Consider the following 72089-nt stretch of genomic DNA (forward strand, 5'->3'; position numbering starts at 1 on the left):
AGTTTATCCCTCTCTCACTCTCCAGGGCCTGTAGAAGGAGTGCTGGTCTAGGATCAGTTTATCCCTCTCTCACTCTCCAGGGCCTGTAGTAGGAGTGCTGGTCTAGGATCAGTTTATCCCTCTCTCACTCTCCAGGGCCTGTAGTAGGAGTGCTGGTCTAGGATCAGTTTATCCCTCTCTCACTCTCCAGGGCCTGTAGGACGAGTGCTGGTCTAGGATCAGTTTATCCCTCTCTCACTCTCCAGGGCCTGTAGTAGGAGTGCTGGTCTAGGATCAGTTTATCCCTCTCTCACTCTCCAGGGCCTGTAGGAGGGGTGCTGGTCTAGGATCAGTTTATCCCTCTCTCACTCTCCAGGGCCTGTTGGAGGAGTGCTGGTCTAGGATCAGTTTATCCCGCTCTCACTCTCCAGGGCCTGTAGGAGGAGTGCTGGTCTAGGATCAGTTTATCCCGCTCTCACTCTCCAGGGCCTGTAGGAGGAGTGCTGGTCTAGGATCAGTTTATCCCTCTCTCACTCTCCAGGGCCTGTAGTAGGAGTGCTGGTCTAGGATCAGTTTATCCCTCTCTCACTCTCCAGGGCCTGTAGGAGGAGTGCTGGTGCCTCTCTCACTCTCCAGGGCCTGTAGGAGGAGTGCTGGTCTAGGATCAGTTTTTATCCTTTTAGATCATAACGAATCTGATTATTATGGACAGGGAGGAACTGATCCCAGATCAGCAGTCCTACTCTGAAACGCTTGATAAATACAGGCCCAGCAGAGGTTAACTTCATTGTACTGATTCTTATGAATGTTCAGCATGTACGTACGAGCTACCTCAGTACCCGCTGGCTTAAAACTGGAATCCTTAGTTGCTACATCTATTTTTGGGGATTTATAAATGACTGATGTACAGTATTTATATCATTCTTGAATAATATAACTTGTAAATGCCGTATGAGCTTAGTTCAACTGTTGTTCCCCATCAGAACCCAAAATACAAGCTTGTTTTTACTCCAATGGTTGTAAACAATGTAAATGTAAAAAAAACAACACACTGTACAGTGTCAAAACATGGTTAAAACTGTAATGTTGATATCATGGGTGGTCAGTCCTGGCATCCAAAGCTCTGTCTAGGAATTTGAGAGTGGTTGCGTTTCTTTTTACAGAAACAAAGATTAGGTTTAATTTTCATGTCAAGGCTTCTTATTATGTAAATGCTCCCTATTTAACAACAGCACATGTGCTGTTTATACAAATCAATCAATAGATTGTGTGTTTCAATCTAAATAAAGATCACATGGGATTTGAAAATGTGTTATGACATATTAAAACGGATATATAGGTTTCTAATTCAGAAGAGAGATTCACCACGTTACATTTTGTAACATCTAGGAATTTAGTTATCATTATAATACACTAGACCCACCTAGCTGTGTGTTGTTAATCTGGGTTGTGATCATTATAATACACTAGACCCACCTAGCTGTGTGTTGTTAATCTGGGTTGTGATCATTATAATACACTAGACCCACCTAGCTGTGTGTTGTTAATCTGGGTTGTGATCATTATAATACACTAGACCCACCTAGCTGTGTGTTGTTAATCTGGGTTGTGATCATTATAATACACTAGACCCACCTAGCTGTGTGTTGTTAATCTGGGTTGTGATCATTGTAATATACTAGACCCACCTAGCTGTGTGTTGTTAATCTGGGTTGTGATCATTGTAATATACTAGACCCTCCTAGCTGTGTGTTGTTATTCTGGGTTGTGATCATTATAATACACTAGACCCACCTAGCTGTGTGTTGTTAATCTGGGTTGTGATCATTATAATACACTAGACCCACCTAGCTGTGTGTTGTTAATCTGGGTTGTGATCATTATAATACACTAGACCCACCTAGCTGTGTGTTGTTAATCTGGGTTGTGATCATTATAATACTCTAGACCCTCCTAGCTGTGTGTTGTTAATCTGGGTTGTGTTAATCTGGGTTGTGTTAATCTGGGTTGTGATCATTATAATACACTAGACCCACCTAGCTGTGTGTTGTTAATCTGGGTTGTGATCATTATAATACACTAGACCCACCTAGCTGTGTGTTGTTAATCTGGGTTGTGATCATTATAATACACTAGACCCACCTAGCTGTGTGTTGTTAATCTGGGTTGTGATCATTATAATACTCTAGACCCACCTAGCTGTGTGTTGTTAATCTGGGTTGTGATCATTGTAATACACTAGACCCACCTAGCTGTGTGTTGTTAATCTGGGTTGTGATCATTATAATACACTAGACCCACCTAGCTGTGTGTTGTTAATCTGGGTTGTGATCATTATAATACACTAGACCCACCTAGCTGTGTGTTGTTAATCTGGGTTGTGATCATTATAATACACTAGACCCACCTAGCTGTGTGTTGTTAATCTGGGTTGTGATCATTGTAATATACTAGACCCACCTAGCTGTGTGTTGTTAATCTGGGTTGTGATCATTGTAATATACTAGACCCTCCTAGCTGTGTGTTGTTATTCTGGGTTGTGATCATTATAATACACTAGACCCACCTAGCTGTGTGTTGTTAATCTGGGTTGTGATCATTATAATACACTAGACCCACCTAGCTGTGTGTTGTTAATCTGGGTTGTGATCATTATAATACACTAGACCCACCTAGCTGTGTGTTGTTAATCTGGGTTGTGATCATTATAATACTCTAGACCCTCCTAGCTGTGTGTTGTTAATCTGGGTTGTGTTAATCTGGGTTGTGTTAATCTGGGTTGTGATCATTATAATACACTAGACCCACCTAGCTGTGTGTTGTTAATCTGGGTTGTGATCATTATAATACACTAGACCCACCTAGCTGTGTGTTGTTAATCTGGGTTGTGATCATTATAATACACTAGACCCACCTAGCTGTGTGTTGTTAATCTGGGTTGTGATCATTATAATACTCTAGACCCACCTAGCTGTGTGTTGTTAATCTGGGTTGTGATCATTGTAATACACTAGACCCACCTAGCTGTGTGTTGTTAATCTGGGTTGTGATCATTATAATACACTAGACCCACCTAGCTGTGTGTTGTTAATCTGGGTTGTGATCATTATAATACACTAGACCCACCTAGCTGTGTGTTGTTAATCTGGGTTGTGATCATTATAATACACTAGACCCACCTAGCTGTGTGTTGTTAATCTGGGTTGTGATCATTATAATACTCTAGACCCACCTAGCTGTGTGTTGTTAATCTGGGTTGTGATCATTATAATACACTAGACCCTCCTAGCTGTGTGTTGTTAATCCGGGTTGTGATCATTATAATACACTAGACCCACCTAGCTGTGTGTTGTTAATCTGGGTTGTGTTAATCTGGGTTGTGATCATTATAATACTCTAGACCCTCCACAGTCATTACATCCTGTGTTTGTTGTTATTGAACCTGACTGGGTTTCAGAAGGGAAACACACCCTAGTCTATTCTGATATGTGTGTGTGTGTGTGTGTGTGTGTGTGTGTGTGTGTGTGTGTGTGTGTGTGTGTGTGTGTGTGTGTGTTCGCACGTGCAGGCATGTGTGTGTGCGTGTGTCTCAGAAGCAAAACAAACCTTGTGCGTCACTCTTTCTTCTAATGTTACTGAACTCAACAACTGGGTCATTCTGACCAGACTCACAGGAAAAACCAGCACCACTGATTTCACTAACACAGACTCTTTTTGTTCAGTGTACAGACACACACACACACACACACACACACAAACACACACACACACAAACACACACACACACACACACACACACACACACACACACACACACACACACACACACACACACACACACACACACACACACACACACACACACACACACACACACACACACACACAGACCTGAGAGAGACAACACAGCCCTGAGAGAGACAACACAGCCCTGAGAGAGACAACACAGCCCTGAGAGAGACAACACAGCCCTGAGAGAGACAACACAGCCCTGAGAGAGACAACACAGACCTGAGAGAGACAACACAGCTTGTTTGTCAGATAAAGTTCTGTTGATTAGATCCCTGAGTCTTCTCAGATGTGTTGTCATGTTTTTGTACTTACCGTCCAAGGCACTGCTGTAGTAACTAGATAACTGCCACAGTGGAGGCCTGATGTATCAGACATTTCATTTAATCCATCATTTATTGCTAATCAACAGTGGTTGATGGAAACGTGTATTAGTGCCATCGAAGTTACAGAACAACCATCAGTTTAACATCTTTATTAGATGATTTTATTACATGTTTAAACTGGCAGCTAAAAGCTGAATTGCAGTATATAGTGTGCAAGACAGTAGAGTATAGTACAACAAGGAACACAGCCACAACAGTATAGACCAACAAGGAACACAGCCACAACAGTATAGTACAACAAGGAACACAGCCACAACAGTATAGTACAACAAGGAACACAGCCACAACAGTATAGTACAACAAGGAATACAGCCACAACAGTATAGTACAACAAGGAACACAGCCACAACAGTAGAGTACAACAAGGAACACAGTCACAACAGTAGAGTACAACAAGGAACACAGCCACAACAGTAGAGTACAACAAGGAACACAGCCACAACAGTAGAGTACAACAAGGAACACAGCCACAACCCTGCCTGTAAGGACATATAAAGTGAAGTGTCTTGGGTATCTTATATGACTCAAGTTACACAATGTGGTAAATTGAGCAATCATCCCCGTGTGTGTGTGTGTGTGTGTGTGTGTGTGTGTGTGTGTGTGTGTGTGTGTGTGCGCGTGTGTGTGTGTGTCTGAATCACCATTTTCCTTGCCTGCTTAATGGTGTCTGCTTCTCAGTAAACACACACACACACACACACACACACACACACACACACACACACACACACACACACACACACACACACACACACACACACACAACAGGTGTCCTGTTCTGTCCTGTCCTGTTATGTGACAGGTCCTTATTAGCTCAGAGATAACAACAACAGGTAGACACAAATGCCCTGGGGCTGCAAACAATGTGAACATCAACATGGATATGCTGACGCAGGCATGGACACACACACACACACACACACACACACACACACGCTCAGAAAGACGCAGACACGGATTCATTCTCCAGTTTTACCTCCACCATTCTAATGCATACCCACCATGAGGAAGAGGACATTCATTTATGCTGCTGGGGGATGATACTGGAGACTTGTTTGATACTGTATATCAAGATGAAGAGTCTTCTCGCTCGGCGTGAGAGAGAGCGGGAAGGAGAGAGAGAGAGAGAGAGAGAGAGCGGGAAAGAGAGAGAGAGAGAGAGAGAGAGAGAGAGAGAGAGAGAGAGAGAGAGAGAGAGAGAGAGAGGAGAGAGAGAGAAACATGGTATTTATGGTATAAAGGAGATGGAGGAGACAGACCCACTGGTTGCCCTCTAGGTTACAGAGAGCTGGTAGTCCAATCCACCAAACTACCAGGTGTGAAACAGGGAAGAGACTCAGGGGGTATGCTAATTTGGTATAGAGCAGACCTATCTCACTCTATGAAATTATTAAAAACAAGAACATTTTACACCTGGCTAGAAATTCAAAATAAAATGATCTCAACAGAGAACAATATCCTCCTGTTTGCTACCTAGATCCCCCCAGTAGAATCCCCCATACCATAACGATGACAGCTTCTCCATCCTACCTAGATCCCCCCAGTAGAATCCCCCATACTATAACGATGACAGCTTCTCCATCCTACCTAGATCCCCCCAGTAGAATCCCCCATACTATAACGATGACAGCTTCTCCATCCTACCTAGATCCCCCCAGTAGAATCCCCCATACTATAACGATGACAGCTTCTCCATCCTACCTAGATCCCCCCCAGTAGAATCCCCCATACTATAACGATGACAGCTTCTCCATCCTACCTAGATCCCCCCCAGTAGAATCCCCCATACTATAACGATGACAGCTTCTCCATCCTACCTAGATCCCCCCAGTAGAATCCCCCATACTATAACGATGACAGCTTCTCCATCCTACCTAGATCCCCCCCAGTAGAATCCCCCATACTATAACGATGACAGCTTCTCCATCCTACCTAGATCCCCCCCAGTAGAATCCCCCATACTATAACAATGACAGCTTCTCCATCCTACCTAGATCCCCCCAGTAGAATCCCCCATACTATAACGATGACAGCTTCTCCATCCTACCTAGATCCCCCCAGTAGAATCCCCCATACCATAACGATGACAGCTTCTCCATCCTACCTAGATCCCCCCAGTAGAATCCCCCATACTATAACGATGACAGCTTCTCCATCCTACCTAGATCCCCCCAGTAGAATCCCCCATACTATAACGATGACAGCTTCTCCATCCTACCTAGATCCCCCCAGTAGAATCCCCCATACTATAACGATGACAGCTTCTCCATCCTACCTAGATCCCCCCAGTAGAATCCCCCATACTATAACGATGACAGCTTCTCCATCCTACCTAGATCCCCCCCAGTAGAATCCCCCATACTATAACGATGACAGCTTCTCCATCCTACCTAGATCCCCCCAGTAGAATCCCCCATACTATAACGATGACAGCTTCTCCATCCTACCTAGATCCCCCCCAGTAGAATCCCCCATACTATAACGATGACAGCTTCTCCATCCTACCTAGATCCCCCCCAGTAGAATCCCCCATACTATAACAATGACAGCTTCTCCGTCCTACCTAGATCCCCCCAGTAGAATCCCCCATACTATAACGATGACAGCTTCTCCATCCTACCTAGATCCCCCCAGTAGAATCCCCCATACCATAACGATGACAGCTTCTCCATCCTACCTAGATCCCCCCAGTAGAATCCCTCATACTATAACGATGACAGCTTCTCCGTCCTACCTAGATCCCCCCAGTAGAATCCCCCATACTATAACGATGACAGCTTCTCCATCCTACCTAGATCTCCCCAGTAGAATCCTCCATACTATAACGATGCCAGCTTCTCCATCCTACCTAGATCCCCCCAGTAGAATCCCCCATACTATAACGATGACAGCTTCTCCATCCTACCTAGATCCCCCCCAGTAGAATCCCCCATACTATAACGATGACAGCTTCTCCATCCTACCTAGATCCCCCCAGTAGAATCCCCCATACTATAACGATGACAGCTTCTCCATCCTACCTAGATCCCCCCAGTAGAATCCCCCATACTATAACGATGACAGCTTCTCCATCCTACCTAGATCCCCCCAGTAGAATCCCCCATACTATAACGATGACAGCTTCTCCATCCTACCTAGATCCCCCCAGTAGAATCCCCCATACTATAACGATGCCAGCTTCTCCATCCTACCTAGATCTCCCCAGTAGAATCCCCCATACTATAACGATGACAGCTTCTCCATCCTACCTAGAACCCCCCAGTAAAATCCCCCATACTATAACGATGACAGCTTCTCCATCCTACCTAGATCCCCCCAGTAAAATCCCCCATACTATAACGATGACAGCTTCTCCATCCTACCTAGATCCCCCCAGTGGAATCCCCCATACTATAACGATGACAGCTTCTCCATCCTACCTAGATCCCCCCAGTAGAATCCCCCATACTATAACGATGACAGCTTCTCCATCCTACCTAGATCCCCCCAGTAGAATCCCCCATACTATAACGATGCCAGCTTCTCCATCCTACCTAGATCTCCCCAGTAGAATCCCCCATACTATAACGATGACAGCTTCTCCATCCTACCTAGAACCCCCCAGTAAAATCCCCCATACTATAACGATGACAGCTTCTCCATCCTACCTAGATCCCCCCAGTAGAATCCTCCATACTATAACGATGACAGCGTCTCCATCCTACCTAGATCCCCCCAGTAGAATCCCCCATACTATAACGATGACAGCTTCTCCATCCTGGAGAGGAAATCTATCATTGCCAGGTCCAGGGAAATGTACTAGTCTGTGGTGACCTAAATGCCAGAACAGGAGAAGAACCTGACACCCTCAGCACACAGGGGGACAAACACCTACCTGGAGGTGACAGCATCCCCCCGATGGTATACTGAACAAAATGATCAAATATAGCACAAACAAATTCAAATGGGTTATTGTTAAACTCTTCAACATTATGCTCAGCTCTGGCATCTTCCCTAATATCTCTGAAAGATCCTCTGCAGTATCATCAACAGCAGAGTTTCCTCAGTGAAAACAATGTCTTGAGCAAATGTCAAATTGCCTTCTTACAAAAATATCGTACGATAGACCACATATTCACCCTGCGCACCCTTATTGACAAACAAATAAAAACAAAAGCAAAGTCTTATGCTTTGTTGATTTATACATTTGGCATGAGGGTCTGCTATACAAATTGATGGAAAGCGGTGTTGGGGGGAAAAGCATATGATATTATAAAATCAATGTACACTAACAACAAGTGTGCAGTTAAATTGACAATAAACAGACAGATTTATTTCCTCAGGGCCGAAACAGGGCTGCAGCTTGAGGCCCACCCTCTTCAACATATACACTACATGACCAAAAGTATGTGGACACCTGCTCTTCGAACATCTCATTCCAAAATCATGGGCATTAATATGGAGTTGGTCCCCCATTTGCTGCTATAACAGCCTCCAGTCTTCTGGGAAGGCTTTCCACTAGATGTTGGAACATTGTTGCTATAACAGCCTCTTCTCTTCTGGGAAGGCTTTCCACTAGATGTTGGAACATTGCTGCAGGGACTTGTTTCTATTCAGCCACAACATCATTAGTGAGGTCGGGCATTGATGTTGGGCGATTAGGATTGGCTCGCAGTCGATGTTCCAATTCATCCCAAAGGTGTTTGACGGGGTTGAGGTCAGGGCTCTGTACAGACCAGTCAAGTTCTTCCACACGGATCTCGACAAACTATTTCTGTACAGGCGAGTCAAGTTCTTCCACATGGATCTTGACAAACCATTTCTGTATGGACCTCGATTTGTGCACAGGGCATTGTCAGGATGAAACAGGAAAGGTCCTTCCTCAAACTACGTTCTCCTGGCATCCGCATAACCCAGATTCATCCCTCAGACTGCCAGATGGTGAAGCGTGATTCATCACTCCAGAGAACACGTTTCCACTGCTCCAGAGTCCAATGGCGGCGAGCTTTACACCACTCCGGCCGACGTTTGGCATTGCTCATGGTAATCTTAGGCTTGTGTGCGGCTGCTCAGCCATGGAAACCCATTTCATGAAGCTACCAACGAACAGTTCTTGTGCTGACGTTGCTTCCAGAGGCAGTTTGGAACTCGGTAGTGAGTGTTGCAACTGAGGACAGACGATTTTTACGCGCATCAGCACTCGGCGGTCCCATTCTGTGAGCATGTGTGGCCTACCACTTGACGTCTGAGCCGTTGTTGCTCCTAGACATTTCCACTTCAGAGCTGTTGTTGTGGTTAGACGTTTCCACATCAGAATAACAGCACTGACCATTGACCGGAGCCGCTCTAGCAGGGCTGCTCTAGCAGGGCAGCTCTAGCAGGGCAGCTCTAGCAGGGCTGCTCTAGCAGGGCAGCTCTAGCAGGGCAGCTCTAGCAGGGCTGCTCTAGCAGGGCAGCTCTAGCAGGGCAGTAATTTGACAAACTGACTTGTTGGAAAGGTGGCATCCTATGACGGTACCACGTTGAAAGTCACTGAGCTCTTCAGTAAGGGCATTCTACTGTTAATGTTTGTCTATGGAGATTGCATGGCTGTGTGCTCGATTTTATAAACCTGTCAGCAACAGGTGTGGCTGAAGTAGCCGAATCCACTAAAACATAGTTTTGTATATATAGTGTATGAAGGGGTGTCCACATACTGCTGTATATATAGTGGATGAAGGGGTGTCCTCATACTGCTGTATATATAGTGGATGAAGGGGTGTCCATACTGCTGTATATATAGTGTATGAAGGGGTGTCCTCATACTGCTGTATATATAGTGTATGAAGGGGTGTCCTCATACTGCTGTATATATAGTGGATGAAGGGGTGTCCTCATACTGCTGTATATATAGTGTATGAAGGAGTGTCCATACTGCTGTATATATAGTGTATGAAGGGGTGTCCTCATACTGCTGTATATATAGTGTATGAAGGGGTGTCCTCATACTGCTGTATATATAGTGTATGAAGGAGTGTCCATACTGCTGTATATATAGTGTATGAAGGGGTGTCCTCATACTGCTGTATATATAGTGTATGAAGGGGTGTCCATACTGCTGTATATATAGTGTATGAAGGGGTGTCCTCATACTGCTGTATATATAGTGTATGAAGGGGTGTCCTCATACTGCTGTATATATAGTGTATGAAGGAGTGTCCATACTGCTGTATATATAGTGTATGAAGGAGTGTCCTCATACTGCTGTATATATAGTGTATGAAGGGGTGTCCTCATACTGCTGTATATATAGTGTATGAAGGAGTGTCCTCATACTGCTGTATATATAGTGTATGAAGGGGTGTCCTCATACTGCTGTATATATAGTGTATGAAGGAGTGTCCTCATACTGCTGTATATATAGTGTATGAAGGGGTGTCCATACTGCTGTATATATAGTGTATGAAGGGGTGTCCTCATACTGCTGTATATATAGTGGATGAAGGAGTGTCCATACTGCTGTATATATAGTGTATGAAGGAGTGTCCATACTGCTGTATATATAGTGTATGAAGGGGTGTCCACATACTGCTGTATATATAGTGGATGAAGGGGTGTCCTCATACTGCTGTATATATAGTGTATGTATATCAACGAATTGGTGAGGGCACTAGAACAGTCTGCTCACCCTACAGGACTCAGAAATCAAATGTCTACTGGGGCTTCTGTTCCCAGCCTAGGAGGGCCTACAAGCAGCACCTAGATCTTCTGCACTGATTCTGTCAGACCTGGACCCTAACAGTAAATCTCAGTAAGACCAAAATAATGGTGTTCAAAAAAAGGTCCAGCAACAAAGACAACAAATACAAATTCTATCTAGACACTGTTGCCTTAGAGCACACAGAGAAATACACCTACCTCGGCCTCAACATCAACACCACAGGTAAATTCCACAAGGTTGTGAACGAGCTGAGAGACAAGGCAAGAAGGGCCTTCTACGCCATTAAAGGAACATAAAACTCAACATCCCAATTAGGATCTGGCCAAAAATACTTCGATCAGTTGTCAAACCCATTACCACCCTGATTCACAAAATGTGACTAACAGCCAACTGAAATGCAGAACCCCAAACAATGCAGAGCAGAATTAGGACTATAGCCACAAGTTATCAAAATCCAGAAAATAGCTGTTAAATTCTACAACCACCTAAAAAGAAGCGATGCCCACACATTCCACCCCAAAGCCATCACCGACAGAGAGATGAACCTGGAGAAGAGTCCCCTAAGCAAGCTGGTTTTAGGGCTCTGTTCACAAACACAAACACACCCCACAGAGCCCCAGGACAGCAACACATTTAGACACAACCAAATTATGAGAAAGCAAAAAGATAACTACATTGAACAAAAATATAAACCCAACATGTGAAGTGTTGGTCCCATGTTTCATGAGCTGAAATACAAGATCACAGTTCCATATGCACACAACGCTTATTTATCTCTGATTTTGTGCACAAATGTGTTTACATCCCTGTTAGTGAGCATTTCTCCCATTTGCCAAGATAATCCATCCACCTGACAGGTGTGGCATATCAAGAAGCTGATTAAACAGCATGATCATTACACAGGTGCACCTTGTGCTGGAGGCAAATAAAAGGCCACTCTAAAATGTGCAGTTTTGTCACACAACACTATGCCACAGAGCGTGTAATTGTCATGATGACTTCAGGAATGTCCACCAGAGCTATAACCAGAGAATTCAATGTTCATTTGTCTACCTTTTGTATTTGTATTTATTAAGGATCCCAATTTGTTCCTGCCAAGGTAGCAGGTTCTCCTCCTGGGGTTTATTATGGATCCCCATTAGTTCCTGCCAAGGCAGAAACTACTCTTCCTGGGGTCCAGCAACATTAAGGCAGTTATATACAGTTTAAAATATTACATTACATTTCATAACACTTTACACAATACATGTAGCGTGTTCCCTCAGGCCACTACTCCACTATCACATATCTACAATACAACATCCATGTGTACGTGTAGAGTGTGTGTCTTATCATGTGTATGTGTGTCTGTGCCTGTGTGTGTGTTTCTTCACAGTCCCCGCTGTTCCATAAGGTGTATTTTTATCAGTTTTTTAAATCTGATTCTACTGTGTGTCTCAGTTACCTGATGTGGAATAGAGTTCCATGTAGTCATGGCTCTATGTAGTACTGTGCACCTCCCATAGTCTGTTCTGGACTTGAGGACTGTGAAGAGACCTCTGGTGGCATGTCTTGTGGGGTATGCATGGGTGTCCAAGCTGTGTGCTAGTAGTTTAAACAGACAGCTCGGGGGATTCAGCATGTCAATCTCTCTTCCACGTTGAGCCATGAGAGATTTACATCCATAAGCCGCCTCCAATGTCATGGTAGAGAATTTGGCAGAACGTCCAACCAGCCTCACAACCGCAGACCATGTGTAACCACGCCAGCCCAGGACCTCCACATCCAGCTTCTTCACCTGCAGGATGCTATAAGGGGGGTGAGGGTGTGCTGAGGAGTATTTATGTCTGTAATAAAGCCTTTTAGTGAGGGAAAACTACTTCTGATTGGCTGGATGTGCCCTTGCCCAGTCATGTGAAATCCATAGATTAGGGCCTAATGAATTTATTTCAATTGACTTATTTCCTTATATGAACTGTAACTCAGTAAAAATCTTTCAAATTATTGCGTGTTGCGTTTATATTTTTGTATTTGCCACACTGGAAAGAATCAACCAAAAACTGAGCAAACTAGAATGCTATCTGGTCATAAACAGTGGCAGAATACCTGACCATAAATTAAGAAAATCCTTGACCATGTACAGACTCAGTGAGCATAGCCTTGCTATTGAGAAAGGCTGCCATAGGCCGACCTGGCTCTCAAGAGAAGACAGGCTATGTGCACACTGCCCACAAAATGAGGTGGAAACTGAGCTGCACTTCCTAACCTCCTGCCAAATGTATGACCATATTAGAGACACATATTTATGGGACTGAGAGACTAGGGGGCTGGGGGGCTGGTATATACCTGAGCTGGGATGGGGGGATTGGGGGGCTGGCTGATTTGGTGATGAGAGGCAATAGGGTTGGAATAGGTTGGTATTTGGGACACAGCCCAGGAAACAGGAAGTATGTCCTCCAAACTAAACTTTTATTCTGAACTCTCTCTGACCTCATAGGCTAATTTCTCCTCAGTTGTAGAGTAGCAGACGTGAAATAGCTGTGGTTTAATTAGAGAGATGGGAAGGTTAGAGAGAGAGACAGAAACAGACAGAGAGAGAAAGAGAGAAAGAGAGAGAAAGAGAGAGAAAGAGAGGGATAGCGAGAGAGGGATAGAGACAGAGGGAGAGACAGGGGTGGGAGAGAGAGAACAGTTGAGAGAGAAACAGTGGGGAGAGAGAGAGAAAGGGAGAGAGAGAAAGTGAGAGAGAGGGAGAGAGAGAGAGAGAGAGAGAGAGAGAAAGGGAGAGAGAGAGGGAGATAGAAAGGGAGAGAGTGAGAGAGAGAAAGTGAGAGAGAGGGAGAGAGAGAGAGAGAGAGAGAGAGAGAAAGAGAGAGAGACAGAGAGAGAAAGGGAGAGGGAGAGAGAGTGAGAGAGATAAAGAGAGAGAGAGAGGAAAGGCAAAGGGATAGGGAGAAAGGGTCTGGTTGAAAATTGGATTGCGGCTTAGTGGCTGACTCCTCCCACAGAGTGTTTCTTCTCAGTTAAACAATAACAATAACGAGGCTATATACAGCTGGTACTGATACCGATTCAATGTGCAGGGTTACAGGTTAGTCGAGGTAACCTTTTGGACCTAGACTTGGCGCTCTGGTACCACTTGCTGTGCGGTAGCAGAGAGAACAGTCTATGACTTGGGTGACTGGAGTCTTTGATAATTTTTGGGCCTTACTCTGACACTGCCTAGTATAGAGGTCCTGGATGGCAGGAAGCTTGATGTACTGGGCCATACGCCTTACCCTCGATAGCGCCTTATGGTCGGATGCCAAGCAGTTGCCATACCAGGGGGTGATGCAACCGATCAGGATGCTCTCAATGGTGCAGCTGTAAAACTTTTTGAGGATCTATGGACCCATGCCAAATCTTTTCAGTCTCCTGAGGGTGAATAGGCATTGTCATGCCCTCTTCATGACTGTCTTGGTGTGTTTGGACCATAATAGGTTGTTGGTGATGTGGACACCAAGAAACTTGAAGCTTTCGACCCGCTCCACTACAGCACCGTCGATGAGAATGGGGGCATGCTCGGTCCTCTTTTTCCTATAGTCCACAATCAACTCTGACTTGCTCACGTTGAGGGAGAGGTTGTTGTCCTGGCACCACACTGTAAGGTCTCTGACCTCCTCCCTATAGGCTGTCTCACCATTGTGTCGCCAGCATACTTAATGATGGTGTTGGAGTCGTGCTTGGCCACGCAGTCGTGGGTGAGCAGGGACAGTACAGGAGGGGATTAAGCATGCACCCCTGAGGGGCCCCCATGTTGAGGATCAGTGCGGCAGATGTGTTGTTGCCTACCCTTTTAGGGCTCCCGAGTGGCGCAGCGGTCTAAGGCACTGCATCTCAGTACTAGAGGCGTCACTACAGTCCCTGGTTCAATTCCAGGCTGTATCATAACCGGCCGTAATAGAGAGTCCCATAGGGTGGCGCACAGTTGGCCCAGCATCATCCAGGTTTGGGGTAGGCCGTAATTGTAAATAAGAATTTGTTCTTAACTGACTTACCACGTTAAATAAAGGTTAAATACATTTTTTTAAACTAAATAAATAAAACTTACCACCTGGGGAAGTCCAGGATCCAATTGCAGAGGAAGGTGTTTAGTCCCAGGGTCCTTAGCTTTCTCTTGCATTTCAAAGGTGATGGTACAAAAAAATACAAAATAACGTTTGGTTTTTTCTTTGTATTATCTTTTACCAGATCTATTGTGTTATATTCTCCTACATTCCTTTCATATTTCCACAAATATCAAAGTGTTTCCTTTCAAATGATACCAAGAATATGGATATCCTTGCTTCAGGGCCTGAGCAACAGGCAGTTAGATTTGGGTATGTCATTTTAGGAGAACATTTTTAAAAAAAGGGGCAGATCCTTATTTAAGGTACTGTCAAAACTAAAATACCACCTATACAGGATTTAACAATTGAACTCGCCCCTGCCTACCCAATGGCAGGTCAGTATTCTACTGACCTAGTACACAGCAAGGGACTGTCCCTCAAACTCAACGGTAAGGGCCTTACAGTAAAGTGGGATATCCCCAAAGTGCCTCTTACCCTCACCTTGTACCTATAAACCTGGCGCCTTTTCAGGATCGTCCGGGCCAGAGTTTCAACCTCAGCACACTATGAGTGGGTCACCCTCCCCTGGGTTGGCTTAGCCCAGAGACGCCCCTCTTACGACTCCTACCAATGCGCTCGGTACCTATAGTTGGGTCTCAGGCTCCTTTATACCAGCAACTCAGGTTCCCGATAGACTAACTAACCATATGCTAAAATTACTCCATTAATCAGGTCTATTTCAGAAACCTGGAGAAAAAAGACAAGCACTAGTATGACTCATTGATGACACAGGGTTTCAGAACAATAAAGCTAGTTTATTCAAAATTCCAGAAACAGACATAAAAAAATCCCAGATCAATCAACCAATCACAAATCAATATCACAAATCAATGATAAGTTCAAATCAACCATGAATTAACTTTATAGATGCCTCCAGCGCCCTTAACTAAACCCTTAGTGGGATGTGCCAATAAAATGTTATTTGTGTAGTAAAAACCTAAATATAACTACAATAAAAACCTAATTGTATCTCAAGCTAAAAAGCGAAAGCAAAAATCTTGTTCCAGGAGGCGACAGGTTCTTCTAGCTCAAAGAGAGGTGGTAACCTTCCTTAATACCCCCAGTCTTCCTTTCTGCTAACTCATTGTGGCTAATTCTTGCTCCAATGACACCGAATGCAGCCATCGCTCAAAAGGTGTTTTGTCAGCACCAACTAACCCCCACCTTTTCCTCACCTGAGCACAACATGCCCGTCAACAGGACGTCTGTCTCCTGCCTGGCTGTTCTGACCTGGGATTTCCTATTCCAGCCTTAGTATACTCCATTATCAGTCACTATTAAAACATACATTTATAAAACATTAAGGTTTCTTATTCCACTCAGTTCTAATCCTCCTCCAGCCTAACGTATTACTCCCATTACATTCTAAACATAAAACATTTTAAACACTCCAACACTATTACATTTATCAACCTCCTCCTCTAAGCCTAACAAACATAGTCTATATGCATCACACCTTACAGCAAACCACATTATAACATTCTTAACCATTTTACTGCACTACTTGAATCCCCTTTAATATTTCCCAATGTATATTTCCCAATGTTTTCAACCTTTAACATTTAACATACTTAACATTTAATCATAATTTCAATTAATCTCAGTCCTAATTAATTTATTCTCCGTTTTCTTATTTTCTTTAATCAATGTCAAATCTCTTATCAATGTTCTCTATGCTCCATGTGTGAGTGCAAGTGGGGCCTTCCTACCTATGCCCTTTGTCACTAAACTGTCACAGAAAACAGTATATAACTCAACAGTTGTTTAGTGGTCCCTATATAGTGGTCCCTATATAGTGGTCCCTATATAGTGGTCCCTATATCTATAACTCAACAGTTGTTTAGTGGTCCCTATATAGTGGTCCCTATATAGTGGTCCCTATATAGTGGTCCCTATATAGTGGTCCCTATATAGTGGTCCCTATATAGTGGTCCCTATATAGTGGTCCCTATATCTATGACTCAACAGGTGTTTAGTGGTCCCTATATAGTGGTCCCTATATAGTGGTCCCTATATCTATGACTCAACAGGTGTTTAGTGGTCCCTATATAGTGGTCCCTATATAGTGGTCCCTATATCTATGACTCAACAGGTGTTTAGTGGTCCCTATATAGTGGTCCCTATATAGTGGTCCCTATATAGTGGTCTGTATATAGTGGTCCCTATATAGTGGTCCCTATATAGTGGTCCCTATATAGTGGTCCCTATATAGTGGTCCCTATATCTATAACTCAACAGGTGGTTAGTGGTCCCTATATAGTGGTCCCTATATAGTGGTCCCTATATAGTGGTCCCTATATAGTGGTCCCTATATCTATAACTCAACAGAGCTTTGATGAATATTTCCTTCCTCTTGTGGCGGGACATTGAGACTTCGTTACAGCCTACTCCATCATCATCATCAAAATCTTCTTCCTCCAGCGCCAGAATCTGCAGAGGGGCCGTCAGGTTGTCCAGTGGCCTCAGTTTCCTGGGAGTTGAGTATGGCTTCCAGCATGGCTCTGTACAGCTGCCCAGAGGAAGGGTCTTCTATCAGGAGAGAATCTGGGGTCACCCCCCCTCTCAGTTGGCCCACAAGCTGGTGCACCAGAGTTCCCCTGTACAGCCTAGACTCCAACAGGGAAACAACAGAGGGTTGAATTAGCTGTGTTGCTGCTGGGCTAGAATAACATGTAAAGGAAAACCACTGGTCTACTCTAGAGGTTAGAGGTTAGCGGTTAGGGTTGATTTAGGAAGTGACACGTTACCATGCAATCTGAGGCTCAGATAGAGGGAAGCATAGCAGTTGGTTCAGGTCAAGGCAATCCCTCATGCAGCACTGCCATTGGCTATAGGCGTGGGCCACAGCCAGGTCTAGGTTACTAGCACCTCTCTGAATCAGCCGTCTCAGCCTCCCCAACACTGGTCCCTCCTCTATAAACCCTGATACACAAAAAGGAGAGGAGTCATTGGCTGCACTTCACACACTTTATTTATACATTCTAAGTTGTGTGTGCCTGTATGTGTGTGTTTTCATTCATATTCTGGTCCATACCTCTCTGGCTCTTCCTCTGTCTGCAGAGCTCTCCATACACCAGTCCTAGTAGCAGGGCCTGTAGGAGAGGATGGTCTGGTTGGAGATGGGCGTGCCTCAGCCAGTAGCAGGTAACAGCCACAGGAAGTTCCAGATGACGTGGGACACCATTCAAAGTGGACTGGGACACACCAAGGGTTTCCAAAAACACCTCAAGCCGAACTGAATGTGGAGCCTAAGAGACAGAACAAGAGAATGAGAATCAATTTCAGAATAAACATCAGTATGTTTATATTATACTGTATACTATATCACATGTATACATACCTGATATACTGTATTCTATATCACATGTATACATACCTGATATACTATATCACATGTATACATACCTGAAATACTGTATACTATATCACATGTATATATATAACTTATATACTGTATACTAAATCACATGTATACATACCTGATCCAGCTTGTTTAGCTGAAGCTGTTGTGCAGCACTGGGCAGGATGGCTTTAACCATGCTGCTGGTCAGGTTCGTGCCTTCCCTGTCATACTCCTCTACTTCCCTCCTCTCACCCAGCAGCAGCCCGTAGAGTACCTGCCGTATGGGCCGAGAGGTGTTGTTCCCACTGGGTAAGCTGGGATCTTCAACTTGGACACCCTGTATCACTGGCCAAAGCTGCAGAATGTATATTATGCAGGAGGGAAGTGTCCCCTTCATCAACGGCAGCAGGGTCCAGTCTGGAAGGACCCTCAGATGGTCTGGGAGACTGCCGGGATCAGGAGCACTGTATTCCTCGAAGAACCTCTCCAGGCAACCGAGGGGAAGCTTGTACTCTTCTATGCCCAGAGAGAGGGCCTCGAGGGCAACATCCGTGTTGACTCCGTTTTCCCCATGACCGATGAGTCTGGGCACAGAGTCCAAGGCCTCCTGCTGCTCCTGGAAACGGGCCAGCCAATCCAGCAGCCTGTTGAAGAAGACAACCCCTTCCCACACACACACACACACACACACACACACACACACACACACACACACACACACACATATCATTTTTACTATGTTCTACATTGCGAATTGGGCTGTGCAGAGGCCTGATGGCTGCCGTGCGTAGAGCAGGCGTAGGGTAGCCTGGGCCTAGGAGGCGCACTGGCCAGATGTGCTGCGCAGGCATCCTCCTTCCAGGCTGGATGCCCACTCTAGCACGGCACTTGCGAGGGGCTGGGATCGCTCGCACCGGACTGTGCGTGCGCATGAGCGAGATCGTGTGCACTTCCGCATACACCGGCGCTCTCCTCTCCACACGCTCCCCATAATAAGCACGGGGAGTTGGCTTAGGGCTCACCCTTGGCCCAGCCAAACAACCCGTGTGCCCCCCGCAAAAAAATGTATTGGGGGTGCCTCTCAGGCTTCCTCCATGGTCCTTCTCCCGCTAGTATCTGCTCCCAAGTCCAAAACTCCTTATAGCTCCGCTGCTGCTCCATCCTCCGCTGCTTGGTCCGTTGGTGGTGGGTAGTTCTGTCACGGGTGTCGTAGGGATTGGACCAAAACGCAGCGGGAACGTGTAAACTCATCTTCTTATTTTATTAAAGAAGGAAAACAAAAGAAACACGTATACAAAAACGACACTAAACAGTCCCGTCAGGTGCACGAACACAAAACAGGAAATAACTACCCACAAATCCCATAGAAGAAAACACCCCTCTTAAATAGGACCTTCAATTAGAAGCAACGAGGAGCAGCTGCTTCCAATTGAAGGTCAATCCAATAAACACCACATAGAAATAGACATACTAGAACTAACATAGAAGTAGACTAACATAGAACATAGCCCAAAAAACCCCGAAACACTCTAAACAAACACCCCCTGCGACGCCCTGACCAAACTACAATAACAAACAACCTCTTTTACTGGTCAGGACGTGACAGGGCTCATAATCACTGTTTGAAATGCATTAAGCGATATCTGTAGATTCATGACTGGGATTTTCAGGCTGTGTGACATGGAAACCATTTAGGGACCAAGAATCGTTTGGGGGAAGAGATACGACAGAAACCTTTGAAATGCAGCAGTACATTAACTAGTCACACACACATTCCCACATGAGTATGAACACAAACACGCACATTGACGTAAACTACACATACAACCTCTCCCTTTCCTTCTCTCTATCTCTCTCTGAATGTCCCATTCAGTTTCAGCTGTCAAAAGAGCTTGGCTTCCAGCCAGGCAGTAATATTAAGCCTGTATAAATATATTGATAAGGAAATTGTACTATTTTAATCTCTGAGTTAACACTTATCTGGTGGAAACACTTCATTCTGTTTCTTTGCTTGTAGTATTTGTTTACAAAATGAAAATAAAGATACTGTTGCTGTATGGTATTTCATATGGTAAAGTCCACTATGTTGTGAGCTGCTGCTTGCATTGGACCAGTTGTCTCAGATAAACAGAATGAATATCAGTGGTCTGTTTGTGATTTCAGATGTAAATACTAACTAGAGTCATGTTGTAATGTAGTAATAACGTCATGGTTTACTGAATGTGTTGAATCTTACACTAAACATGATCATCTGTGAAAATAGCATCCCTATTTTTTCAGTCTCAGGTCCAGAACAAATTCAAGGAAACGTACAGTCATATACACAGCCATGAGTGCATGGAACTCCCTTCCATCTTATATACTGACATGTAGGCTACAATTCCCACCAAGTGTGTTAACCCTGTTGGCACGATGGATAGGATGGTTGCATTTCACTGCCAGCTACCTGGGTTCGCTTCTGTGCCCTGTCGTTCGCTACAGTATTATATGAGTCTGTTGTAATCATGTATATTTCAGTATACACATCATTTAGTAAAACTTACTTGGCTTCTGATTGGGTTTCATCGGCGGGTAGCTAGGCCACTTGATGGGAAAGCCCATGTTATACAAGTTGACATAGTCGTTTCCTGCGATGGCAGCGAAGACTGGGAGAAGCTGTCTGTCGATCTTGAAGTGTGTGCAGAAGCTTGTTGTGGTGTACAGCTTGCAGGGGATGTAATTTTGAGAGCTCCCGTGTTGCACAGATACGTTCTGCCACTGAAAATGGGAGAAGGGCAGATATCCTGCCTGGATGTCAAAAATATAAAAGTCACTGTCATTGGACAGGACCGGACAATTCCACTTTTCAGCCAAGGAGGCTATTTCTTGGTCTGCTTCAAAGATGCACTGTGCAAATGGCACCTCCAGGCAGGAGAGGACCTGTTTGAAGACTTGTTTGGCGAGGGTTGGTATTATTCTGTCCCCCTGAAGCCCTATAGACAAGTTGTTGATCTTTGATTGAGCTCGTTCTCTGAGAGTTTTAAACTTATTGTCGGTGTGGTCGGAGCCTCCATCTATAATCACAAAAGGGTCAATGCCACAATCTCTCAGAGCCTTAAAGAACTTACAGACCTGGTCCTCAAAATCATCATAATCCCCTCCATGCTGCTGATCCACACTTGAGTTAAAATAAAGAGAGTGGAAGAGATTAGAACCATCTATTATCAGCTTGCTGGTTGTGAAATTATAATTTTGTAAAACATTTTCTATGAAGCTGGTCAAACCCTGGATACCCATGATGTTCTCTGTGTGGGATGTGATGTCTTCACAAGTGAAGAGTTTCAGTCACAGGACTATTTATAGCATCATTACAATGGGTGAGTTTCCATTTCCTTAAGTTTCCCTTTCAGTACGTCGTATCCTGAGTCCTGTCTCAGCCACCAGTATCTATGCTGCAGTAGTTTATGTGTCGGGGGGCTAAGGTCAGTCTGTTATATCTGGAGTATTTCTCCTGTCTTATCCGGTGTCCTGTGTGAATTTAAGTATTCTCTTTGTTTCTCTCTTTTTCTCTCTTTCTTTCTTTTTTTCTAATTCTTTCTTTTTCTCTCTCTCTCTTTCTCTCTCTCTTTCTCTCTCTCTCTCTCTCTCTCTCTCTCTCTCTCTCTCTCTCTCTCTCTCTCTCTCTCTCTCTCTCTCTCTCTCTTTCTCTCTTTCTCTCTTTCTCTCTCTCTCTCTCTCTCTCTCTCTTTCTCTCTTTCTCTCTCTCTCTCTCTCTCTCTCTCTCTCTGCCTCTGACCCTATAACGGGGGCTGAGTCAATGGCTGTTGTCCAGTGGCCTCAGTTTCCTGGGAGTTGAGTATGGAGCCCAGCATGTTTTTGTACAGCTGCCCAGAAGAAGGGTCTTCCATCAGGAGAGAATCCGGGGTCACCCCCCCTCTCAGTTTGGCCACAAGCTGGGTAAGCTGGGATCTTCCGCTTGGACACCTTGAATCACTGGCCACAGGTGCAGAATGTATATTATGCAAGAGGGAAGTGTCCCCTTGTAATGAAAATGTTATGATTAAAGGTTTGACTAAATGATTTTACCCTGAAAATGTATAACCGAGTGATTATAAGATGAAGGGACTAATGTGTGTATGTAGGAAAAGTTTAAGCTTAAGGATTTAGCAATGTAAGCAAGACATTCAAGGAAAAAGGGGAACTGTTAACAGACAGCAGACAACTTGTGACCACTGTGAAACTGATAACAGAAAGAAGGTCTCCCCACCCAGAGAGGGGAGAAACCTTTAGGCTTACAGTAGATTATGTAACATGGGGCAGGATATGATAAGCAATGTATGTGATGGAGAAGACTTGTAAATAAGCATTGACAGTGTTAAAGAAGAGGAGGGGGCATTTGTAAGGGGTATGACATATGATATGACCAAATGTTAGGTATAAAAGGCTGTATGATTTTGTATGATATTCAGAGCTCTCGTGAATAAACTTGGTTGACTATTGTAGGCTGGGCCTCCGTCTGTGTCATTTAATCAGAACCTTACAAACTCTGGGGTGCAGACTGAGTAGTTTAATTGAAGTTCAGTTTATGAACATTGGGAACAAAATTCTCATAACACCCCTTCATCAACGGCAGCAGGGTCCAGTCTGGAAGGACACTCAGATGGTCTGAGAGATGGCCGGGATCAGGAGCCTTGCCTTTAATGAAGATAGGACGGTAGGACAAGTTGTTGGCTGTGTTGGCTGTGTTGAGCGTTGATTGAACTCGGTGGAGGAGAGTTTCAAACTTTTTATCGGAAAAGTCAGAGCCTCCATCTATGACCACATAAGGTTCAATGCCACAATCTCTCAGAGCCTTAAAGAACTTGCAGACCTGGTCCTCAAAATCATCATAATCCCCTCCATGCTGCTGACCCAAACCTGTGTTAAAATAAAGAGAGTTGAAGAGATTACTACCATCTATGATCAGCTTGCTGTTTCTGAACTGATCATCTGTTAAAATCGCTCCATGATCATCTATAAATCGGGCCAAACCCTTGATACCCATGATGTGCTCCTTCTAGGATGTGATGTCTTTCTAAGTGAATAGTTTTAGTGACAGGTGTTGGTGGTGTGGGCTACCATGGTGGTGGTGTTGGTGGTGTTGGCTACCATGGTGGTGGTGGTGGTGGTGGTGGTGGTGGGGGTGGTGGTGTTGGCTACCGTGGTGGTGGTGGTGTTGGTGGTGGTGGTGGTGTTGTTGGTTACCATGGTGGTGGTGTTGGTTAACATGGTGGTGGTGGTGTGGGCTACCATGGTGGTGGTGGTGTTGGTGTTGGGGGTGGTGGTGGTGGTGTGGGCTACCATGGTGGGGGTGGTGGTGGTGTAGGCTACCATGGTGGTGGTGGTGGTGGTGTGGGCTACCATGGTGGTGGTGGTGGTGTGGCCTACTATGGTGGTGCTCATGGTGTGGGCTATTATGGTGGTGTGACAGTTGAATTACAGGAGGAGATGGAGTAACATGTCAAAGGGTTAAAGGTTTATTAACTTAAAGGTTTATTAACTTAAAATACAGGAGGACATGGAGTGAAGAGTTTCAGTCACATGACTATTTACAGCATCATTACAATGGGTGTGTTTCTCTTTTGTTAAGTTTCCCTTTCCGAAAACCTAGCAGGCTAACACCCTAGAGGAGGAATGTATTATGCAAACAGTGGTCATCACACATGATCACTTAGGCACTGGCAGGTAAATGACTTACCTTGTCTAGTTTTCTGTTCCATTGTATTTGGAAATGAAACCTCCATAACAGATAAACTGCTGCACACTATTTGAATAAACTGGTTGGGTTGGTTGGCAAATGCCTGTATTTAGTTTAGCTTTCTGGTGGTGTTGTGGGCTACCAAGGTGGTGGTGGCGTGGGCTACAATGGTGGTGTTGTTTTGGGCTAACATGGTGGTGTTGTTGTGGGCTACCATGGTGGGGGTGTTGGCTACCATGGTGGTGGGGGTGTGGGCTACCGTGGTGGTGGAGTTGTGGGCTACCATGGTGGTGTTATTGTGGGCAACCATGGTGGTGTTGCTGTGGGCTACCATGGTGGTGTTGCTGTGGGCTACCATGGTGGTGGAGTTGTGGGCTACCATGGTGGTGTTGTTGGGGGCTACCATGGTAGTGTTGTTGTGGGCTACCATGGTGGTGGAGTTGTGGGATACCATGGTGGTGGTGGCGTGGGCTACCATGGTGGTGTTGTTTTGGGCTATCATGGTGGTGGTGTTGTCTACCATGGTGGTGGAGTTGTGGGCTACCATGGTGTTGGAGTTGTGGGCTGCCATATTGGTGGAGTTGTGGGCTACCGTGGTAGTGGTGGTGTTGGTGTGGGCTACCATGTTGGTGGTGGTGGTGTTGGTGATGTGGGCTACTATACTGGTGTGAGAGAGAGAAGAGAGAGAGAGAGTTAGAGAGAGCATACTTAAATTCACACAGGACACCGGATAAGACAGGAGAAATACTCCAGGTATAACAGACTGACCCTATCCCCCCGACACATAAACTATTGCAGCATAAATATTGAAGGCTGAAACAGGAGGGGTCGGGAGACACTATGGCCCCGTCCGACAATACCCCCGGACAGGGCCAAACAGGCAGGACATAACCACACCCACTTTGCCAAAGCACAGCCCCCACACCACTAGAGGGATATATTCAACCACCAACTTACTATCCTGAGACAAGGCAGAGTATAGCCCACAAAGATCTTCCATATGGCACGAACCCGAGGGGGGATTTATTTTTCTGCATCATTTTTGGACAGAAAGTTTCAGATTTTTACAATGTTACGTAGATGGAAAAAAGCTGTCCTTGAAACAGTCTTGATATGTTCGTCAAAAGAGAGATCAGGGTCCAGAGTAACGCAGAGGTCCTTCACAGTTTTATTTGAGACGACTGTACAACTATCAAGATTAATTTTCAGTCTCAACAGAAGATCAACAGAAGATCTCTTTGTTTCTTGGGACCTAGAACTAGCATCTCTGTTTTCATCAATGTGTCAAGAGATAGAGTATTAAAACACTTGAGTGTCTCCCTTGATCCTAGGTCCTGGCAGTGTTGTGCAGACTCAGGACAACTGAGCCTTGGAGAAATACACAGATTTAAAGAAGACTCCGTGATTTGCTTTCTAATGATCATGATATTTTTGTCAAAGAAGTTCATGAATTTATCCCTGCTGAAGTGAAAGCCATCCTCTCTTGGGGAATGCTGCTTTTTAGTTAGCTTTGCGACAGTATCAAAAATACATTTTGGATTGTTGTTATTTTCCTCAATTAAGTTGGAAAAATAGTATTATCGAGCAGCAACTCTTCGATACTGCACAGTACTGTCTTTCCAAGCTAGTCGGAAGACTTCCAGTTTGGTGTAGCTCCATTTCCGTTCCAATTTTCTGGAAGCTTACTTCAGGGCTCGGGTATTTTCTGTATAACAGGGAGCTAGTTTCTTACTATATATGTTTTTAGGGGTGCGACTGCATCTAGGATATTACACAGGTTTAAATGGAGTTCCTCGGTTAGGTGGTTAACGGATTTTTGTTCTCTGACGTCCTTGGGTAGGTGGAGGGAGTCTGGAAGGGCATCTAGGAATCTTTGGGTTGTCCAAGAATTTAGAGCACGGCATTTGGTTGGGGTCTGAGCAGATTTTTTATTTTTACCTTTATTTAACTAGGCAAGTCAGTTAAGAACAAATTATTTTCAATGACAGCCTAGGAACAGTAGGTTAACTGGTCAGGCGCAGAACGACAGATTTGTACTTTGTCAGCTCGGGGATTTGAACTAGCAACCTTTTGGTTACTAGTCCAACACTCTAACTACTAGGCAACGCTACCACCCCTATTATTTATTGCGATTATTTGTTGTGATTGCAAACGTGATAAAATGGTGGTCCGATAGTCTAGGATTATGAGGAAAAATATTAAGATCCACAACATTTATTCCATGGGACAAAACTAGGTCCAGAGTGTGACAGTGAGTAGGTCTGGAGACATGTTGGACAAAACCCACTGAGTCAATGATGGCTCCGAAAGCCTTTTGGAGTGGGTCGGTGTTGTGGGCTAATGTGGTGTTGGTAGTGGTGGTGGTGTGGGCTACCATGGTGGTGGTGTGGGCTACCATAGTGGTGGTGGTGATGTTGGTGTGGGCTACCGTGGTGGTGGTGTGGGCTACTATGGTGGTGGTGTGGGCTACCATGGTGGCGTTGGTGTTGGTGTGGGCTACCATTGTGGTGGTGGTGTGGGCTACCATGGTGGTGGTGTGGGCTACTATGGTGGTGGTGGTGGTGGTGTTGTGGGCTACCATAGTGGTGGTAGTGGAGGTGTTGGTGTGGGCTACCATGTTGGTGGTGGTGTGGGCTACCATGGTGGTGGTGTTGGTGTTGGTGGTGGTGGTGGTGTGGGCTACCATGGTGGCGGTGATGGGGGAGGTGGTGTAGGCTACCATGGTGGTGGTGGTGTTGGTGTGGGCTACCATGGTGGTGGTGGTGTGGGCTACCATGTTGGTGTTGTTATGGGCTACCATGGTGGTGGTGGTGTTGTGGGCTAACATGGTGACAGTGGTGGTGTTGTGGTCTACCATTGTGGTGGTTGTGTAGGTGTGGGCTACCATGGTGGTGGTGGTGGTGGTGGTGTGGGCTACTATGGTGGTGGTGGTGGTGGTGGTGTTGTGGGCTAACGTGGTGGCGTTGGTGGTGTTGTGGGCTACCATGGTGGTGGTTGTGTTGGTGTGGGCTACCATGGTGGTGTTGGTGGTGGTGGTGTGGGTTACCATGATGGTGGTGGTGGTGGTGGTGTGGGCTACCATGGTGGTGGTGTTTGTGTGGGCTACTATGGTGGTGGTGTTGGTGTTGGTGGTGGTTGTGTTGGTGTGGACTACCATGGTGGTGATTGTGGTGGTGTTGGTGTGGGCTACCCTGTTGGTGGTGGTGTGGGCTACCATGGTGGTGGTGTTGGTGTTGGTGGTGGTTGTGTGGGCTACCATGTTGGTGGGGATGGTGGTGGTGGTGGGGGCTACCATGTTGGTGGTGGTGGTGGTGTGGGCTACCATGTTGGTGGTGGTGGTGGTGATGTGGGCTACCATGGTGGTGGTAGTGGTGGTGTGGGCTACCATGGTGGTGGTGGTGGTGTGGGCTACCGTGATGGTGGTGGTGTGGGCTACCGTGATGGTGGTGGTGTGGGCTACCGTGACGGTGGTGGTGTGGGCTACCATGGTGGTGGTGGTGTTGTGGGCTACCATGGTGGTGGTGTTGTGGGCCACCATGGTGGTGGTGGTGGTGCGGGGCTTGCATGGTGGTGGGGGTGGTGCGAGCTACCATGGTGGTGGGGGTATTGTGGGCTACAATGTTGGTGGTGGTGCGGGCTACCATGGTGGTGGTGTGGGCTACCATGGTGGTGGTGGTGTTCCGGACTACCTTGGTGGTGGTGGTGTTGTGGGCTACCATGGTGGTGGTGGTGTTGTGGGCTACCATGGTGGTGGTGGTGGTGTGAGCTACCATGGTTGTGGTGGTGTTGTGAGCTGCCATGGTGGTGGTGGTGGTGGTGGTGGTGTGGCCTACCATGGTGGTGGTGGTGCGGGCTACCATTGGCAAAAAAAACAATAAAATAAATCTGCACTATGAAAGGGCAGTGATGGTGATATTAGCAGTGAAGGTTTATTAACTTAAATTACAGGAAGACATGGAGTAACAGGTCAAAGGGTTAACCTCTACGGGCCACGGTGGCAGTATTGAGAATTTTGAAAAAATATGTGCCCATTTTTAACTGCCTCCTACACCAACTCAGAAGCTAGGATATGCATATTATTAACACATTCGGATAGAAAACACTCTGAATTTTCTAAAACAGTTTGAATGGTGTCTGTAAGTATAACAAAACTCATATTGCAGGCAAAAACCTGAGAAAAATTGATTAAAAAAAATGAGAATTTTTTGGCTGTACTATTTAGTGTCATTGTTTATTAGATACCATAGTGAGAAAGGATTCAGTTCGCAACTCCTACGGATTCCACTAGATGTCAGCGATCTTTAAAAGGTTGTTTGAAGCTTCTATGATTAACAGGGAGCAAATTAGAATCCATTGAAGTTGACGTCCGTGGGATGTCGTCACTTCCATTATGGCCTGCACCTGCGCAATCATGAGACACGAGACATTTTTAAAAAACGTTTTTCTAGACACAGGTGAGGTCGGGTTGAAACATTACTGATGTTTCACGTTAAAAATGGCTCTAAAGATTGATGCTAAACAACGTTTGACATGTTTGAACAAACATAAATAGATTATTTTTGTAACTTTTTTAACTTTTCGCCGTGACTTCACACACCCCCCTCCGCGCTACTTTTTAGTAGCCACCGAAGCGCTAACAACATGGAACAACTTGGAGTTATTTGGACATCAATTATGAACTTTGTCAAAAGAAACCACATTTGTTGTGGACCTGGAATTCCTGGAACTGCCAATGGATGAAGATAATCAAAGGTAATGGATTATTGACAATAGTATTATTGATATTACATGGTTACAGGATGATGCTAAGCTAATTAGGCTAGCTTATTGTTCTTAGCACAGCACCCGGTTTATTGCAACCTGTTGAGGCCAGGGGGCAGTATTGAGAATTTTGGAAAAAAATATGTGCGCATTTTTAACTGCCTCCTACGCCAACTCAGAAGCTAGAATATGCATATTATTGTTCAGGTTTGGATAGAAAACACTCTGAATTTTCTAAAACAGTTTGAATGGTGTCTGTAAGTATAACAAAACTCATATTGCAGGCAAAAACCTGTGAAAAATAGATTAAAAAAATGAGAATTTTGTGACTGTACTATTTAGTGTCATTGTTTTATAGATACCATAGTGAGAAAGGATTCAGTTCGCAACTCCTACTGCTTCCACTAGATGTCAACGATCTTTAGAAAGTTGTTTGACGCATCTGTCATGAATACAGACCGAATTAGAATGCTTACAATTTGACACGTCATCACTTCATTTTTTGCGCCTGCGCATAAATCTGAGAAGAGTATCTTTGTCATAATCGTTTATTCTAGACACTTGATAGGTTGTGTGAAAATATTACTGATGTTTATTGATGTTTCACGTTAAAAATGGACCAAAAGATTAATGCTAAACAACGTTTGACATGTTTGAACAAACATAAATAGATTATTTACTAGGTTTTTTTTAGCTTTTCGGCGTGACTTTACACTGCCCACCTCATTTTGTGGGAGCCTACTGAACGCTAACTATTTGGACATAAATTATGAACTTTGTCAAAAGAAACCACATTTGTTCTGGACCTGGGATCCCTGGCAGCGCCTTCTGATGGAGATAATCAAAGGTAAGGGGATATTTAGAATGTTATTATCGATATTAGATGATGCTAATGCTAACGGTATAGCTTAGCTTAGCTTAGCTTAGCTTATAGCTTAGCTTATGTTGTTAGCATAGTACCCAGTTTATAGCAAAATGTGATTTCCCAGTAAAGTTATTTTGAGATCTGGCCATTCGGTAGCAATTACGAGATGATAATATATTATTCTTTGAATGACAATATTATAATTTACCAATGTTTTTGAATAGTAATTCCGTGATTTGTAATGCTGGATTCACTGGGAGCATTCGAGCCGAAAAAAATTCTGAATTTCACCGCGACTGTAAATGCTGTTTTTGGATATAAATATGAACTTGATGGAACTAAAAATGCATGTATTGTCTAACATAATGTCCTATGAGTGTCATCTGATGCAGATTGTCAAAGGTAAGTGCATAATTCTAGCTAGTTTTCTGTCTGTTGATGCCCTTCTTTGAATTGGCTAAACATTACACGCAGCTATTGTCAATGTACTCTCCTCACATAACCTAACTTTATGCATTCTCCGTAAAGCCTCTGAAAATCGGACAGCGTGGTTAGATTTAGGAGATATATCTTTCAAATAGAGGAAAATAGTTGATTATTTGATTATTTGAAATGATTACTCTTGCAGTTTTGAATTCCCCGCCATGGTCACATGACAATGAATCCCAATACCGGGATAAGATCCTGCCCCCTGAGGGCAATCTGTAGTACAGGGACAGAGCAGACACCTCACCATTGTTCCTGTAAACAGACAAGGGATAGAGGTGGAGAAATGTAACCCCTCACAGACAATCATGGCCACAGACCAACCATCCACCATCCAAAGTTTACAATGCTTTAAGAAAAATTATAATAATCATTTTATGTAAGCGTGAACAAAATAAAAATAAATAAAAACCAGGGCAAAACAAGCTCACATTTTAGTCTCTGACCGGGCAAGATAAACAAGGCATCCGCAGGTCACAGTCAATAAGCACATCATCAACTTTAATGTCCCCCCCCCAAAAAACACAAAGAAATGCTCATCCAACCCTTCAGTCACAGGGGAGTCAAATACAGACTTATTTTAGTTTTAATATGAATGACATCAGAGGATGGACTGTTTAAAGTAGGACCAGAATGGAGCCCAGGCCTCATAAAACAGTTTGGGGTTCCCATGTGTCATGACGTTGGCCTCTTTGGGTACAGGAAGGACAGTTGACCCCCTCCCCTTTGTACCATCACCCAACCTACCTTCCCCCCAACCCGGGGTTGTAAAAATTCCAAGAGGAGAATCTACTACAACATGTTTCATAGAGAGACAATATAGCCATATTACCATAAAACTGTTTATATAATAGCCTCAGCAATGAGACTGGCATCATAATGGTTGTATAAAATGTATTAATAAGGATAAAGCTATTTGTAATACATTGAGATGCTATGTACTGATGTTAATGTGATAGAATTGTATTTCTGTAACCAAGTCTAACTCAGTCATAGGCACGCCCCCAGGGACACATACAGGACCAGGCGTCATTTGACAAGCCTGTTCTATGGGCACTATAAAACACCCCCTGATTTACATTTCTTTAGACCAGGCCTGCACTCCATGGCCATTAGGTTTTATCATCCAAGTACTCTACTGAAAGTGAACCATACCACGTGGTTAACTTTTAGACTATCGATATCGACAGAATAAGAACAAGTCTTTGATATTAATTATTAGTCTGCAGCTAAGTAAATTATATCATCGAACGCGAAGACCAACGAAACATCCATTCTATGACGACATGAATGAATGTCGCTCTGAAAGATCCATTCTAACCGAGAGAGAGAGAGAGAGAACGCGGACAAAACTCTCCATCAGAACATAACTCTTCAAAAGGGATCCCGACGACACATGAGCGTAAATATATATTGATTGCAATTGTTCCCGAATGAGTGAGCCTTCAATTGTCAATTGTTAATATTAATGAACTCTGTGTAACTTCTCAGCTTACCGTTTATGACCCATTGTCTAACAGACCAGCCATGCTTGTTAGCCATTAGGGCACATTACTATACCAATCCTTTCTGACGATAATTACTGTTTGTATGTTTTCTGTTAATTACTTAGTGTAGTAAATAAATGATTTTAAGACAATTGATGTATGGATGATTTTAGTAAAGACTGGGTTCGTGCAGATACAATAATTTACGACGTTTGGAATGAGACTGGACGCGAGGTAAAATACGCCATTGAAACCAGAAGATAATCGGCCTATATTATAATATAGGAAAGTTATATTAGGAAAATTATAACTTTGTAATCTGAATATTTTTCTTGGTGCCCCGATCTCCTAGTTAATTACAATTAAGCGATTAATCAGTTTAATCGCGTGATAATAATTACAGGGAGTTAATTGATAAACCTATCTTCAGTTTAATGGTACCCAAAGACACGACACATGTGTATTGAATTACATTTTTTCTAGTTTCAGAGAGCACAACACATCTCCCACCCAATATTTATAAGATGTGGAAGCTGCCATCTTCCAGTTCTGTAGCATTAGCCGTCTAGCTAAAAGAGCAACAGTGTCCAACTGAATTCTTGACAGGGGGGTACCTATGGGCCGTACTCCAAAAAGGGCTGTACGGGGAGACGGATCTATAACAGTGTCATATATATCAGAGAAACATTTAAATATTAATTCCTAGAAACCTGACAGTCTGTCACAGCCCCAAAACATATGAGACAGTGTGGCTGGTTCCGTTTTACATCGGACACATGTAGGATCAAAATCAGATAATGTTCTTCCCAGTTTGGCCCCGGACCAGTGGATACGGTGAACCACCTTGAATTGAAGGAGGCTGTGTCTAGTGCTAAAAGAGGACGAATGCACTCTGTGCAGCACAGATTCCCAGGGTTCTGAAAGTCATTAATGATTGCATATACATCTGAAATTGCGCCCCTAGGAAGCTTGTTCAGCTCAAAGACGCTCTCTATAGCTGTATTCGCAGGCCTATGGGGAAATTCAGGTGTGTTAGCTCTGACAAAGTTCCTAGTCTGGAGATAGCGGAAAAAGTGGGATTGGGGGAGGTTGAACTTTTCCTGTATCTGAGCAAAAGAGGCAAATGTATCATCAAAGAATAATTGGGCTAGTGAGGAGAGGCCTGGTGAGTGCCAGATGCCAAAAGCCCCATAATTTAAAGATGGAGGAAATAAAATGTACTGATTGATTGGGACTGATAGAGAAGAGCCTCGGAGGCTAAAGGCTAAACGGAACTGATTCCAAATTTTAAGAGACTGCTTTACAATTGGGTTGACACACCTTTTGCCTAGGGACACTGGGAGAGATGAGCACAACACAGAAGAAAGTGCAGCAGGTTTACACTATTCAGACTCCATCTGAACGCAGAGTGGTCTAGAGGCCAGTAGGATGACTCTGCAACCAGTACAAAAGGGCTCTGAAATTTGCAGCCCAATAGTATGTCTGAAAATTTGGTAGAGCTTAACCTCCCAATGCCATGAATGTTTGATCCTGTGAATTAAAAAAAAGATTTTGGAATAAAAATGGGTAAACATTGAAATAAATATAATAACTTGGGCAACATATTCATTTTAATGGTATTAATCCCTCCAATAAGAGAAAGAGGTAGCAAATTCCAAAAAGTAAAATATTGTTTCCAACTGTCTGCTAGAGCAATAATGTTTTCCTGAAACAAATTTGAATATTTCCTTGTCAATTTAACTCCCAAGTAGGTGAATTGATCCCGGACAATCCTGAACTGAAAACTTGTAAAAGAGCACTTTAAAGCAGCCTTATTTACAGGAAAAAACTCCCTCTTGCCTAGATTCAGCTTGTACCCTGAGATTGATCCAAACTTTTTAAGAACAGATAAGGCACGTGGCAATGAGGTATCAGGGTTGGGGATAAACAAAAGGAGGTTGTCATCATATAGCGACGCTTTCTACTCTAAGCCCGTCCTGATTATACCTTGAATGCCATCATTACAGCGTAGTGCGATGGCGAGAGGCTCGAATGACAAAGCAAATAACAAGGGGGAGAGTGGACAACCCTGTCTGGATCCACGGTGCAAGGGAAAATAGTCAAAGGACAAGTTGTTAGTTCGTACCGAATCCATGGGAAAAAATAAAGAATCTTTATCCACGCAATGAATTTGGGGCCAAAGCCAAATCTATAAAGGGCAGCTGTTAGGTAGTCCCACTCAACGCGGTCAAAAGCTTTTTCTGCATCAAGCGAGACCACCACCTCCGGGTCCCCCGACGCTGGGGAGTACAGAATATTCATAAGGCGTCTAATATTGAATAACAAATGCCTATTTCTCACAAAGCCAGTCTGGTCAGAGTGTATTACTTGGTGCAGCGAGCCTTCCATACGGATGGCTAAGAAAGATAGAGTGGAACACTTGACCAACCTAGTCCCTACGCATCCTAAAATGCTCACCAGTCCTCAAGTGAGTCTCTTGTAGAAGTGCAACATTTGCATTCAAACCCTTTAAGTGTGTCAGCACCCTCTTATGCTTCACAGGGTTGTTAACCCCTTTGATGTTCCACGAAATGTACTTGATTGTATTATTTCGGCCACCCTGATCACTCCCGTTATACAACCCTGTCATTAAAGCATAGAGTGGAAAAGCAATGAATACCCCAAATCCCCAGAATAACTTGTCTTATAGTAATAATGTAAAGTGTAAGATACTTGGAAAAAGTACAGAAAAAAAACTAAAAAGACAGATCGACAAGATTAGAACTGAACAATTCAACCTCCTTCCTCCCCCCAACCACCTCCCCCCATCCCAGACAGTACCTCCCCAAATGAGCTACAAGCCTAAATAGAGCATCTTCTCTTCGCACAGTATGTCTGTGAGAGTGCGGTGTTAAACCCAAACCCACTGTCCCACTCTTTAAAGTTGCGTTTTGTGTTAGTGGATCAAGCAACAAAAAGAGAGAGAGAGAGAAAAAAAGTGAATCTCTTGTGCAATCGAAATTACAAAAGCACCAGTTGTAGATGTATATAATTATATTCCCAGTCTTATAACAGTCATTGAGAAAGAAAATAAATAAAATGTATCAAGGCTCTCAACCAAAAACCTAATTTGAAGTAAGCAAATCGTAGTAAGACGATCAAAAAATTTAAAATGATAATTGTTTCGTTGGACGATAAGACAACTTACAGCCAAGACCAAAACACTACGTGTGTGCAACGTTGAAAGTTTGCTCGGCATAAATGACGTTCAAAACCTTTAAAATTGAAGTGAAGACCCCCAAAAACGTGTAGCCTCGGGAACATTTACTGTTTACTGGGTCGGTACAAACGGATGCAGTAAACAAATAACCAAATATATTTTGAGTCACTGAGACACTATGTAAACTAACTGAATAGGTGAATGAGACAGCCTGGAAACAAAGGAGTTAAGTAAAATCTTAATACAATGAAATTAACTGAATGCTTGTAAAGCAAGCACACTAGATGATCAAAACATTAGATCACATCAAATAAGCCTGAATGGGTTCGCCAACTCCCCAACTATACAAGACTAGTATGTTATAACTAAACATAATTGTACCACAGGTTGGCTACTTACTTACTATCCACAGTTCGCAAGCAACAGTTGCTGATCTATGGGCAAGTTCAAGACTTGATGATGTGACGTTGAATGTGTAGTCTTTACCATCATGAGAAAGCCATAAACGGGCCAGGAATCGAGTGGTATTGCGGGCTCGTCGGAGAATCTCCATCTTCTCATGGAAAATGTGCACTCGAAGAATGATGTCACGGGGCCTCTCACCATCTTGGGGCTTTGGGCGCAGCAACCGGTGGGCACGATCAATCAGGGGCTTCTCATCCATGGCAAGAACATCCTTCAGCAGCCCAGAAACTAAATCCGTAGCGCGAGGCATTTCCGCTGACTCTGGGATCGATACCAGTCTCAGGTTATTGCGACAAGAGAATCCCTCTAAACTCACACAACTCTCCTGCACCTTTTTCAGATCCGCAGCCAGGCGTTTCACGTCAGCCTCCAGGGAGGTAGTTAAGTTGGAGACATTGGTAGCAGAGGACTCCAGTGCTGCAATCGTTGTAGTGTGCAACTCTGTTGTTGTTTTGAGTGATGTTATTGCTGGAACCGTCTCGTTCCGCAGGATGGTTAGATCTGCTTTTAAAGTATCAAAAAACTCCTGTATTCTGGCCTCAATCGTAGAAACTACCTCCGTTTTCATTTCAACTATCTCAGAGTGTAGTAGTTTGATGGCCTCGAGAATGTTCATTTCAGCGCCGCCAGGCCAAGCCGCACCCCCGGGTAAAGTGTGAGTCCCCTGGCCCTCAGATTCAGGAGAGGGGGAGTGGGTCTTGTAGGCCGGGTTTTCTCAAAGACCAATGTTTTTGGTCTTATTTTCGTCGACATGCTAACTTTCGAAAGCAAAGTAGTCTTGGTTTTTACTGAAAGGGATCACCAAACTAATATTTGAAAATAAAATAGGGTTCTGCTGCAAAATTCACATAAACTTTAAGAATACTGCGGGAGCAAACGGAAAACATGTCAGTCGCCCATCTAACCCTCAAAAATACTGTGCTTCTCATAAAATTGTGATAGACAAAGAACATTGTATTGGCACATCCCATTAAGGGATTAGTTAAAGGCGCTGGAGGCATCTATCAAGTTAATCCATGGTTGATTTTATCTTATCATTGATTTGTGATATTGATTTGTGATTGATTGATTGATTGATCTGGGATTTTTTTATGCCTGTTTCTGGATTTTTGAATAAACTTGCTTTATTGTTCTGAAACCCTGTGTCATCAATGAGTCATACAAGTGCATGTATGTTTTCTCTACGTTTCTGAAAATTAATTGAGTAACTTTAGCATATGGTTAGTTAGTCTATTGGGAACCTGAGTTGCTGGTATAAAGGAGGCTGAGACCCAACTATAGGTACCCGAGCGCATTGGTAGGAGTCGTAAGAGGGGCGTCTCTGGGCTAAGCCAACCCAGGGGAGGGTGACCCACTCATAGTGTGCTGAGGTTGAAACTCTGGCCCGGACGATCCTGAAAAGGCGCCGGGTTTATAGGTTCAGGGTGAGGGAGAACAGGCCAAAGAGTTCAATCTTGGTTTCATCAGACCAGGGAATCTTGTTTCTCATGGTTTGAGAGTTCTTTAGGTGCCTTTTGGCAAACTCCAAGCGGACTGTCATGTGCCTTTCACTGAGGAGTGGCTTCCGTCTGGCCACTCTACCATAAGGGCCTGATTGGTGAAGTGCTGCAGAGATGGTTGTCCTTCTGGAAGTTTCTCCCATCGCCACAGAGGAACTCTGGAGCTCTGTCAGAGTGACCATCGGGTTCTTGGTCACTTCCCCCAATTGCTGAGTTTGGCCCGACGGCCAGCTCTAGGAAGAGTCTTGGTGGTTACAAACTTCTTCCATTTAAGAATGATGGAGGCCACTATGTTCTTGGGGACCTTCAACGCTGCAGAAATGTTTTGGTAGCCTTCCCCAGATCTGTGCCTTGATACAATCCTGTCTTGGAGCTCTACGGACAATTCCTTCAATCTCATGGCTTGGTTTTTGTTCTGACATGCAGTGTCAACTGTGGAACCTTATATAGACAGGTGTTCGCCTTTCCAAATCATGTCCAATCAATGTAATTGAACACAGGTGGACTCCAATCAAGTTGTAAACACATCTTAAGGATGATCAATGGAAACAGGATGCACCTGAGCTCATTTTAGAATCTCATAGAAAAGGGTCGGAAAATTTATTTAAATAAGGTATTTCTGTTTTTTATATTTTTATATAAATTTGCAAACTTTCTAAAATCCTGTGTTCGCTTTGTCATTATGAGGTATTGTGTGTAGATTGATGAGGATAAAAAAAAAACATTTTTAGAATGTGGCTGTAACGTAACAAAATGTGGAAAAAGTGAATGAGTCTGAATACTTTCCAAATGCACTGCATATAACACCATAGTGTAAAGCCCGTAAATTATATAAAGCCATAGTATAGTGAATTATATAAAACCAGTGAATTATATAAAGCCATAGTATAGTGAATTATATAAAGCCAGTGAATTATATAAAGCCATAGTATAGTGAATTATATAAAACCAGTGAATTATATAAAGCCATACTATAGTGAATTATATAAAGCCAGTGAATTATATAAAGCCAGTGAATTATATAAAGCCATACTATAGTGAATTATATAAAACCAGTGAATTATATAAAGCCATAGTATAGTGAATTCCACAGTATATGATCATAATTCACATATCTACAGTATAAATACTAAACACATGAAGTGGTAACTCTTGTTAAAGTGGATTTTGCTGTACAATCATATAATACAACAGCATAGCAAGTTCCACTTACTTGAGGGTGTCCAGTGCCCACTTCACAGCGAGGCACTCCTTCTCGACAATCGAGTTCTTCTTCTCCTTCTGGAGGAGCTTCCTGCTGACATACATGATGGGATGCTCCTCGCCATTCCTGCTCTTGGGACAAGACGGCCCCTACCTCTGTGTCAGACGCTTCTGTCTGGACCAGGAGGTGTTTTGAGAAGTCCGGGGTGACGAGTACCAGGTGTGAACATAGCGCGCGTCCTTCAGGGCCTGGAACGCCACCTCTGTGTCCTCCGTCCATCGCACCATCTGGGGTAGTTGTGCCTTCGTTAGGTCTGTGAGGGGAAAAGCTATTGCGGCAAAGTTAGGTACAAATCGACTGTAGTAGCCTGCTAACCCCAGGAACGACTTCACCTGCCTCTTGGTTTGGGGGACCGGCCATTCCATAATGGCAGCGATTTTTTTCTCTTGGGACTTCACATTTCCCCGCCCGATTTGATAGCCCAGGTAGTCCACCTCGGCGTAACCCAGCTTGCACTTGTGGGGGTATGAGGTCAGCCCCGCATCCTTTAGCGCATCCAACACTGCCTGTAACCTACAGAGATGGGACTCCCAACTGTCGCTGTGCACAATTATCTCATCCAAATAAGCAGCCGTGTACTTACTGTGCGGGCGCAGGACACAGTCCATGAGTCGCTGAAAGGTCGTTGGGGCCCCGTGGAGCCCGAAAGGAAGAACCCGGTAGTGGTATAGCCCCTCCGGGGTAGAGAAGGCTGTCTTCTCCCGGGAGGCCGCTGCTAGCGACACCTGCCAGTACCCCTTCGTCAGGTCCAAGGTGATGACGTATCTTGCCTTCCCCAAGCGGTCGATCAGTTCTTCCACCCGGGGCATGGGGTAGGCGCTGAATTTACTGACCTCGTTCAGGCCCAAGAAGTCAATGCAGAAGCAGACGGTTACATCCTGTTTCGGTACCAGCACTATAGGGTTAGACCACTCACTGTGGGACTCCTGCAGTACCTCCATCTCTAGCATTGTCGTCACTTCCCTTCGCTGGACCGCCGCCCTCCGGTCTTCACATATCAGGTATGGCCATTGGTGGATAGTAAGTTGGTGGTTGAATATATCCCTCTAGTGGTGTGGGGGCTATGCTTTGGCAAGGTGGGTGGGGTTATATCCTGCCTGTTTGGCCCTGTCCGGGGGTATCGTATTTATGCTGCAAAAGTTTATGTGTCAGGGGGCTAGGGTCAGTCTGTTATACCTGGAGTATTTCTCCTGTCTTATCCGGTGTCCTGTGTGAATTTAAGTATGCTCTCTCTAATTCACTTTCTCTCTTCTCTCTTTTCACACCACCATGGTAACCCACAACACCACCACCACCACCACCACCACGGTAGACAACACCACCACCACCATGGCAACCCACACCACCACCACCACTACCACCACCATGGTAGCCCACACCACCACCACCACCATAAACACCAACACCACCATGGTAGCCAACACTACCACCACCACGGTAACCCACACCACAACCACCACCACCATCAACACCAACACTACCATCACCACGGTAGCCAACACCACCACCACCATGGTAACCCACACCACCACCTCACCACCACCACGGTACCCCACACCACCATCACCACCACCACACCACCACCACGGTATTCCACACCACCATCACCACCACCACCACCACAGTACCCCACACCACCATCACCACCACGGTACTCCACACCACCATCACGGTAGACAACAGCACCACCACCACCATGGTAGCCAACACTGCCAACACCACCACCACCACCACCACCATGGTAGCCCACACCACCACCACCACATCACCAACAACACCACCATTAATCTAAAGTAAATGCAGGCCACCACCGCCACCAAGTTAGCCCACAACACCACCACCACCACCACCATAGTAGCCCACACCACAATCACCACGGTAGCCCACACCAACACAACCACCACCATGGTAGCCCACACCACCATCACCACCACTGTACCCCACACCACCATCACCATCACGGTAGCCAACACCACCACCACCACCACCACCATGGTAGCCCACACCACCACCATCACCATCACGGTAGCCAACAACACCACCACCACCATGGTACCCCACACCAACACCACCACCACCACATCACCAACAACACCACCATTAATCTAAACTAAATGCAGGCCTTTTCCAACCAACCCAACATTTTTTTTAAATAGTGTGCAGCAGAATATCAGTTATGGAGGTTTCATTTCCAAATACAATGGAACAGAAAACTAGACAAGGTAAGTCAGTTACCTGCCAGTGCCTAAGTGATCATGTGTGATGACCACTGTTTGCATAATACATTCCTCCTCTAGGGTGTTAGCCTGCTAGGTTTTCGGAAAGGGAAACTTAACAAAAGAGAAACCCATCCATTGTAATGATGCTGTAAATAGTCATGTGACTGAAACTCTTCACTCCATGTCCTCCTGTAATTTACGTTAATAAACCTTTAACCTTTGTAGCCTTCTGCCCGGTGTGTTTAACTTGTCTAAAGTACGGTATCTTTAAAGCTATTCTTTTGTATTAGTATTTTCTCTAGTTGAGTATATTATTTATATTGTTTTGTGTTGTCTTGTGTGTAAAACTGAATAAACAGAGTTTTCAAAGAAGCACAGTATTTAATAACAAGAAAAACAGGTTACCTTCTACAATGTATAAACAGCTTTTGTCTCGCCCTTAGTCTATCAGATGGTGTCTAAAACACTAACAGCTACTTTAACACACTATCAATGACGTCACCTTAAGGATTCCTCATAGAATTATACTTTAACCAAGTATAATAAAAATCTAAATATAACTATAATAAAAACCTAAATATAAGTATAATAAAAACCTAAATATAACTATAATAAAAACCTAAATATAAGTATAATAAAAACCTAAATATAAGTATAATATAAGTATAATAAAAACCATAAATATAACTATAATAAAAACCTAAATATAAGTATAATAAAAACCTAATTGTATCTCAAGCTAAAAAGCGAAAGCAAAAATCTTGTTCCAGCAGGCGACAGGTTCTTCTAGCTCAAAGAGAGGTGGTAACCTTCCTTAATACCCCCAGTCTTCCTTTCTGCTAACTCATTGTGGCTAACTCCTGCTCCAATGATGCATTAACACCTAATTGAGTATTGCTCATAAGGGTCATTTTCAGCACCAACTACCCCCACCTCCTGCCTGGCTGTTCTGACCTGTGGATTTCCAATTCAAGCTAGAAACCTTAGTGTACACCAGTACTACACTACTTTAATCCCCCTTTAATATTTCCCAATGGATATTTCACAATGTTTTCAACTTTCAGAATATTTAACCTTTAATGATAATTTCAATACAGTTCAGTCCCAATTCATTTCTTCTCCTTTTTCTTATCTTCTTTAAAGAAATGTAAATTCTCTTATCGATGTTCATTCTTCTTTATGCTCTGTGTGTGAATGAAAGTGAAACTACTTCATGAGTGTGTGTGTATGTAAGTGGGGCCTTCCTACCCATGCTCTCTGTCATTAAAATGTCACAGAAAACTGGGCCTTAGCCTACTATTCTTAACAGTTGTATAGTGGTCCCTATATAGTGGTCCCTATATCTATAACTCAGCAGTTGTATAGTGGTCCCTATATCTATAACTCAGCAGATGTATGTATAGTGGTCCCTATATCTATAACTCAGCAGATGTATGTATAGTGGTCCCTATATAGTGGTCCCAATATCTAAAACTCAAGCAGATGTATAGTGGTCCGTATATAGTGGTCCCTATATTTACAACTTGACAGAGCTTTGTTGAATCTTTCCTTCCTCTTGTGGCGGGACATTGGGACTTCAGTACAACCTCCTCATCATCATCATCATCATCATCATCATCTTCCTCCAGCACCAGAATCTGCGGAGGGGCCGTCAGGTTGTCCAGTGGCCTCAGTTTCCTGGGAGTTGAGTATGGCTTCCAGCATGGCTCTGTACAGCTGCCCAGAGGAAGGGCCTTCCATCAGGAGAGAATCCGGGGTCACCCCCCCTCTCAGTTTGCCCACAAGCTGGTGCACCAGAGTTCCCCTGTACAGCCTAGACTCCAACAGGGAAACAACAGAGGGTTGAATTAGCTGTGTTGCTGCTGGGCTAGAATAACATGTAAAGGAAAACCACTGGTCTACTCTAGAGGTTAGAGGTTAGCGGTTAGGGTTGATTTAGGAAGTGACACGTTACCATGCAATCTGAGGCTCAGGTAGAGGGAAGCATAGCAGTTGGTTCAGGTCAAGGCCATCCCTCATGCAGCGCTGCCATTGGCTATAGGCGTGGGCCACACCCTTGTCTAGACTCCTAGCACCTCTCTGAATCAGCCGTCTCAGCCTCTCCAACACTGGTCCCTCCTCTATAAACCCTGATACACAAAAAGGAGAGGAGTCATTGGCTGCACTTCACGGACTTTATTTATACATTCTAAGTTGTGTGTGCCTGTGTGTGTTTTCATTCATATTCTGGTCCATACCTCTCTGGCTCTTCCTCTGTCTGCAGAGCTCTCCATACACCAGTCCTAGTAGCAGGGCCTGCAGGAGAGGATGGTCTGGACGGGGATGGGCGTGCCTCAGCCAGTAGTAGGTAACAGCCACAGGAAGTTCCAGATGAGGTGGGACACCATTCAAAGTGGACTGGGACACACCAAGGGTCTCCAAAAACACCTCAAGCCGAACTGCATGTGGAGCCTAAGAAACAGAACAAGAGAATGAGAATTAATTTTTAGAATCAACACATGTTTATATTATACTGTATACTATATCACATGTATACATACCTGATATACTGTATACTATATCACATATATACATACCTGATATACTGTATACTATATCACATGTATACATACCTGATATACTGTATACTATATCACATGTATACATATCTGATATACTGTATACTATATCACATATATACATACCTGATATACTGTATACTATATCACATGTATACATACCTGATATACTGTATACTATATCACATGTATACATATCTGATATACTGTATACTATATCACATATATACATACCTGATATACTGTATACTATATCACATGTATACATACCTGATATACTGTATACTATATCACATGTATACATACCTGATATACTGTATACTATATCACATGTCTACATACCTGATATACTGTATACTATATCACATGTCTACATACCTGATATACTGTATACTATATCACATGTATACATACCTGAAATATTGTATACTATAACACATGTATACATATCTGAAATACTGTATACTATATCACATGTATACATACCTGATATACTGTATACTATATCACATGTCTACATACCTGATATACTGTATACTATATCACATGTCTACCTACCTGATATACTGTATACTATATCACATGTATACATACCTGAAATATTGTATACTATAACACATGTATACATATCTGAAATACTGTATACTATATCACATGTATACATACCTGATATACTGTATACTATACCACATGTATACATACCTGATATACTATATCACATGTATACATACCTGATTCAGCATGTCTAGCTGCATTTGTTGTGCAGCACTGGGCAGGATGGCTTTAACCATGCTGCTGGTCAGGTTAATGCCATCCCTGTCATACTCCTTCACTGCCCTGCTCTCACCCAGCAGCAGCCCGAAGACTACCTGCCGTATGGGCCGAGAGGTGTTGTTCCCGCTGGGTAAGCTGTGATCTTCCACTTGGACACCTTGAATCACTGGCCTCAGCTGCAGAATGTGTATTATGGAGGACGAAAGTGTCCCCTTCATCAACGGCAGCAGGGTCCAGTCTGGAAGGACACTCAGATGGTCTGGGAGATGCCCGGGATCAGGAGCCTTGCCTTTAATGAAGAACTTCTCCAGGCAACCGGGTTGAAGCTGGTAAGTCTCTGTGCTCAGAGAGAGGGCCTGGAGGGCAGAATCCATGTTGTTTTTCCCATGACCGATGAGTCTGGGCACAGAGTCCAAGGCCTCCTGCTGCTCCTGGAAACGGGCCAGCCAATCCAGCAGCCTGTTGAAGAAGGCAACCCCTTCCCAAACACAAAAAACATACACATATATACATAAAAAATAAAGCAGACATTGAATATCCCTTTTAGCATCAGTTACACCAGTTATCAATTACACTTTGGATGGTGTATCAATACACCCAGTCACTATAAAGCTACAGGCATCTTTTCTCGCTCAGTTGTTGTATAGGAAGGAAATCGCACAGGGATTTCACCGTGAGGCCAATGGTGACGTTAATGGCTGTGATAGGAGAAAACTGAGGATGGATCAACAACATTGTAGTTATTCCACAATACCACAAAACCTACAGAGTGAGAAGAAGGAAGCCTTTACAGCAGGGATCTCCAACCTTTTCTAGCATGACTGCTACATGAAGAAAAATGAATGTCACAAGCTACTCTTTTTTTTTATAGCTTTCAAATCAGCAAATTCTCCTCTCCTCAACCCTGCAACTCTTCCCCTGTTCCTTGTACAAGAGATGTGTTTTCTGGCAATATATAATAGTCAAATAACAACTCTAAGGGGGCCCCATAAAATGTTATTTTGAATTATTCAAAATTCTGTTTTGTGTGCATTTTTCAGTTTTTTACTCTCAATGTTACAATTATTCAGAGAGAAACAATGGAAGTTGATGTTCTGAGTCCATGTCAATGCTTAAGTCACATCAACAGAAAAATGTAGAGGTCTGAAAAAAATGCTAACAAATGTATATATTTTCCTGTAATTATCTTTTAATTGCGCATCTAGCAGGAGAGGAATGTATTGGTTTAGCAATGTTTCTGCTGTTAGGCCTACTGCTGCAGCACATCACGGCAGAGACTGCTAAACAATGGCCTCGTAATTTATGCAAATAATCATGATATACACTACCGTTCAAAAGTTTTGGGGTCACTTAGAAATACTTAGAAAAGCACATTATTTGGCCATAAAAATAAGATCAAATTTATCAGAAATACAGTGTAGATATTGTTAATGTTGTAAATGACTATTGTAGCTGGAAACGTCAGATTTTTAATGGAATATCTACATAGGCGTACAGAGGCCCATTATCAGCAACCATCACTCCTGTGTTCCAATGGCACGTTGTGTTAGCTTATCCAAGTTTCTCATTTTAAAAGGTTAATTGATCATTAGAAAACCTTTTGCAATTATGTTAGCACAGCTGAAAACGGTTGTACTTATTAAAGAAGCAATAAAACTGGCCTTCTTTAGATTAATTGAGTATCTGGAGCATCAGCATTTGTGGGTTCGATTACAGGCTCAAAATGGCCAGAAACTCGTCAGTCTATTCTTGTTCTGAGAAGTGAAGGCTATTCCATGCGAGAAATTGCCAAGAAACTGAAGATCTCGTACAACGCTGTGTACTACTCCCTTCACAGAACAGCGCAAACTGTCTCTCACCAGAATAGAAAGAGGAGTGGGAGGCCCCGGTGAACAACTGAGCAAGAGGACAAGTACATTAGAGGACAAGTACATTAGAGTGTCTAGTTTGAGAAACAGAAGGCTCGCAAGTCCTCAGCTGGCAGCTTCATTAAATAGTACCCGCAAAACACCAGTCTCAACGTCAACAGTGAAGAGGCGACTCTGGGATGCTGGCCTTCTAGGCATTTCATTGTAAGGTTAAATGTTGTATTCGGCGCATGTGACATGTTGTATTCGGCGCATGTGACTAATACAATTGATTTGATTTAATGTCAGAATATGCCATAGACACACCTCTGCCACACCTTAATTTCTTTGATCTCTAAAACAAATGAATAGTGGGTGAATAGCATAATATTGTCATGTTGTCATGAATTTAAACATTGTCATGTTTAAATTCAAGGTCAGAATACACATAGAGAGAATGGTACATGAAAAGTGAATTATGTTCCATTGACGTGCGCTTAACTTGGGTCGAAATCGGCCCTCATAGGAGGAATGTATTATGAAAAAAAAATGATGTTCCATCTTATTTGGAAATGAAACCCCATAACAGAAAAGCTGCTGCACACAATTTATAAAAACTGGTTGGGTTGGTTGTTCTCTGGAACCCAGACTGGTTGGGTTGGTTGTTCTCTGGAACCCAGACTGGTTGGGTTGGTTGGGTTGGTTGGTATAAGCTACGGACATTGAACACTGTCTTGTTTTGTACGCTTTGTACAAAATAATAAAACGCAGAACTACAGGATGTCTCTTAACATAACTCTTTATTAACTAGATACAACTGCATGTTCGCCTATCTCCAACCATGATCAACTGCCATGACCTAACCGTCTGGGTGGTCTTAACCAATGACCGCACAGTATGATACGGCGGTAAAATGCATCCAATTATAATTCAGTATGTATTCACATATGAATATTACAAACACAATCACGTTTTATCAATGGAAATTTGAATGCACAGAGATACCGTCACGAGATCCTGAGTCCCTTTGTCGTGCCATTCATTCATCTCATGTTTCAGCCCCATGTCTCAAGGATCTGTACACACGTGTGTACGTGTGTGTGTGATTAGTTAATGTACTGCTGCATTGCAGAGTTTTTTGTCACATCTCTTCCCCCAATGATTCTTGGTCCCTAAATGGTTTCCATGTCACACAGCATGAAAATCCCAGTCATAAATCTACAGATATCACATAATGCATTTGAGACAGTGATTATCAGCCCCCAAACCTCCATATTGGTAAACATTATCTTTGTGTTAGTAGAGTACTCAATAAAGAAGAAACGTACTTTGCATCCCATTGACGTATACTACACACGCAACCTCTCTCTTTCTCTGAATGTCCGATTCAATTTCAGCCGTCAAAAGAGAGAGGCTTCGAGCCAGGCAGTAATAATTTGTTCTGAACTGACTTGCCTAGTGCGGCAGGTAGCCTAGTGGTTAGAGTGTTGCACCCCTAACTGCAAGGTTGCAAGATCAAATCCCTGAGCTGACAAGGTAAAAATCTGTTGTTCTGCCCCTGAACAAGGCAGTTAACCCACTGTTCCTAGGCTGCCATTGAAAAAAAGAATTTGTTTTTAACTGACTGGCAGGCTACCTGCCGCCCCAAATGCATCTGTAGTAGTTGTGTATACTTCGGTATACATGTAATTTGTTCAAACTTACTTGGCCTTCGATTGGGTTCCATCGGCAGCTTGTCTTCCCACCTAATGGGAAAGCCCATCTTATTCAAGTTGACATAGTCGTTTCCTGCGATGGCAGCGAAGACAGGGAGAAGCTGTCTGTTGATGTTGAAGTATCTGCAGAAGCTTGTTGTGGTGTACCGCTTGCAGGGGATGTATCTTTGAGAACTCCCGCGTTGCGTCGATGCGTTCTGCCACTTAAAATGGGAGAAGGGCAGATATCCTGCCTGGATGTCAAAAATATAAAAGTCACTGTTATTGGACAGGACTGGACAGTTCCACCTTTCAGCCAAGGAGGCTATTTCTTGGTCTGCTTCAAAGATGCACTGTGCGAATGGCACCTTCAGGCTGGAGAGGACCTGTTTGAAGACTTGTTTGATGAGGATTGGTAGTAAACCGCTCCCCCGAAGCCCCTTGGACAAGCTATTGGCTGTGTTGATCCTTGATTGAACGTGGTGGAGTTGAGTTTCAAACTTTTTATCGGAAAAGTCAGAGCCCCCATGTATAATCACATAAGGTTCAATGCCACAATCTCTCAGAGCCTTAAAGAACTTGCAGACCTGGTCCTCAAAATCATCATAATCCCCTCCATGCTTCTGATCAAAACATGATTTAAAATAAAGAGAGTGGTAGAGATAAGTACCATCTATTATCAGCTTGCTGTTTCTGAACTGATCATCTGTTAAAATCGCTCCATGATCATCTATAAATCTGGCCAAACCCTGGATACCCATGATGTGCTTCTTCTCGGATACGATGTCTTTCTAAGTGAAGAGTTTCAGTCACAGGACTATTTATAGCATCATTACAATGGAAGGGTTGACATTTCGTTAAGTTTCCCTTTCAATATGTAATTACTACCGTGGTGGTGGTGTGGGCTACCATGGTGGTGGTGGTGGTAGTGGGGGTGATGGTGGTGGTTTTGATGGTGGTGGTTTGGGCTACCATGGTGGTGGTTTGGGCTATCATGGTGGTGGTGGTGGTGGGGGTGATGGTGGTGGTGTGTGCTATCATGGTGGTGGTGGTGTGGGCTATCATGGTGGTGGTGGTGGTGTTGGTGGTGTGGGCTACCATGGTGGTGGTGGTGTGGGCTATCATGGTGGTGGTGGTGTGGGCTACTGTGATGGTGGTGGTGGTGTGGGCTACTGTGATGGTGGTGGTGGTGTGGGCTACCGTGATGGTGGTGGTGGTGTGGGCTACTGTGATGGTGGTGGTGTGGGCTATCATGGTGGTGGTGGTGGTGGGGGTGATGGTGGTGGTGTGTGCTATCATGGTGGTGGTGGTGTAGGCTATCATGGTGGTGGTGGTGTGGGCTACCATGGTGGTGGTGGTGGTGTTGGTGGTGTGGGCTATCATGGTGGTGGTGGTGTGGGCTATCATGGTGGTGGTGGTGTGGGCTACTGTGATGGTGGTGGTGTGGGCTACTGTGATGGTGGTGGTGTGGGCTACCGTGATGGTGGTGGTGGTGTGGGCTACTGTGATGGTGGTGGTGTGGGCTATCATGGTGGTGGTGGTGTGTGCTATCATGGTGGTGGTGGTGGTGTTGGTGGTGTGGGCTATCATGGTGGTGGTGGTGTGGGCTACCATGGTGGTGGTGGTGGTGTTGGTGGTGTGGGCTATCATGGTGGTGGTGGTGTGGGCTATCATGGTGGTGGTGGTGTGGGCTACTGTGATGGTGGTGGTGTGGTCTACTATGGTGGTGGTGGTGTGCGCTATCATGGTGGTGGTGGTGTGGGCTACTGTGATGGTGGTGGTGTGGGCAACTACGGTGGTGTGTCAGTTAAATTGCAGGAGGACATGGAATAACAGGTCAAAGGTTTAAATGTTTATTCAGTTAAAATACAAGAGGGGAGTTCCGGTTTAGCAGGTGAATGGAGAAGAAGCTTGTGGCCAAAGCTCCTACGTATTAGTTAATTTTTCCAAATTTGTACTTTGCGTTCCACTTTCTTACATATCGTGTTTGATTGGTGAGTTCGTAAGTTACCTTTTTGAATCAAATGTCACACGACCTGAGGAGCAGAAGACCTGTAACTAATGTTTCAACCGTGACGGCAAACGTGAATGGTAATGGCGCCGACTCCAGTCCAACTGTTACAGAGCCTCACACTACCCATAGATCTTCAGAACCTCCGTACGGTTCTGGTCTCAGAAATTACAGCTACCATTGCCACTCAGCACAAAACTGCCATCGATGCTGCTCTGGCCCCCTTCTCCGCCGTCCTGGATGGTGTCCGAGCCGCTGAGGACGAACAAGGCCGCCGAATTGACGGCTTTGAACATGACCTGTGTGACCATAGTGACCGCATAGTAGCACCTGAGAAAACGGTCGCCCGTCTGAGCCCTGAAAACCAAAAGCTGATTAACAAGACCGATGACCTGGAATCCCGTTTTCACCATTGCAATCTTCGTGTTGTTGGTTTACCAGAGAAACGTGAAGGAGGGGACTCAGTTAAGTTCATGTCAGAATTCTTTGCGGATGTGCTGGGTCGGGCCATCGTTCCATCATCCCTGAAGCAAGATAGAGCCCACCGCATTGGCCCCTCCCCAGCGGGCGGAGACGACAACTCCAAGTCTAGCGTGTTTATCGTCCGTTTTCCATCGTTGCCACCTACCCTAACACAGGCTTCAATAGCACTTCTCCTTAAGTAGGGTAAAGAACACACTTCCTGTTCTTCATGTAGGCCCCTAAGTCTCCTTAATGTGGATGTAAAGGTGCTGGCGAAGGTGATAGCGAGGCGTCTGGAAGTAGTCTCACCAGGACTCATATCACAGGAACAAATTGGCTTTATAAAAGACAGATATTCAGTTTTTAACATTCGGACACTTGTTTAACATTATTTATTCTAAACAATTCTCCAACACTCCTGAGGTACTACCACTCATCAGAATGAAGTGGGAAAACCTATTTGCTGTTCTTAACTTCTTATGGGCAGGTTAAGGTTTTACGTAGGGTGCATTTTTGGTTGGAAAAGGCCGGCATTTACTTTAGATTAATGGTGGTGGTGTTGGCTACCGTGATGGTGTGGGCTACCGTGATGGTGGTGGTGGTGGAGTGGGCTACCGTGATGGTGGTGGTGGTGGTGTGGGCTACCGTGATGGTGGTGGTGGTGGAGTGGGCTACCGTGATGGTGGTGGTGGTGGTGGAGTGGTCTACCGTGATGGTGGTGGTGTGGGCTACCGTGATGGTGGTGGTGGTGGAGTGGGCTACCGTGATGGTGATGGTGGTGGTGTGGGCTACCGTAATGGTGGTGGTGTGGGCTACCGTGATGGTGGTGGTGGTGGAGTGGGCTACCGTGATGGTGGTGGAGTGGGCTACCGTGATGGTGGTGGTGTGGGCTACCTTGGTGGTGGTGGTGTGGGCTACTATGGTGGAGGTGGTGGGTGTGGCCTACCATGGTGGTGGTGGTAGTGGTGGTGTGGCCTACCATGGTGGTGGTGGTGGTGTGGCCTACCATGGTGGTGGTGGTGGTGGTGTGGCCTACCATGGTGGTGGGGGTGTGGGCTACCATTGGCAAAAAAGCCAATACAATAAATCTGCACTATGAAAGGGCAGTGATGGTGATTTTAGCAGTGAAGGTTTATTATCTTCAATTACAGGAGGACATGGAGTGAAGAGTTTCAGTCACATGACTATTTACAGCATCATTACAATGGATGTGTTTCTCTTTTGTTAAGTTTCCCTTTCCGAAAACCTAGCAGGCTAACGCCCTAGAGGAGGAATGTATTATGGAAACAGTGCTCATCACACATGATCACTTAGGCACTGGCAGGTAACTGACTTACCTTGTCTAGTTTCCTGTTCCATCTTATTTGTGAATGAAACCTCCATAACAGATAAACTGCTGCACACTATTTGAATAAACTGGTTGGGTTGGTTGGCAAATGCCTGTATTTAGTTTAGCTTGCTGGTGGTGTTGTGAGCTACTGTGATGGTGTTGTGGGCTACCGTGGTAGTGGTGGTGGTGTTGTCGTGGGCTACCATGGTGATGTCGTAGGCTACCATGGTGTCGTGGGCTACCATGGTGTCGTGGGCTACCATGGTGGTGTGGGCAACCATGGTGGTGGTGTGGGCTACCATGGTGGTGGTGGTGTGGGCTACCATGGTGGTGATGGTGGGGGCTACCATTGTGGTGGTGTGGGCTATCAGGGTGGTGGTGGTGGTGGTGGTGTTGGTGGTGGTGGTGTTGTGGGCTACCATGGTGGTGGAGTTGTTGGCTACCATAGTGGTGTTGTTTTGGGCTACCATGGTGGTGGTGTTGTGGGCTACCGTGGTGGTGGAGTTGTGGACTACCGTGGTGGTGGTGTTGTGGGCTACCGTGGTGGTGGTGTTGTGGGCTACCATGGTGGTGGAGTTGTGGGCTACCATGGTGGTGTCGTGGGCTACCATGGTGTCGTGGGCTACCATGGTGTCGTGGGCTACCATGGTGGTGTGGGCAACCATGGTGGTGGTGTGGGCTACCATGGTGGTGGTGGTGTGGGCTACCATGGTGGTGATGGTGTTGGCTACCATGGTGGTGGTGTGGGCTATCAGGGTGGTGTTGGTGGTGGTGGTGTTGGTGGTGGTGGTGTTGTGGGCTACCATGGTGGTGGTGTTGTGGGCTACCGTGGTGGTGGAGTTGTGGACTACCGTGGTGGTGGTGTTGTGGGCTAACGTGGTGGTGGAGTTGTGGGCTACCGTGGTGGTGGTGTTGTGGGCTACCATGGTGGTGGAGTTGTGGGCTACCATGGTGGTGGAGTTGTGGGCTTCCATGGTGGTGTGACAGTTAAATTACAGGAGGAGATGGAGTAACAGGTCAAAGGGTTAAAGGTTTATTAACTTAAATTACAGGAGGACCTGGAGTGAAGAATTTCGGTCACATGACTATTAACAGCATCATTACAATGGATAGGTTTCTCTTTTGTTAACTTTCCCTTTCCGAAAACCTAGCAGGCTAACACCCTAGAGGAGGAATGTATTATGCAAACAGTGCTCATCACACATGATCACTTAGGCACTGGCAGGTAACTGACTTACCTTGTCTAGTTTCCTGTTCCATCTTATTTGTGAATGAAACCTCCATAACAGATAAACTGCTGCACACTATTTGAATTAACTGGTTGGGTTGGTTGGCAAATGCCTGTATTTAGTTTAGCTTGCTGGTGGTTTTGTGGGCTACTGTGATGGTGTTGTGGGCTACCATGGTGGTGGTGGTGGTGTTGTGGGCTACCATGGTGGTGGTGTTGTGAGCTACCATGGTGGTGTTGTGGGCTACCGTGGTGGTGGTGGTGTTGGTGCTGTGGGCTACCATGGTGGTGGAGTTGTGGGCTACCATGCTGGTGGAGTTGTGGGCTACCATGGTGGTGGTGGTGGGCTACCATGGTGGTGGAGTTGTGGGCTACCATGGTGGTGGAGTTCTGGGCTACCATGGTGGTGGAGTTGTGGGCTACCATGATGGTGGAGTTGAGGGCTACCATGCTGGTGGAGTTGTGGGCTACCATGGTGGTGTGAAAGAGAGAAGAGAGAGAGGGAATTAGAGAGAGCATACTTAAATTCACACAGGACACCGGATAAGACAGGAGAAATACTCCAGGTATAACAGACTGACCCTAGCCCCCCGACACATAAACTTTTGCAGCATATATACTAGAGGCTGAAACAGGAGGGGTCGGGAGATACTATGGCCCCGTCCGACGATACCCCCAGACAGGGCCAAACAGGCAGGATATAACCCCACCAACCTTGCCAAAGCACAGCCCCCACACCACTAGAGGGATATATTCAACCACCAACTTACTATCCTGAGACAAGGCAGAGTATAGCCCACAAAGATCTTCCATACGGCACAAACCCGAGGGGGGGCACCAACCCGGACAGGAAGATCACGTTAGTGACTCAACCCACTCAAGTGACCCACCCCTCCTAGGGACAGCATGGAAGAGCACCAGTAAGCCAGTGACTCAGCCCCCGTAATAGGGTTTGAGGCAGAGAATCCCAGTGAAGATAGGGGAACCGGCCAGGCAGAGACAGCAAGTGTGGTTCGTTGCTCTAGTGCCTTTCCGTTCACCTTCACACTCCTGGTCCATACTACACTCAATCATAGGACCTACTGAAGAGATGAGTCTTCAGTAAAGACTTAAAGGTTGAGACTGAGTCTGCGTCTCTCACATGGATAAGCAGACCATTCCATAAAAATTTAGCTCTATAGGAGAAAGCCCTGCCTCCAGCTGTTTGCTTAGAAATTCTAGGGTCAGTAAGGAGGCCTGCATCTTGTGACCGTAGCGTACGTGTAGGTATGTACGGCAGGACGGAATTGGAAAGATAGGTAGGAGCAAGCCCATGTAATGCTTTGTAGGTCAGCAGTAAAACCTTGAAATCAGCCCTAGCCTTAACAGGAAGCCAGTGTAGAGAGGCTAGCACTGGAGTAGTATGATCCAATTTTGGGGTTCTAGTCAAGATTCTAGCAGCCGCGTTTAGCACTAACTGAAGTTTATTTAGTGCTTTATCCGGGTAGCCGGAAAGTAGAGCATTGCAGTAGTCTAATCTAGAAGTGACAAAAGCGTGTATTAATTTTTCTGAATCATTTTTGGACAGAAAGTTTCAGATTTTTGCAATGTTACGTAGATGGAAAAAAGCTGTCCTTGAAACAGTCTATATGTTCGTCAAAAGAGAGATCAGGGTCCAGAGTAACGCCGAGGTCCTTCACAGTTTTATTTGAGACGACTGTACAACCATCAAGATGAATTGTCAGATTCAACAGAAGATCTCTTTGTTTCTTGGGACCTAGATCTAGCATCTCTGTTTTGTCCGAGTCTAAAAGTAGAAAACTTGCCGCCATCCACTTCCTTATGGCTGAAACACAGGCTTCCAGGGAGGGCAATTTTGGGGCAACATTTACAGTTGATTTGTCAGATGACAAATCATCTACAGAGACAAACTTTGTCTGTTTAGTATTTATACTATAGATTTATGTTTCCACATATGGTGGAGAATGCAGGCAACTCAGTAGCTTTGGGTGCCATGGGGTCAAGCGTACGGAGATTGCCATGGAGGAGCTGGTGGCTCAGTTTATCCTCAGCCAGCAGAAGCAACAGGGTCTCCAGGAGCAAGCACTGGAGGAGCAGCACCAACAAAACCTCAGACTGGTAGTGGAGGTAGCCCAGTTGAAAGCAGGGATGGCTCAGGAGTCTAGCCCAAATCAGTTCCTGGTTAAGTTAATGGAGGAAGATGACGTGGAGACGTATTTTTGCAGCTTCGAGAGTGGGCCAGCCTATTGGCACCCTATCTCTCCAGAAGGCCTACTTCGACTTTAACGCCGACCAGGCAGCGAATTATGAGGGACTCAAACGTGAGATCCTGAGCCGTTATTGATTCAGCCTCGCACGCCGTGCACAACTGGCCCTTTGACTCCACCCTCTCCCCACGTGCTCAGATGAGCGACCTGGTGCGCCTGACCAAGTGCTGGCTACTGACCGATGTACCATCCCTCCCGATGATCAATGAGGTCGTCCTGGATTGATACCTTCGGGCTCTGCCATCCTTGATGAAGAAGACGGCGAGCATGCAGAACCCCCAGAACCTGGAGGAATTGCTGACCGCTGTGAAAACTCACCAGAACACCCAGGACCTGCTGAAAGGGACCCGGGCGGAGAAAGTGGATGTGGGGAGGAGGAAGAAAAGCACTGAGAGAGGCGAGGGGCTGATGGGACGGAACCAGCTGAGGCCGTGAAGCAGAAGTGCGACACGAACCGACGACCATGTCCGCTGCTGGACCTAGATCAGAGGTGATGCTATGAGTGTGGCGAGCCAGGTAACCTCAAGTAGAGCTGAACCAGCCAGGACGATGCCATGCCCTCCACATCCCCCAGCTCTGGGGTAACCCGGATGGCGAGTTATGTCACCTCCTGTTGGGCGCACACGAGACGGCCCCTCCAATGGTTCCTGTACGAATCGATGGCGTCGACACCAACGCTCTACTGGACTCCGGTAGCATGGTGGCCCTGGCCCACCCGCAGTGGATCACACAAGAGGTGAAAGACGAAACGGGGGATGAGGACACACAAAGAGGTACCCAACCGTGCTGGTGCGGATAACCACCCCAAGGGGGGAGTGCCAGATGTGCGTGGGACCTGGAGAGGCATGCACGCGAGGTAGGAAGGAGAGGAAAAAGTATGGTTGCCTGCACAACCCATGGCCCACTGTGAGAGGTGTTCACTAGGCCCGAGTCAGACCCAGAGGAGGGAGAAGACCCCGTGCCGGGAAGCGAGCCATCATCCAAGGAGGACCTCAGGCTCTTCTCCACCGCAATCACTTGGCCCCTTGCGTTCTGGAGGTTGGGGTCTTCTAACTGGGCCATCCCAACTGACCTGTGAAAACCCCTCCTTTACCATGTGAACTTCCTGAAGAAGTGGCACGCACGAGAGGCGCTGTGCATAACGTGGACCTGGCCAAAGCAGAACCAGCCCTCTGTTGAAGTTTCCATGGGGGAAGACCTCAGTCCGACCCAACGATAAGAGGTCAGAGAGTTGGTCCAGTGGAATACGGCCATGTTCTCCGAGGTGCTGGGGTGCACGGATCTCGTGGAACTTCATATCCACACACATCCTGGAGAAAAAGTACGTAAACGGCCATACCAGATATGTGAAGCCCGGAGGGCGGCGGTCCAGCGAAGGGAAGTGACGACAATGCTAGAGATGGAGGTACTGCAGGAGTCCCACAGTGAGTGGTCTAACCCTATAGTGCTGGTACCGAAACAGGATGTAACCGTCTGCTTCTGCTGTGCATAACGTGGACCTGGCCAAAGCAGAACCAGCCCTCTGTTGAAGTTTCCATGGGGGAAGACCTCAGTCCGACCCAACGATAAGAGGTCAGAGAGTTGGTCCAGTGGAATACGGCCATGTTCTCCGAGGTGCTGGGGTGCACGGATCTCGTGGAACTTCATATCCACACACATCCTGGAGAAAAAGTACGTAAACGGCCATACCAGATATGTGAAGCCCGGAGGGCGGCGGTCCAGCGAAGGGAAGTGACGACAATGCTAGAGATGGAGGTACTGCAGGAGTCCCACAGTGAGTGGTCTAACCCTATAGTGCTGGTACCGAAACAGGATGTAACCGTCTGCTTCTGCATTGACTTCTGGGGCCTGAACGAGGTCAGTAAATTCAAAGCCTACCCCATGCCCCGGGTGGAAGAATTGATCGACCGCTTGGGGAAGGCAAGATACGTCTGGACCCTGGACCTGATGAAGGGGTACTGGCAGGTGTTGCTAGCAGCGGCCTCCCGGGAGAAGACAGCCTTCTCTACCCCGGGGGGGCTATAGCACTACCGGGTTCTTCCTTTCGGGCTCCACGGGGCCCCAATGACCTTTCAGCGACTCATGGACTGTGTCCTGCGCCTGCACAGTGAGTACACGGCTGCTTATTTGGATGAGATAATTGTGCACAGCGACAGTTGGGAGTCCCGTCTCTGTAGGTTACAGGCAGTGGTGGATGCGCTAAAGGATGCGGGGCTGACCTCATACCCCCACAAGTGCAAGCTGGGTTACGCCGAGGTGGACTACCTGGGCTATCAAATCGGGCGGGGAAATGTGAAGTCCCAAGAGAAAAAAATCGCTGCCATTATGGAATGGCCGGTCCCCCAAACCAAGAGGCAGGTGAAGTCGTTCCTGGGGTTAGCAGGCTACTACAGTCGATTTGTACCTAACTTTGCCGCAAAAGCTTTTCCCCTCACAGACCTAACGAAGGCACAACTACCCCAGATGGTGCGATGGACGGAGGACACAGAGGTGGCGTTCCAGGCCCTGAAGGACGCGGTATGTTCCCACCTGGTACTCGTCACCCCGGACTTCTCAAAACACCTCCTGGTCCAGACAGAAGCGTCTGACACAGAGGTAGGGGCCGTCTTGTCCCAAGAGCAGGAATGGCGAGGAGCATCCCATCATGTATGTCAGCAGGAAGCTCCTCCAGAAGGAGAAGAAGTACTCGATTGTCGAGAAGGAGTGCCTCGCTCTGAAGTGGGCACTGGACACCCTCAAGTAAGTGGAACTTGCTATGCTGTTGTATTATATGATTGTACAGCAAAATCCACTTTAACAAGAGTTACCACTTCATGTGTTTAGTATTTATACTGTAGATATGTGAATTATGATCATATACTGTGGAATTCACTATACTATTGCTTTATATAATTCACTGGTTTTATATAATTCACTATACTATGGCTTTATATAATTTCGGGCTTTACACTATGGTGTTATATGCAGTGTATTTGGAAAGTATTCAGACTCATTCACTTTTTCCACATTTTGTTACGTTACAGCCACATTCTAAAAATATATATATTTTTTTACACTCATCAATCTACACACAATACCTCATAATGACAAAGCGAACACAGGATTTTAGAAAGTTTGCAAATTTATATAAAAATATAAAAAACAGAAATACCTTATTTAAATAAATATTCCGACCCTTTTCTATGAGATTCTAAAATGAGCTCAAGTGCATCCTGTTTCCATTGATCATCCTTAAGATGTGTTTACAACTTGATTGGAGTCCACCTGTGTTCAATTACATTGATTGGACATGATTTGGAAAGGCGAACACCTGTCTATATAAGGTTCCACAGTTGACACTGCATGTCAGAACAAAAACCAAGCCATAAGATTGAAGGAATTGTCCGTAGAGCTCCAAGACAGGATTGTATCAAGGCACAGATCTGGGGAAGGCTACCAAAACATTTCTGCAGCGTTGAAGGTCCCCAAGAACATAGTGGCCTCCATCATTCTTAAATGGAAGAAATTTGTAACCACCAAGACTCTTCCTAGAGCTGGCCGTCGGGCCAAACTCAGCAATTGGGGGAAGTGACCAAGAACCCGATGGTCACTCTGACAGAGCTCCAGAGTTCCTCTGTGGCGATGGGAGAAACTTCCAGAAGGACAACCATCTCTGCAGCACTTCACCAATCAGGCCCTTATGGTAGAGTGGCCAGACGGAAGCCACTCCTCAGTGAAAGGCACATGACAGTCCGCTTGGAGTTTGCCAAAAGGCACCTAAAGAACTCTCAAACCATGAGAAACAAGATTCCCTGGTCTGATGAAACCAAGATTGAACTCTTTGGCCTGTTCTCCCTCACCCTGAACCTATAAACCCGGCGCCTTTTCAGGATCGTCCGGGCCAGAGTTTCAACCTCAGCACACTATGAGTGGGTCACCCTCCCCTGGGTTGGCTTAGCCCAGAGACACCCCTCTTACGACTCCTACCAATGCGCTCGGGTACCTATAGTTGGGTCTCAGCCTCCTTTATACCAGCAACTCAGGTTCCCAATAGACTAACTAACCATATGCTAAAGTTACTCAATTAATTTTCAGAAACGTAGAGAAAACATACATGCACTTGTATGACTCATTGATGACACAGGGTTTCAGAACAATAAAGCAAGTTTATTCAAAAATCCAGAAACAGGCATAAAAAAATCCCAGATCAATCAATCAATCAATCACAAATCAATATCACAAATCAATGATAAGATAAAATCAACCATGGATTAACTTGATAGATGCCTCCAGCGCCTTTAACTAATCCCTTAATGGGATGTGCCAATACAATGTTCTTTGTCTATCACAATTTTATGAGAAGCACAGTATTTTTGAGGGTTAGATGGGCGACTGACATGTTTTCCGTTTGCTCCCGCAGTATTCTTAAAGTTTATGTGAATTTTGCAGCAGAACCCTATTTTATTTTCAAATATTAGTTTGGTGATCCCTTTCAGTAAAAACCAAGACTACTTTGCTTTCGAAAGTCAGCATGTCGACGAAAATAAGACCAAAAACATTGGTCTTTGAGAAAACCCGGCCTACAAGACCCACTCGCCCTCTCCTGAATCTGAGGGCCAGGGGACTCACACTTTACCCGGGGGTGCGGCTTGGCCTGGCGGCGCTGAAATGAACATTCTCGAGGCCATCAAACTACTACACTCTGAGATAGTTGAAATGAAAACGGAGGTAGTTTCTACGATTGAGGCCAGAATACAGGAGGTTTCTGATACTTTAAAAGCAGATCTAACCATCCTGCGGAACGAGACGGTTCCAGCAATAACATCACTCAAAACAACAACAGAGTTGCACACTACAACGATTGCAGCACTGGAGTCCTCTGCTACCAATGTCTCCAACTTAACTACCTCCCTGGAGGCTGACGTGAAACGCCTGGCTGCGGATCTGAAAAAGGTGCAGGAGAGTTGTGAGTTTAGAGGGATTCTCTTGTCGCAATAACCTGAGACTGGTATCGATCCCAGAGTCAGCGGAAATGCCTCGCGCTACGGATTTAGTTTCTGGGCTGCTGAAGGATGTTCTTGCCATGGATGAAAAGCCCCTGATTGATCGTGCCCACCGGTTGCTGCGCCCAAAGCCCCAAGATGGTGAGAGGCCCCTTGACATCATTCTTCGAGTGCACATTTTCCATGAGATGATGGAGATTCTCCGACGAGCCCGCAATACCACTCTGAGCTTTCAGGGACAGAGCTTCTCTATCTACCAGGACTACTCCCCCACTGTTTCCAGGCAGTGCGCAGCTTTCGGGCAGGCCAAACCACTACTACAGGACCATCCAGGTGTGAAGTATGGACTGCGATTCCCGGCCCGTTTATGGCTTTCTCATGATGGTAAAGACTACACATTCAACGTCACATCAAGTCTTGAACTTGCCCATAGATCAGCAACTGTTGCTTGCGAACTGTGGATAGTAAGTAAGTAGCCAACCTGTGGTACAATTATGTTTAGTTATAACATACTAGTCTTGTATAGTTGGGGAGTTGGCGAACCCATTCAGGCTTATTTGATGTGATCTAATGTTTTGATCATCTAGTGTGCTTGCCTTACAAGCATTCAGTTAATTTCATTGTATTAAGATTTTACTTAACTCCTTTGTTTCCAGGCTGTCTCATTCACCTATTCAGTTTGTTTACATAGTGTCTCAGTGACTCAAAATATTTTTGGTTATTTGTTTACTGCATCCGTTTGTACCGACCCAGTAAACAGTAAATGTTCCCGAGGCTACACGTTTTTGGGGGTCTTCACTTCAATTTTAAAGGTTTTGAACGTCATTTATGCCGAGCAAACTTTCAACGAAATCGTCCCACCTACGTAACAGCCAGTGGAATCCTGTGGCGCGTTATTCAAATACCTTAGAAATGCTATTACTTCAATTTCTCAAACATATGACTATTTTACACCATTTTAAAGACAAGACTCTCGTTAATCTAACCACACTGTCCGATTTCAAAAAGGCTTTACAACGAAAGCAAAACACTAGATTATGTCAGCAGAGTACCCAGCCAGAAATAATCAGACACCCATTTTTCAAGCTAGCATATAATGTCACATAAACCCAGAAGACAGCTAAATGCAGCACTAACCTTTGATGATCTTCATCAGATGACAACCCTAGGACATTATGTTATACAATACATGCATGTTTTGTTCAATCAAGTTCATATTTATATCAAAAACCAGCTTTTTACATTAGCATGTGACGTTCAGAACTAGCATACCCCCCGCAAACTTCCGGTGAATTTACAAAATTACTCACGATAAACGTCCACAAAAAAACATAACAATTATTAAAAGAATTATAGATACAGAACTCCTCTATGCACTCGCTATGTCCTATTTTAAAATAGCTTTTCGCTGAAAGCACATTTTGCAATATTCTAAGTAGATAGCCCGGCATCACAGGGCTAGCTATTTACACACCCAGCAAGTTTAGCCCTCACCAAAGTCAGATTTCCTATAAGAAATTTTTTATTACCTTTGCTGTTCTTCGTCAGAATGCACTCCCAGGACTTCTACTTCAATAACAAATGTTGGTTTGGTCGCAAATAATCCATAGTTATATCCAAATAGCGGCGTTTTGTTCATGCGTTCAAGACACTATCCGAAAGGGTAAATAAGGGTTACGCGCCCGACGCGTTTCGTGACGAATAAATTCTAAATATTCCATTACCGTACTTCGAAGCATGTCAACCGCTGTTTAAAATCAATTTTTATGGCATTTTTCTCGTAAAAAGCGATAATATTCCGACCGGGAATCTGTGTTTTAGTACAAAGAGAGAGAAACTAAAAACATGGTGTCGCCCCGTGCATGCGCCTCAGCTCATTGTCCTCTGATAGACCACTTAATCAAAGGCGCTAAAGTTTTTCAGCCAGCGGCTGGAATTACATCATTCAGCTTTTTCCCGGGTTCTGAGAGCCTATGGGAGCCATAGGAAGTGTCACGTTACAGCAAAGATCCTACATTTTCAATAAACAGAGCCAAGAAGCCCAAGGAATGGTCAGAGAGGGTACTTCCTGTACAGAATCTTCTTCGGTTTTTGCCTGCCATATGAGTTCTGTTATACTCACAGACACCATTCAAACAGTTTTAGAAACTTTAGGGTGTTTTCTATCCAAAGCCAATAATTATATGCATATTCTAGTTTCTGGGCAGTAGTAATAACCAGATTAAATCGGGTACGTTTTTTATCCGGCCGTGTAAATACTGCCCCCTAGCCCTAACAGGTTAAAGGGTTTGAATGCAAATGTTGCACTTCTACAAGAGACTCACTTGAGGACTGGTGAGCATTTTAGGATGCGTAGGGACTAGGTTGGTCAAGTGTTCCACTCTAACTTTCTTAGCCATCCGTATGGAAGGCTCGCTGCACCATGTAATACACTCTGACCAGACTGGCTTTGTGAGAAATAGGCATTTGTTATTCAATATTAGACGCCTTATGAATATTCTGTACTCCCCAGCGTCGGGGGACCCGGAGGTGGTGGTCTCTCTTGATGCAGAAAAAGCTTTTGACCGCGTTGAGTGGGACTACCTAACAGCTGCCCTTTATAGATTTGGCTTTGGCCCCAAATTCATTGCATGGATAAAGATTCTTTATTTTTCTCCCATGGCTTCGGTACGGACTAACAACTTGTCCTTTGACTATTTTCCCTTGCACCGTGGATCCAGACAGGGTTGTCCACTCTCCCCATTTTTGTTTGCTTTGTTAATCGAGCCTCTCGCCATCGCACTACGCTGTAATGATGGCATTCAAGGTATAATCAGGACGGGCTTAGAGCAGAAAGTGTCGCTATATGATGACAACCTCCTTTTGTTTATCCCCAACCCTGATACCTCATTGCCACGTGCCTTATCTGTTCTTAAAAAGTTTGGATCAATCTCAGGGTACAAGCTGAATCTAGGCAAGAGGGAGTTTTTTCCTGTAAATAAGGCTGCTTTAAAGTGCTCTTTTACAAGTTTTCAGTTCACGATTGTCCGGGATCAATTCACCTACTTGGGCGTTAAATTGACAAGGAAATATTCAAATTTGTTTCAGGAAAACATTGTTGCTCTACCAGACAGTTGGAAACAATGTTTTAATTTTTGGAATTCGCTACCTCTTTCTCTTATTGGAGGGATTAATACCATTCAAATTAATATGTTGCCCAAGTTTTTATATTTATTTCAATGTTTACCCATTTTTATTCCAAAATCGTTTTTTTAATTCACAGGATCAAACATTCATGGCATTGGGAGGTTAAGCTCTACCAAATTTTCAGACATACTATTGGGCTGCAAATTTCAGAGCCCTTTTGTACTGGCTGCAGACTGATCCTACTGGCCTCTAGACCACTCTGCGTTCAGATGGAGTCTGAATCGTGTAAAACTGCTGCACTTTCTTCTGTGTTGAGCTCATCTCTCCCAGTGTCCCTAGGCAAAAGGTGTGTCAACCCAATTGTAAAGCAGTCTCTTAAAATTTGGAATCAGTTCAGTTTAGCCTTTAGCCTCCGAGGCTCTTCTCTATCAGGCCCAATCAATCAGAACATTTTATTTCCTCCATCTTTAAATTATGGGGCATTTGGCATCTGGTACTCACTAGGCCTCTCCTCACTAGCCCAATTATTCTTTGATGATACATTTGCCTCTTTTGCTCAGATACAGGAATCCAATCCCCCAATCCCACTTTTTCCGCTATCTCCAGACAAGGAACTTTGTCAGAGCTAACACACCTGAATTTCCCCATAGGCCTGCAAATACAGCTATAGAGAGCATCTTTGAGCTGAACAAGCTTCCTAGGGGTGCAATTTCAGATGTATATGCAATCATTAATGACTTTCAGAACCCTGGGAATCTGTGCTGCACAGGGTGCATTCGTCCTCTTTTAGCACTAGACACAGCCTCCTTCAATTCAAGGTGGTTCACCGTATCCACTGGTCCGGGGCCAAACTGGGAAGAACATCATCTGATTTTGATCCTACCTGTGTCCGATGGAAAACGGAACCAGCCACACTGTCTCATATATTTTTGGGCTGTCGCAAACTGTCAGGTTTCTAGGAATTAATATGTAAATGTTTCTCTGATATATATATGACACTGTTATAGATCCGCCTCCCCTTACAGCCCTTTTTGGAGTACTGCCCATAGGTACCCCCCTGTCAAGAATCCAGTTGGACACTGTTGCTCTTTTAGCTAGACGGCTAATACTACAGAACTGGAAGATGGCAGCTCCCCCATCTTATAAATATTGGGTGGGAGATGTGTTGTGCTCTCTGAAACTAGAAAAAATATAATTCAATACACATGGGAACCCCAAACTGTTTTATGAGGCCTGGGCTCCATTCCGGTATTACTTTAAACTGTCCATCCTCTGATGTCATTCATATTAGGATCAAGGGAGATACTAAAGTGTTTTAGTACTATATCTCTTGACATAATGATGAAAATAATCATGGCCTCCAAACCCTCAAGCTGCATACTGGACCCTATTCCAACTAAACTACTGAAAGAGCTGCTTCCTGTGCTTGGCCCTCCTATGTTGAACATAATAAACGGCTCTCTATCCACCGGATGTGTACCAAGCTCACTAAAAGTGGCAGTAATAAAGCCTCTCTTGAAAAAGCCGAATCTTGACCCAGAAATTATAAAAAACTATCGGCCTATATCGAATCTTCCATTCCTCTCAAAAATTTTAGAAAAAGTTGTTGCGCAGCAACTCACTGCCTTCCTGAAGACAAACAATGTATACGAAACGCTTCAGTCTGGTTTTAGACCCCATCATAGCACTGAGACTGCACTTGTGAAGGTGGTAAATGACCTTTTAATGACGTCAGACCGAGGCTCTGCATCTGTCCTCATGCTCCTAGATCTTAGTGCCGCTTTTGATACCATCGATCACCACATTCTTTTGGAGAGATTGGAAACCCAAATTGGTCTACATGGACAAGTTCTGGCCTGGTTTAGATCTTATCTGTCGGAAAGATATCAGTTTGTCTCTGTGAATGGTTCATCCTCTGACAAATCAATTGTAAATTTCGGTGTTCCTCAAGGTTCCGTTCTAGGACCACTATTGTTTTCACTATATATTTTACCTCTTGGGGATGTCATTCGAAAACATAATGTTAAATTTCACTGCTATGCGGACGACACACAGCTGTACATTTCAATGAAACATGGTGAAGCCCCAAAATTGCCCTCGCTAGAAGCCTGTGTTTCAGACATAAGGAAGTGGATGGCTGCAAATGTTCTACTTTTAAACTCGGACAAAACAGAGATGCTTGTCCTAGGTCCCAAGAAACAAAGAGATCTTCTGTTGAATCTGACAATTAATCTGGATGGTTGTACAGTCGTCTCAAATAAAACTGTGAAGGACCTCGGCGTTACTCTGGACCCTGATCTCTCTTTTGAAGAACATATCAAGACTGCTTCAAGGACAGCTTTTTTCCATCTACGTAACATTGCAAAAATCAGAAACTTTCTGTCCAAAAATGACGCAGAAAAATTAATCCATGCTTTTGTTACTTCTAGGCTCGACTACTGCAATGCTCTACTTTCCGGCTACCCGGATAAAGCACTAAACAAACTTCAGTTAGTGCTAAATACGGCTGCTAGAATCCTGACTAGAACCAAAAAGTTTGATCATATTACTCCAGTGCTAGCCTCCCTACACTGGCTTCCTGTTAAGGCAAGGGCTGATTTCAAGGTTTTACTGCTAACCTACAAAGCATTACATGGGCTTGCTCCTACCTATCTTTCCGATTTGGTCCTGCCGTACATACCTACACGTACGCTACGGTCACAAGACGCAGGCCTCCTAATTGTCCCTAGAATTTCTAAGCAAACGGCTGGAGGTAGGGCTTTCTCCTATAGAGCTCCATTTTTATGGAATGGTCTGCCTACCCATGTGAGAGACGCAGACTCAGTCTCAACCTTTAAGTCTTTACTGAAGACTTATCTCTTCAGTAGGTCCTATGATTAAGTATAGTCTGGCCCAGGAGTGTGAAGGTGAACGGAATGGCTGGAGCAACGAACCACCCTTGCTGTCTCTGCCTTGTCGGTTCCCCTCTTCCCACTGGGATTCTCTGCCTCTAACCCTTTTACAGGGGCTGAGTCACTGACTTACTGGTGTTCTTCCATGCCGTCCATGGGAGGGGTGCGTCACTTGAGTAGGTTGAGCCACTGACGTGGTCTTCCTGTCTGGGTTGGCGCCCCCCCCTTGGGTTGTGCCGTGGCGGAGTTCTTTGTGGGCTATACTCGGCCTTGTCTTCGGACGGTAAGTTGGTGGTTGTAGATATCCCTCTAGTGGTGTGGGGGCTGTGCTTTGGCATAGTGGGTGGGGTTATATCCTGCCTGTTTGGCCCTGTCCTCCGGGGGTATCATCGGATGGGGCCACAGTGTCTTCTGATCCCTCCTGTCTCAGCCTCCAGTATTTATGCTGCAGTAGTTTATGTGTCGGGGGGCTAGGGTCAGTCTGTTACATCTGGAGTATTCTCTTGTCTTATCCGGTGTCCTGTGTGAATGTAAATATGCTCTCTCTAATTCTCTCTTTCTCTCTTTCTTTCTTTCTCTCGGAGGACCTGAGCCCTAGGACCATGCCTCAGGACTACCTGGCATGATGACTCCTTGCTGTCCCCAGTCCACCTGGCCATGCTGCTGCTCCAGTTTCAACTGTTCTGCCTGCGGCTACGGAACCCTGACCTGTTCACCGGACGTGCTTGTTGCACCCTCGACAACTACTATGATTATTATTATTTGACCATGCTGGTCATTTACGAACATTTTAACATCTTGACCATGTTCTGTTATAATATCCACCCGGCACAGCCAGAAGAGGACTGGCCACCCCTCATAGCCTGGTTCCTCTCTATGTTTCTTCCTAGGTTTTTGACCTTTCTCAGGAGTTTTTCCTAGGGAGTTTTTCCCAGCCACCGTGCTTCTTTCACATGCATTGCTTGCTGTTTGGGGTTTTAGGCTGGGTTTCTGTACAGCACTTTGAGATTTCAGCTGATGTACGAAGGGCTGTATAAATAAATTTGATTTGATTTGATTTGATATTAAAACAAAAATAAATCTGTATTTGACTCCCCTGTGACTGAAGGGTGGGATGAGCATTTCTTTGTGTTTTTTTGGGTGGGGACATTAAAGTTGATGATGTGCTTATTGACTGTGACCTGCGAATGCCTTGTTTATCTTGCCCGGTCAGAGACTAAAATGTGAGCTTGTTTTGCCCTGGTTTTTATTTATTTTTATTTTGTTCATGCTTACATAAAGCTAGCTCAAAGAGAGTGGTACCCTTCCTTAATACCCCCAGTCTTCCTTTCTGCTAACTCATTGTAGCTAACTCCTGCTCCAATGATGCATTAACACCTAATTGAGTATTGCTCATAAGGTGCATTTTCAGCACCAACTAACCCCCACCTCCTGCCTGGCTGTTCTGACCTCCAATTCAAGCTAGAAACCTTAGTGTATTCCAGTACTGCACTACTTTAATCCCCCTTTAATATTTCACAATGTTTTCAACTTTCATAATATTTAACCTTTAATGATAATTTCAATAAACTTCAGTCCCAATTAATTTCTTCTCCTTTGTCTTATTTTCTTTAAATAAATGTAAATTCTCTTATCGATGTTCATTCTTCTTTATGCTCTGTGTGTGAATGAAAGTGGAACTACTATTGACAGAGGGCATGGGTAGGAAGGCCCCACTTACACACACACACACACACACACACACACACACAGACACACACACACACACACACACACACACACACACACACACACACACACACAGAGGAAATGATATGAAGATGTATAGTGGTCCGTATATAGTGGTCCCTATATTTACAACTTGACAGAGCTTTGTTAAATCTTTCCTTCCTCTTGCAGTGGGACATTGGGACTTCAGCACAACCTCCTCCAGTACCATCATCATCCTCTTCCTCCTCCAGCGCCAGAATCTGCAGAGGGGCCGTCAGGTTGTCCAGTGGCCTCAGTTTCCTGGGAGTTGAGTATGGCTTCCAGCATGGCTCTGTACAGCTGCCCAGAGGAAGGGTCTTCCATCAGGAGAGAATCCGGGGTCACCACCCCTCTCAGTTTGCCCACAAGCTGGTGCACCAGAGTTCCCCTGTACAGCCTAGACTCCAACAGGGAAACAACAGAGGGTTGAATTAGCTGTGTTGCTGCTGGGCTAGAATAACATGTAAAGGAACACCACTGGTCTACTCTAGAGGTTAGAGGTTAGCGGTTAGGGTTGTTTTAGGAAGTGACACGTTACCATGCAATCTGAGGCTCAGATAGAGGGAAGCATAGCAGTTGGTTCAGGTCAAGGCAATCCCTCATGCAGCGCTGCCATTGGCTATAGGCGTGGGCCACAGCCAGGTCTAGACTCCTAGCACCTCTCTGAATCAGCCCTCTCAGCCTCCCCAACACTGGTCCCTCCTCTATAAACCCTGATACACAAAAAGGAGAGGAGTCATTGGCTGCACTTCACACACTTTATTTATACATTCTAAGTTGTGTGTGCCTGTATGTGTGTTTCCGTTCATATTCTGGTCCATACCTCTCTGGCTCTTCCTCTGTCTGCAGAGCTCTCCATACACCAGTCCTAGTAGCAGGGCCTGCAGGAGACGATGGTCTGGTTGGAGATGGGCGTGCCTCAGCCAGTAGTAGGTAACAGCCACAGGAAGTCCCAGATGAGATGGGAGACCATTCAAAGTGGACTGGGACACACCAAGGGTTTCCAAAAACACCTCAAGCCGCACTGAATGTGGAGCCTAAGAAACAGAACAAGAGAATGAGAATTAATTACAGAATCAACAGCAACAATTATACCTGATATACTATATCACATGTATACATACCTGATATACTATATCACATGTATACATACCTGATATACTATATCACATGTATACATACCTGATATACTGTATACTATATCACAAGTATACATACCTGATATACTGTATACTATATCACATGTATACATACCTGATATACTGTATACTATATCACATGTATACATACCTGATATACTATATCACATGTATACATACCTGATATACTGTATACTATATCACATGTATACATACCTGATATACTATATCACATGTATACATACCTGATATACTATATCACATGTATACATACCTGATATACTATATCACATGTATACATACCTGATATACTATATCACATGTATACATACCTGATATACTATATCACATGTATACATACCTGATATACTGTATACTATATCACATGTATACATACCTGATATACTATATCACATGTATACATACCTGATATACTATATCACATGTATACATACCTGATATACTGTATACTATATCACATGTATACATACCTGATATACTATATCACATGTATACATACCTGATATACTATATCACATGTATACATACCTGAAATACTGTATCACATGTATACATACCTTATATACTATATCACATGTATACATACCTGATATACTATATCACATGTATACATACCTGATATACTATATCACATGTATACATACCTGATATACTATATCACATGTATACATACCTGATATACTGTATACTATATCACATGTATACATACCTGATATACTATATCACATGTATACATACCTGATATACTATATCACATGTATACATACCTGATATACTATATCACATGTATACATACCTGATATACTGTATCACATGTATACATACCTGAAATACTATATCACATGTATACATACCTGATATACTATATCACATGTATACATACCTGATATACTGTATCACATGTATACATACCTGATATACTGTATCACATGTATACATACCTGATATACTATATCACATGTATACATACCTGATATACTATATCACATGTATACATACCTGATATACTGTATCACATGTATACATACCTGATATACTATATCACATGTATACATACCTGATATACTATATCACATGTATACATACCTGATATACTGTATCACATGTATACATACCTGATATACTATATCACATGTATACATACCTGATATACTGTATAATAGATCACATGTATACATACCTGATATACTGTATCACATGTATACATACCTGATATACTATATCACATGTATACATACCTGATATACTGTATACTAGATCACATGTATACATACCTGATATACTGTATCACATGTATACATACCTGATATACTATATCACATGTATACATATCTGATATACTGTATACTAGATCACATGTATACATACCTGATATACTATATCACATGTATACATACCTGATATACTGAATCACATGTATACATACCTGATATACTATATCACATGTATACATACCTGATATACTATATCACATGTATACATACCTGATATACTATATCACATGTATACATACCTGATATACTGTATCACATGTATACATACCTGATATACTATATCACATGTATACATACCTGATATACTGTATACTAGATCACATGTATACATACCTGATATACTGTATCACATGTATACATACCTGATATACTATATCACATGTATACATACCTGATATACTGTATACTATATCACATGTATACATACCTGATATACTATATCACATGTATACATACCTGATATACTATATCACATGTATACATACCTGATATACTATATCACATGTATACATACCTGATATACTGTATCACATGTATACATACCTGAAATACTATATCACATGTATACATACCTGATATACTATATCACATGTATACATACCTGATATACTGTATCACATGTATACATACCTGATATACTATATCACATGTATACATACCTGAAATACTGTATCACATGTATACATACCTTATATACTATATCACATGTATACATACCTGATATACTATATCACATGTATACATACCTGATATACTATATCACATGTATACATACCTGATATACTATATCACATGTATACATACCTGATATACTGTATACTATATCACATGTATACATACCTGATATACTATATCACATGTATACATACCTGATATACTATATCACATGTATACATACCTGATATACTATATCACATGTATACATACCTGATATACTGTATCACATGTATACATACCTGAAATACTATATCACATGTATACATACCTGATATACTATATCACATGTATACATACCTGATATACTGTATCACATGTATACATACCTGATATACTGTATCACATGTATACATACCTGATATACTGTATCACATGTATACATACCTGATATACTATATCACATGTATACATACCTGATATACTATATCACATGTATACATACCTGATATACTGTATCACATGTATACATACCTGATATACTATATCACATGTATACATACCTGATATACTATATCACATGTATACATACCTGATATACTGTATCACATGTATACATACCTGATATACTATATCACATGTATACATACCTGATATACTGTATAATAGATCACATGTATACATACCTGATATACTGTATCACATGTATACATACCTGATATACTATATCACATGTATACATACCTGATATACTGTATACTAGATCACATGTATACATACCTGATATACTGTATCACATGTATACATACCTGATATACTATATCACATGTATACATATCTGATATACTGTATACTAGATCACATGTATACATACCTGATATACTATATCACATGTATACATACCTGATATACTGAATCACATGTATACATACCTGATATACTATATCACATGTATACATACCTGATATACTATATCACATGTATACATACCTGATATACTGTATCACATGTATACATACCTGATATACTATATCACATGTATACATACCTGATATACTGTATACTAGATCACATGTATACATACCTGATATACTGTATCACATGTATACATACCTGATATACTATATCACATGTATACATACCTGATATACTGTATCACATGTATACATACCTGAAATACTATATCACATGTATACATACCTGATATACTATATCACATGTATACATACCTGATATACTGTATCACATGTATACATACCTGATATACTGTATCACATGTATACATACCTGATATACTGTATCACATGTATACATACCTGATATACTATATCACATGTATACATACCTGATATACTATATCACATGTATACATACCTGATATACTGTATCACATGTATACATACCTGATATACTATATCACATGTATACATACCTGATATACTATATCACATGTATACATACCTGATATACTGTATCACATGTATACATACCTGATATACTATATCACATGTATACATACCTGATATACTGTATAATAGATCACATGTATACATACCTGATATACTGTATCACATGTATACATACCTGATATACTATATCACATGTATACATACCTGATATACTGTATACTAGATCACATGTATACATACCTGATATACTGTATCACATGTATACATACCTGATATACTATATCACATGTATACATATCTGATATACTGTATACTAGATCACATGTATACATACCTGATATACTATATCACATGTATACATACCTGATATACTGAATCACATGTATACATACCTGATATACTATATCAC

At 44.0% G+C, this 72089-nt stretch overlaps 3 protein-coding genes across 4 annotated transcripts in view; all 3 read right to left on the bottom strand.

The window, feature by feature from the left end:
* Positions 1-15694: 15694 nt before the first annotated feature.
* Positions 15695-21621, bottom strand: LOC115190625 (protein asteroid homolog 1). The gene is made up of 5 exons (XM_029748804.1): positions 20847-21621; positions 18440-18966; positions 17995-18208; positions 17708-17882; positions 15695-17566 (listed from the first exon to the last, which is right to left on the bottom strand). Exons 1-5 carry the CDS (start codon positions 21577-21579, stop codon positions 17362-17364), a joined length of 1854 nt encoding a protein of 617 aa, XP_029604664.1. The 5' UTR covers positions 21580-21621; the 3' UTR covers positions 15695-17361.
* A 449-nt stretch (positions 21622-22070) lies between these two features.
* On the bottom strand, positions 22071-47928 carry LOC115190623 (protein asteroid homolog 1-like). Of its 2 annotated transcripts, XM_029748801.1 has the most exons (6): positions 47148-47928; positions 43554-44074; positions 42502-42715; positions 42219-42393; positions 42026-42077; positions 22071-22211 (listed from the first exon to the last, which is right to left on the bottom strand). In XM_029748801.1, the coding sequence occupies exons 1-6, from the start codon at positions 47896-47898 to the stop codon at positions 22080-22082; spliced, it is 1845 nt and encodes a 614-aa protein (XP_029604661.1). In that variant the 5' UTR covers positions 47899-47928; the 3' UTR covers positions 22071-22079. The 2 variants fall into 2 exon arrangements, with proteins under 2 accessions (XP_029604661.1, XP_029604660.1); XM_029748800.1 differs by lacking the exon at positions 22071-22211 and having other exon boundaries at positions 41761-42077.
* Positions 47929-66671: 18743 nt separating this feature from the next.
* Positions 66672-72089, bottom strand: part of LOC115190618 (protein asteroid homolog 1-like) — a 9313-nt gene continuing 3895 nt past the window's right edge. Inside the window, exons 3-5 of the mRNA XM_029748794.1 lie at positions 68007-68220; positions 67722-67896; positions 66672-67580 (exon numbers count right to left, since the gene is read on the bottom strand). Of these exons, the coding sequence (XP_029604654.1) occupies positions 67376-67580; positions 67722-67896; positions 68007-68220 (594 nt within the window). The 3' untranslated portion in view covers positions 66672-67375. The remainder of the gene's footprint in view (positions 67581-67721; positions 67897-68006; positions 68221-72089) is intronic.

The sequence above is a fragment of the Salmo trutta genome, unplaced genomic scaffold (genome assembly GCF_901001165.1).
Source record: "Salmo trutta unplaced genomic scaffold, fSalTru1.1, whole genome shotgun sequence".
NCBI classification, from domain to species: Eukaryota; Metazoa; Chordata; class Actinopteri; order Salmoniformes; family Salmonidae; genus Salmo; species Salmo trutta.

Coding starts and splice junctions, on each gene's coding strand:
- LOC115190625 (XM_029748804.1), bottom strand. CDS start 21,579: ATGGGTATCCAGGGTTTGACCAGCTTCATAGAAAATGTTTTACAAAAT. Junction 18,967..20,846: donor GAAACCCAATCAGAAGCCAA/GTAAGTTTTACT, acceptor GTGTGTGGGAAG/GGGTTGTCTTCTTCAACAGG. Junction 17,883..17,994: donor ACAGAGGAAGAGCCAGAGAG/GTATGGACCAGA, acceptor TTTGTGTATCAG/GGTTTATAGAGGAGGGACCA.
- LOC115190623 (XM_029748800.1), bottom strand. CDS start 47,898: ATGGGTATCCAGGGTTTGGCCAGATTTATAGATGATCATGGAGCGATT. Junction 42,716..43,553: donor AGCTAGACATGCTGAATCAG/GTATGTATACAT, acceptor TCTGTTTCTTAG/GCTCCACATGCAGTTCGGCT. Junction 42,394..42,501: donor ACAGAGGAAGAGCCAGAGAG/GTATGGACCAGA, acceptor TTTGTGTATCAG/GGTTTATAGAGGAGGGACCA.